Below are 72,089 nucleotides of genomic sequence, written 5' to 3'. Positions count from 1 at the left end.
ATCATTGTTACACTGCCCTTGCTACACTTCACGAGCCTCACACCTATCGTAAGGCCTCCATTGACCCTTAATGGCAGATTGTAATGAAAGAGGAACTTGATGTATTAACCAAAAACCATACTTGGGATCTGGTCACTCTCCCTTCTGCACAGTCTGTGGGTGGTTGTAAGTGGATCTTTAAGATCAAGACTCGCTCTGATGGGTCCATTGAACGCTACAAGGCTCGTCTTGTTGCAAAAGGTTTTACACAAGATTATAGGATTGATTATGAAGAGATCTTTACTTCAGTTGCTCGTATCTCATCTGTTTGTGCCCTCTTAGCTATTGTTGTTGCTAGTAAATGGGATCTTTTTCAGATAGATGTTAAAAATGTCTTCATTAATGGGGATCTGGGTGAAGAAGTCTATATGCAACCTCCTTCTAGTCTCTCTATTGAATCAAACACAGTTTGTCGCCTTCAGTGCACTTTATGGCCTTAAACAAGCTCCACGAGCTTGGTTTGCCAAGTTCAGCTCCACTATCTTTTGCTTGGGTTACACTGCCAGTCCGTATGATTCTACCTTATTTCTTTGTCGTACTGATAAAGGCACCATTTTGCTTCTCCTATATGTGGATGATATGATCATAACTAGTGATAACCTCAGTGGCATTCAAGAACTCAAGGATTTTCTCAGTCAGCAGTTTAAGATGAAAGATCTTGGACATCTCAGCTATTTCTTGGGTCTTGAAATTACTCATTCCACAAATGGTCTTTATATTACTCAAGCCAAGTATGCTTCTGACCTTTTGTCTCGGGCTGGACTCACTGACAGCAAGACTATTGATACTCCAGTTGAACTTAATGCGCATCTGACACCCGCCGGGGGGGGGGGGACCATTGTCTAATCCTTCTCTTTATAGACGATTGGTTGGCAGCCTAGTTTATCTCACAACTACTCGTCCAGACATCTCCTATGCTGTTCATCAAGTGAGCCAGTATCTATCTGCTCCACGATTAACTCACTATGTTGCTGTTCTGCGCATTCTTCGATACCTGAAGGGCACTCTCTTCCATGGCCTTTTCTACTTAGCTCAGTCTCCTCTTGTACTCCGTGCATTCTCTGATGCTGATAAGGTAAGAGATCCCACTGATCGCAGGTCCACTACAGGTTATTGCTTTCTCCTTGGTTCTTCTTTGATTTCTTAACGCAGTAATAAACAAACTTTTGTGGCCCACTCCAGTACTGAAGCAGAATATCGTGCCCTTGTTGATACCACATCTGAGCTCCTTTGGCTACGATGGCTTCTTAAGGATTTAAGTGTGTCCACATCCTCTGCTACTCCCCTTTATTGTGACAATCAGAGTGCCATTCATATTGCTCACAATGATATCTTCCATGAACGGACTAAACACATCGAGATTGATTGTCATTTTATCCGTTATCATCTTGTCCATGGTGCTCTCAAGCTTTTCTCCGTCTCCTCCAAAAATCAACTTGCAGATATCTTCACCAAGTCACTTCCTAAGGGACGCACTCGTGATTTGGTTGACAACCTTAAGCTAGTCTCACATCCACCTTGAGTTTGAGGGGGGCTGTTAATGTATATTATGTTATGGGCTAGGCCTAGCTAGATTACTTGTATAGCACACATTCTTGTACTACACTTTACTTGTATCGCACACATATGCCTCCTATATAAAGGCACTCATGTATATTCTTTGATTATGAAATACAATACAATCATTCAATATTTCTAACAACTTTAAAAATCAAATGATTCATATCTTTGTTTTGTAATACAAATAAAATGTAGAATTGACCTTAATTACTACAGTATTTTTTTTCCATGGAAAGCACGTGCCTTGCACAGACTGCCTTAACTAGTTGATAATGAAAAAGTTATAACATGACTTATTAATTCATAAAGCCCTAACAAATAGACACAATATATTGGATATGAAGTGCCACTTAGTATTCACATAAGTGTCATTTATTGTCCAAATTTGGTTTTAAGAATTTTATATATATAGTTTGTTTGCATTGTGCTCATGCATTATATGTGCAATATGTGTATGGAGACATAGGTATTTTAGTTTAAAGAAAAATTCCCCCCCCCCCCGTCTCCCTTAAAGTTATATCATGGTTCCATATTTATGTTGGAAACCCAAAGAATGTCCATATTCACAACAGAAAACCCTTTATGGCTGCTATTAAGCTATATGTTTTACAATGAACTCATTGAAAGGTATTTATAGTAGGCTAAAACCCAAACTAACCATACACCAACATGGTTACACGGGGTTAGAATTCTTACACTACAAATAGGATTAGTATTACTTTGCTTACACTTCAAATAAGATTAAATATGCTGAACTTGGACTAGAGTTATATAATAGACTTGTACCACGACCAAGATTGGAACCTGATATCTCTAATATTGAGGTTATCATTAAATGATCGAGGTGTGCTGAATTTAGTACTAACATGGTTACCAGATTTCGACAACCACATGGATTGAGTCGTTGGCCTCCCTAGGTAATTATGGTGTTTTTGTAGATATTTTTGAAAACATCTCTTTTGTGAGTTATTTTATAGTCCAAATTTTTTTTTTTTAAATCAATACTATTTTTTATTTACGATTTCAATTTTTTTTATTTTTTTACTGGTTTTCTTGCTTTGGTTTACTTTCATAGGGGCTAAATAAGACTTAGGAAGCATTCGATGCTAGTTGTTTGCTAATTTGTGGAGTTTTGTGTATTTGAGAGTTTCAACTCTAAATAGATTGATATTCTAGATCTATTTCCTTTTTTGATTTGTGTTATGGCTTTCAAAATTTTGGCCAACGTTGGAGACTGAAAGAAAAAAAAAAAAAAAAAAAAAAAAAAACATACAATTTAAACAATTTATTAATGACGTAGTTATAGATTTTTAATTTTCTAGAAATTTTGCAAGCATATGGAGGATATAAAAAGAAGATGTAATCCAAAAATGGATTTGTCAAAATTTATCACCAATAAAAATATATTGAATAAGATTGTAGCGTAAAGTCCAACCAATTTTATAGTTAAACTTTGTACTTCATAAATTATATGTAAAATATACGTTTAACTCGCTTTGCTTCTCCAAGTTGATTTGTTGGACCTTTGAGCTGTTAGCTTGGTTGAGGTGGGCTTTGATTGCCATAGAGAAACTATAGGCACGGCTGCCAAGGTCCAGAATTGGTGATCTTGGGCTGAGATTAGGCTTTTTGGGTTTGTTGGCGTAGGTGGACCAAAATGGGGTATTGGCATGTTGCAATTTTAATTACCTTGTGAGGATGTTGGTTAATTTGTGAATTGAAGTTAGGCCCGTTTGGTAGCAGTGTTTAAGTATTGTTATTCAGTTTTTAGTGTTGTGAAAATACATATTTGAGTGTTATGGAAATACATGTCAGAAGTTTTATTGTTGTTTAAACACTGAAAACTGTTGTTTAAACAACCGTGCCAAACAACCCTAAATTTGTTTTTTTTTCTTGGGTTTATGCATGTGCTAAAACTTGATAATTTTTCTCTTTTATTTTGGGTTGATATGGTTTGATTGACTGACTATTAGCTTACTAAATTTCATTAATATTGTACCAAGGATTAGTTGTATTTAATATGATTGCAGAAATATATATTATTGCAACTAAAGGAAAAAGGTCCCTACTAAAAAAATGATGCTATAGCTATATCTTTTATTTGAAAAATGGTCTAGTTAATAGGAGCCTTTAGAAAATTTGTTAATGAACCATTTTCAGAAATTTTGATACCACTTTTATAGGAAGTAGAAAAAGTATCAAAACATTAATTACTTTTTTTTTCCATAAAAATTTTCTTAAAATTGTTCGTTAACCTCCGGACCTTCATTGCTTAAAGATAACTTTCGATGCCGTGGTGTTTCATTGATCAAGTTTGGCGGGCATTGGTGTCATTGTCAGTAACAATGCAAGTGAAGTTGAAGGTGCTTTGTCCTCTTCCATTCCCATGGCCCAATCAGTGGCAGATCTAGAAGCCTTAGCATGTTTGAAGGCTGTCCAATTTGCTTTGGAACTGGGAATCACTCGAGTGGTGTTTGAAGATGATTCAGCAATTGTCATTAACACCCTTCTACACGATGCAGGTGCATTCGCTAGCTTCGGCAACATTCTAGATGATATACGCATGCTCTCTGCTATTTTTCAGTTTGTAGACTTTGTTTTTGTTAATCGTCGTTGTAATTTAGTAGCTGATGCTCTAGCTAAAAAAGTTAAGCTATTTGTTGGGGTTCAGGTTTGGCTGCATGAAGTGCCAGCAGACATTGCCCCTTTAGTTCTCCATGATGTTCACTAACTTTGAGTTTGGTTTCAATAAATGGCCCAGGTCCTTGATCTGGCTTCTCAAAAAAAAAAAAAAAAAACTTTTCCCTTTCAAAAAAGTTGAATAGTATAAACTATATGTCTAGGACACAAGAAAAACTTATTGCAAGAAAAACAAAAGTTCAAATATGTGATGGATAACCCTCTTGATAAGAAAGATCCAAATTATGAGAAATGGATGAGTAAGGATTAATTCCAGCCAAGGTTACAAGGGAGATGAATAATGATCTAACCCGTGATTTTACCATGGATGAGGTCAAAGAAGTACTCCAACAGATGCACCCTACAAAAGCCCCCGACCCGGACGGTATGTCAGTTATTTTTTATCAAAAGTATTGGAACATTGTTGGTTATGATACTGCTAATATGGTCCTTAATGTGCTTAATTCCAATGCTTCATTGCTTAAAGATAAATTTCAATGCCGCGGTTTTTCATTGATCAAGTTTGGTGGGCATTGGTGTCGTTGTCGATAACAATGCAAGTGAAGTTGAAGGTGCTTTGTCCTCTTCCATTCCCACGGCCCAATCAGTGGTAGATCTAGAAGCCTTAGCATGTTTGAAGGCTGTCCAATTTGCTTTGGAACGGGGAATTACTCGAGTGGTGTTTGAAGGTGATTCAGCAATTGTCATTAACACCCTTCTACACGATGCAGGTGCATTCACTAGCTTCGGCAACATTCTAGATGATATACGCATGCTCTCTGCTGTTTTTCAGTTTGTAGACTTTGTTTTTGTTAATCGTCGTTGTAATTTAGTAGCTGATGCTCTAGCTAAAAAAGTTAAGCTATTTGTTGGGGTTCAAGTTTGGCTGCATGAAGTGCCAGCAGACATTGCCCCTTTAGTTCTCCATGATGTTCACTAACTTCGAGTTTGGTTTCAATAAATGGCCCAGGTCCTTGATCTGGCTTCTCAAAAAAAAAAAAAACTTTTCCCTTTCAGAAAAGTTGAATAGTATAAACTATATGTCTAGGACACAAGAAAAACTTATTGCAAGAAAAACAAAAGTTCAAATATGTGATGGATAACCCTCTTGATAAGAAAGATCCAAATTATGAGAATTGGATGAGTAAGGATTAATTCCAGCCAAGGTTACAAGGGAGATGAATAATGATCTAACCCGTGATTTTACCATGGATGAGGTCAAAGAAGTACTCCAACAGATGCACCCTACAAAAGCCCCCAACCCGGACGGTATGTCAGCTATTTTTTATCAAAAGTATTGGAACATTGTTGGTTATGATACTGCTAATATGGTCCTTAATGTGCTTAATTCCAATGCTCCATTTGCTGAACTAAATAGAACTAACATTGCTCTTGTGCCAAAAGTTAAGCATCCATCTAAGAAGAAAGATTTTCGTCCCATAAGTCTCAGTAATGTGGCTTATAAACTGATATCCAAAGTTCTTGCTAACTGCCTCAAAGTGGTTCCCCTCATCTTATATCAGAAAATCAAAGTTCCTTTTTGACAGAGTGCCTCATTACCGACAACATACTGGTGGCTTTTGAGCTAATGCATTATTTAGATCACAAGAAGAGTGGGAAGGATGGTTACATGGCGGTAAAACTGGACATGAGCAAAGCCTACGATAGAGTTGAGTGGATTTTTATAGAAAAAAGTCATGAGGAGGTTGGGCTTCCACTAGAGATGGGTGGATTGGATTCTGAGGTGTATAACTGTTGTCTCTTATTTTGTCCTAATTAATGGTGAGAGTCATGGGTGCATTACACCGTCGAAGGGGTTAAGGCAGGGAGACCCTTTGTCGTCATACCTTTTTTTGCTATGTACAAAGGCATTTTCAGCCATGACTGTGGAGGCAAATAACAACCAGGGGCTCAGTGGCATTTCCATTTGCAGGGGGGGCCCTAAAATCACCCATCTTTTCTTCGCAGATGATAGTTTATTATTTTGTAAGGTAGAAAGGCAAGAAAGAAAACTTTGGTGGAGATTCTAGAGAAGTATGAGTTGGCTTCGGGGCAGAAAATTAACGCAGACAAATGTTCAGTGTTCTTCAGCCAAAATACAACACCCGACACAAGGAATGAGGTCTTGGGCACTCTTGGTCCTATGCAAGACACAAGGCATGGTAAATACCTCTGCCTCCCTTCTATAATTGGAAAGTCCAAGAACCAGGTCTTTGCTAAAATAAAAGAGAAAGTGGGGAAAAAAATATCAGGGTGGAAGGAAAAAATGCTCTCAATGGGTGGCAAGGAGATTTTAATTAAAGCAGTGGCACAAACTATCCCGACATACACGATGAGTTGTTTCCTACTTCCTAAGGGTTTGTGGGAGTGAATGATGAGAAACTTTTGGTGGGGTCAAAAGATCCAAGAAGCAAAGATACCGTGGGTGGGGTGGAAGAAAATGTGTAAGTCAAAAATATAAGGAGGGATGGGCTTTCGCAATCTCAAGGCTTTCAACTTAGCTATGCTAGCAAAGCAGGGCTGGCGCCTCCTTACCAACCCAAATTCATTAGTGGCCCGGCTCTACAAAGCTAAATATCACCCCACAGGTGATGTCCTTGGTGCAAAGCTTGGATCTAATCCATTGTATGCCTGGCGAAGCATCTATAAGAATCTGGAAGTGATAAGAAAGGGCATTAGATGAAGGGTTGGGAATGGGAAAACGATCCACATTTGGGAGGACAAGTGGCTCCCTAACCCAACTACCTACAAGGTCTACTCCCCCCAAAGAGACATAAATGATTTCCCAATGGTCTCATCTTTAATAGATGAGAACACAAGACGTTGGAAGGCAGATAGAGTAAGAGCACTTTTCTACCCGTTTGAGGCAGAAACTATCCTTAATATACCTCTGAGCTACAGCTGACCGAGTGATAGTATTATCTTGTTAGGCAACAAAAGGGGCATGTTTACGGTTAAAAGTGCTTATTATGTGACTTTGCCCTTGGTTGAAGAACCGGGTTTGGGTGAATGCTCAGGTGGAGACTATAGAGCCCCACTTTGGAGGAAAATGTGACACCTTAAGATTCCGGCCAAAGTGAGAATATTTGCTTGGCGAGCCTGTGTGAATGGGCTGCCGACTTGCCTGAATATGGTGACAAGAGGAATTGATGTTGATGCAACCTGCCCTCTTTGTGGAAAAGATGGGGAAAGCACAAAACATGCTCTTCTTTATTGTAAAAAAATTTGTGATGTCTGGTGGTTTTGGCAGTCTTGCCCAATAAATCTCTTAGTAGAAACAAATGACGTAGTGGATGTGGCACTACGAATTATGGAAGCTGGAGCCAACCATGATTTGGAAATATTTTTTGTCACAGCATGGTCAATTTGGTACAATCGGAATCAAGTGGCTCATAAGGCTCAAGGTTTCTCCTCAGTACAAATTTAGGGTACTGCACAACAAGCCCTTACCAACTACAATGTTGCTGTAGCTATCAATCTTCTTCGACAGCAACCTCCAGAGGTTGGCTGGAGTGCACCTCCATCGAGTATGCATAAAATAAACGTTGGCGGAGCAACGTCCAACGATGGCAGACCTTCAGCTATAGGTGTGGTAATTCGAGACTGCAGAGGAGTGGTTGTGGCAGCAAGTGCAAAGCTACTACTTGCACAATATGAAGTGGACGTCACCGAAGCTTTAGCTATTGAGGAAGGCATTCTGCTAGCTCGACAAAAGATGCTCAAGCAAGTTATTATTGAGTCTGACTCATTCTTGGTGGTTGATGCAATTTCCTCAAACTCACGCCATGGAGATTTAAGGCCTATCATTCAAGGGATCCTTCTGCTATCTTCTTCCTTTGATATATGGAAAGTCAAGCACTTGAAAAGGGAATACAACAAAGTGGCTCATGAGTTAGCCAAGTCGGCTAGAGAGTCCAAGACATCACTGACCTGGAATGAAATAGAGCCTCCAATGGTTTATCATCTCTGCTAAATTGATAGGGCTAAATGCTAGGAATTTTATGTGCTTCTGCCTTTCTTTGTTGTACTTAAATTTCTAAAGTGTTCTTAAGAGATCAAGAAAAGTTTCACTTTCAAAAAAAAAAAAGTTGTTATAGGATGGTTGTGGCATAGCATGAAACCTTATATTGGTACTACAATTGAATGTTGTGGTTTTTCTAAGAAGATTTAGGATTCTATTGCGGATTTTTTTTTTTTTTTTTTTTTTTGCATTAGAATAATGTTTTTTGAGTTTATGAGATATATGAAAATATTTTCACTACTAACCAATTTAGGAAACCATTGTCTAAGATATATGAATAGTTTGAGGAAAAAAAATTTTATGTTGTTTTATTTATTAGTTTTTGGTGGGAAGGCATAAGAGACATAATGTTGCGTTTCTAGTTTAGTTTATATTGTATATGTAGGTATATACAAGATAGGTTGTAATATATATACCAAAATGTGCTTATTGAAATGTCATAACCATTCACATTAGATATACTAAAAAATGTCTATTGAACGAAAAAGGTGTCTATTAACCCAAAATGTGCTTATTTTGAATGAAAATGTGTCTATTGACTGAAAATGTGTCTATTAAATGAAAATGTGCCTATTGAAGGGTGATAATCATTTTGGTATAAACTAGTCGTTAACCCGTGCGATGCACAGGATAGTTAAACAAAATTTATACACATTCACTTTTATTGGTACAATCATTTGAAAATAATTCTAACTAATACCCAAATGTAAGAGACACATTGACTTACTATTTAAAATAGCCTTCTGAAGAATTTACACATATTGTGCAACTGAGCCTTAATTTCTCATTAACAATAAATACATGGAAATTCAAAACATGGAAAGAAAATAAAAATTACGACAATTAATTTCATTATCTTTCATGCTATACTTTGTAATTGTACGGAATTAAGTCAACTCAATTTAAGTAGTTGTAATAAAATTGGTTTCTACTATTCTCTATTCTATAGAGATATGAACATATTGGATTTCTCAAACAATTACCAGTATTGCAATAAAATGATTTATTATTGAAAATAAGAAACAAAAAAAATCTGTCTATAGCTTAAGAAACACAATATACTAAAATTAAAGAGATAAAATTTTTGGAGGGCAAAATATTATAGATAATTTTAGAAACAGATTATATACTTAAAGGGGTTAGTAATTTATAGCACTTATCCCCCACTATTAGTATACAGACACCAAGTGTAGTCGTCGTAACCCTTTGAAATAACCTTCCCCAATTGGACCCTATCAAAAAAAAAAAAAACACCCAATTAACAAAATTGATCCAAAAGGGTCTAAAAAGCACACAAAATCAATTCAAAAAACAAAAATATGAGACAAAGTAATTACTTTCTGCTGCCAATGAAATCGTCTTTTGTATTGCTGTTCCAAACTGCAACACTTATCTCTCTAAGGCCTTCAATTAACGAAACCACAAACTTCTCTTGGAATACCGGAGTATTATGACCATCTATACACACACACAAAAAACAAAATCAGCATAATTCACTATAACTCTATAGAAGCCTCAAAAATATAAAGAGAAATTAAAGGGGTTGAATTTGATACTTACGTTGGGAGAGAGAGAGTTTGCAGAAACTGTGGTTTTATATTTCTTAACTTGAGAGAGGGGTAAGGTTGCTAGGGTTTTGAGGTGTTATAATGTTTTTATTTTTATTTTTTATTTTTTAAATATTGTGCTGACGTGGAAAATTGTGGTACCAGCAGAGACTTCGGTTTTATATATATATATATATAGATAATGGTTCGTATTCACTTAGTAACTTCTTCTCATTCATCTTTTTTAAAAATACAAGAAACTTGTGAGTATTCTCTAAAATTGCTATTTGTAAGTCGAGTTTGTTTTGTTAAATATGAACCACTATTATGATATGTATTCTGATTTTTCAAAACAGTTTGACCCCTCCTGAAATAGAGAAAAAAAGAAGAAGTTATCCTTAAAGACATAGATGCCCAAAAATATAGGAAAAGAACTCTTCCCTGACGAACCAATCCAACCTAATCATTTTTTCTGAATTTTTTTATCTTGTCCCACATTTAACGTTTTTTACCAATTTCACTATTCAAGTTTTTTTTTTTTGAAAAAGAATTACAACATGCTGCTAACCCCACAGCTCGGACACTTTCTCCCCTAGACTCCCAAGTACTTTGTACATGGAGAGGTGTCAATTCAGCTACAAGGCTTTTGGCCACTATTCAAGTATTTAATTTTCTTGCTTATCTCATAAATGAATATATATTATAATAGTAGTTAAATGAATAGTGAAATGCCATTTTAATTGTTTAGTCTTCTAGATAGGATGAAACTTTTTTCATTTTTTTTTTTTTTTCAAAATCAAACATTTTTCTTTTTTAGAATCAGATAGGATGAAGCTAAATTCAAGATAATCTTTTTTCTTTTTCTTTTTTTATCATCAATTCAATTAGTGGGTCCCATATATATTTTTTTTTAAATACTTAATCTTCTCATAATGTACCAAAACTCTCTATTTTTCTGAATTTTTTTATCTTGTCCCACATTTAACGTTTTTTTCCCATTTCACGATTCAAGTATTTAAGTTTCTTGCTTATCTCATAAATGAATGTATACTATAATAGTAGTTAAATGAATAGTGAAATGTCATTTTAATTGTCTTTTAGATAGGATAAAACTTTTTTCGAATCAGATAGGATGAAGCTAAATTCAAGATAATATTTTTTTTTATCATCAATTCAATTAGTGGGTCCCTTATATATTATAAAAAAAAGACTTAATCTTCTCATAATGTACCAAAACCCTAGAGCCTCCAACCCTACATTATATTCTAATTTCTTGGGTGGTTAGTTGAGGAGGGCTGCAAAAATTAATAACTACCCAATGAAATGGTGCAATTGTACAATGTACACCAACAGTGGGAAAAATACTAAAATAGGGCTGGTATGGTTTGCCAAACGAAAAGTTACATCTTTATGTTTTTAATTTTATACGTGGCAGTAATTCATATTTCTAAGAAAGATTAGAGAGAAAAAGTTACCAAATGAAAAATCATTTAGTATTATTTTTGCTACCGTTGGTGTGGCTTGATTCTTGGACCTTTTCACTATAGTAGTAACCTATCAGTTTCTTTTGTTTCTAAAAAAGATGAAATGGAAGAAGTTGAAAAGAAGTTACTAAATAAATATAAACCATTATTTATACTCAAAGGATTATAACTCTTTAACAAGCACCTTTTCATTTAATATGCACATCTTCAATCAGTAGGCACAATTTTTAGTCAATAAACACATTTTCATTCAATAGGCACATTTTTGTTCAACAGGTATATTTTCAATCAATAGGCACCTTTTTGTTCAAAAGGTACAACTGTATACGTGGCATAAATTTGTTTAGCCACGTAATGCAATAAGAAGTGGTCAACAAAAAGTCAAACGTTTCGGCTATTTGTTTTCTAGTTTAAAGTCCAATCTACATGGGTTCAAGGATCATGTTCTTGCTAGTGAGGACTTAACTACAAATGCTAATGCTTATTCTCCATTATTGCACTTATCCTTGAGAAAAAACTCCACCATTCCTAAAGTCTTCTTTTTCAGTTTTAAGCAGCAAAGGTCATGGTGATAGTGGAAGCCATGGTTTTCATGGTAGTTCTCGCGGTGGTCATGCAGGTTGTAAATTTTGTGGTAGTTCTCATGGTAATGGTCGCCATTCTATTGGAAATTTTGATAGGATGTGCAGTCATTATGGTATTTCCAATCATACCAAGTCTTATTATTGGGCGAAACTTGGTAAGCCAAATTACATGCATCAAGTCATTGATGGTAAAACACACCATAACCTGTTTCTACTCCATCTGGACATGCAACTCATGGTTTTGGCTCTCATGATGCACCCATTACTCAACTTAGTGAGCATGCTCAACAAGTGCACACCACACTTACCTCTTCTTCCACTGCTACATTTGCTGATTCAAGTAATGTTGCATGTGTGGCCAATTAATTTCCTCTTAGGTCATTGATTCCAATTTTAACAAAACATCTATCTAGCAAATCATATTCTTTTTTCGATTTGATTCCTATTAGGCACTATATCATTTTAGCTAATGGTTCTTCATGGCATGTTCATATATATCTTTTTTCATCACATTAAGTCATAACATTTAAAAAGTCATAAAATTTAGTCTCTTAAGTATTTTTACAAACAATTTTTACTACTGTGTAAGAATTAAACTAAAATAATTTATTTATTAATTTAATTTATTATGAAAACTGACTTCTTATTCGTGATTGCTATTTGTTATATGCACCAAATTTATCTCCACATAAAAAAAATATTAATAACAGTTCCTCATATTTGGCTTCTAGCCTTTTGAGAGCTTGGTACATCAAATGATGTTTTCTTGAGTTAGAAGTCTTGCTAAACCAAAGGTAAATAAATTGATAAATAGTATTGGATTCTATTTTTTTTTTTTTTAATTATAAAATGGTGTATTGGATCACTACTAGAAAAAATGTTTTAAGAGCTTTAAATTTTTTTTTAAAATGTTAGGTTTATTTTAAATGCATCCATGCACATGCATGGGTTGCAAGCCAACTAACATATATTTTTTTAATTGTTTATAATGAAATCTTGTTAGCTAATATTCTTGAGTGTGTGAGACACATCTTACAGAGTCAAGGCCACAATACCAGTGGTATTGTACCATGATGAAAAGCTCACAACAGTAATAGAAACCTGTCTTAAGTCTTATTTCTAGTGCAAGGAAATGAAAAGGCGAAATTCTTCCAATGGGATATAGTTCTACAAAGAAACAGAATGAAGAACATACTTCACAACTACAATTTCAGCACAATAAGGCAGGCATATATCATGAAAATAATACTAATTTATTTTATTCGCTCTTGTTCCCCCATACAAACTAGCATTACAATGGACAAAATCATGAGTGATTAACAATACTAGCTAGAGCTATACAGATGAGAAATAGTAAATAACAACCAACCAGAGCATGGTGACACAATAAAGTAAAACTGACACAATAAATAATATTTTTAGGTTTAGGAGGTATTTTTGGTTAAATTTTAGGTTTCAAGGATATTTTGGTCATTTTTAGGTTTAAGGGGGTATTTCGGTCATTTTTTAGGTTTACGGAATATTTTGGTAATTTTCTATGTTTTGGGGGTATTTTGGTCATTTTCTAGGTTTATGAGGGTATTTTGGTAAATTTTTAAGTTTCGGAGGTATTTTAGTCATTTTTTAGGTTTCGGTACTTTTAGTGATTTTTGAGCAAATTTGGTCTTTGTTAGGTTTTGAGTATTTTGGTCATTTTAAAGGATTTTAGGTGTACTTTGATCATTTTAAAGTTTTAGGAGCATTTTGGTAATTTTAATTATTAGGTAATTGGATGGATTGGAGTTTACCTATAATAATTGGGTTTGAGTTAGAAGTAATTAGTTAAATGGACAATAAATAGGTAAATGGGTTTTATGTATCCAACCTAATTATGCCCACCTTAAACCCACCCAAATGCAACCCCCTAAGTAAAAGTCAAGAAGAAAGACCAAACACTAAAGGCCCATTTGGTAGAAGAGTTTGAGTAATGTTTTTTGAATGTTTTTGATATATTTGTGGGTGAAAAAGTGTATTGAAATATGTGTAAAGTTGTTTAAAATGTAAAAATGTGTGTTTGAACGGTTGCATTCAAGTTAAATTTTGACTAGCTACTGTCACTAGCTATTAAAGACAATATCTCCGAAATTTGAACTTGGCAAAAAATTTGAAATATTTCACAACTGGATAGAAATCTTGTCTATAACATACAAACTGCTATTATCAAATTTATGGTTTCTAGAGAAAATATAAAATTCAAAAAAAAAAAAATCCGATGATGGTTGAAAACGCCACTGAAGGATTTAGGAGGGCACATATGATTATATGATGGATCTAACTATCAAATCACTACTTATCTATATGTATGACTGCTGTTTTATTTGATCTTCCAAAAAAACTCGAACAGCAACTCTAGTCATGCTCAGCTTGATTATGAGGCATTCTAGGGAAAGCAAACCCTTTTGCAAATTCTAACAAAGCTTTAATTTTGACATCCTGTTACCACCTCCAATTTAAGTTAAATACAATGAAAACATAAAACATTCCCAACATTGGTTGAGGACTCTATAAAGTATAAACCAGTAAAAATTGCATCAATACAAAGCTAATTAGACAAGTAAACAGACCATATTGTTCAAAAAAATCAAACGCACAAAATCCACTTTTGTTCAAACCAACATGCATCATGAACTTCAAATGTATCTTTTAGAAAAACAGGGGAAAATGGGAAGGAGGGGGGGAGAGAGAGAGAGAGAGATTTTAGGAGAAAAGGGTGACAGCATAATAAACGTTGAGATGCTTACCTGAGGTTTGAGGGCTAAGAGACTGAAATATGGAGATCTCTCTCATGCAGTAAAAAAACATTGGCAAGGGATATGGCATTCAAGAAAAGGAGAGGCCAGTGAGGAGAAAGAAGATAGAACACTGCCAAGTGCCGAGTGCCAAATGCAACTGCTAAAGCCATTTGACTGAAAACAAATGCATTTTAGATTTTACTGATGAAAGCAAGCTTCCAAATGAATGTTAAACTTAAATCAGACAAATAAATAAAAAAAGGGAACAGAACAAAGAACCCTTCAGGGGTGAAGTTCTCTTTTGGTAAGTACTTTCCAGAGTCAGATTGCTTAACTCTGAACCTTTTTACCTGATCCAACCAAGAACCATGATCCACCACCAGAGAAGGAGAAGAAAAGTTTTTAAAAAAGAAAGGAAGAACCATTCAACTAACAAGACCTTTAAGTCAATCATGTTGACTTTTTCTGAGATCAATTTAGACAATCAAAAACCAACATTTTTCTTTCAATTCTACTTTTAAAAGATTTTTGCCTATGGCAATGGAATAACACTTTCAATTACAACCATATGTATTTACTCTTCATTTTCTGTTCTTCCTAATTCTGACTACAACACTTACAACAATTACAACTTAACAAGAAGAAACACAATGGGATAAGAACCCTAAAGTGAGAAAGATTTTTGCATAAATTAAGGGCAGCATCTAATTGCTCATGACAAGCTACTCATGCAACATAGCCATCCTAAAGGAACCTAGTCAGCATGACCTAAAGATAAACTTTCTAGACTACAATACAACACAGTTTTCCTTTTAACTCTTATAACCTGAAATTCATTGGATGTTTACATTGAAAGCTCTCCAATTGATGCAGTTTATCTCAAGCTCAAATCAGGATCCTCTTCATCATCGAAATCTTGTTCAGTTGATGGCCTGTTTCTCTTTCTATCTCTTGATGCTGTTCTGCCTTTCTTTGGTTTCCCCCTAAAACATGGTTTGGATTATGCATTGAAGATGCAGAAACAACTTTTCACAAATGTAGAATTCAACTAATTATTATGTTTCCTTTTTATAATTATTATGTTTCTTAAACATCTATGATGAAAGCTCCCCCTATGTCTCTTCAGTACTTCAACAAATTATGATGAAAAGGTGCACTTACGGCCCATTGGTGGGGAAGCCTCTGCCCTTCAACCGACCTGGACCAAAATCAGATCTTCCATCTGCAGTGAACAGAAAGAAGAGATCAAACATTTTTTTTTAAAGAAAAGAAAAGATTTTAAACCTATTCATGTCAAGGGAGATACATTTTGTAAAATAATCAGTGTGGGCTTACCATCACATCCGAATCCAAGTTCTTCAGCCTGAACAGAAGCAACAAGTGAAGAGATCAGTCCTGTTAAATCTGGATATTATATCTCAACCACATGTGAGAATTGAGATGCAGCCTCATTATATTTTCAGCTTCTGGCAGAAAACAGAATAAACAGTGTTGCACAAACATGATATAGCAGAAAAAGGGAAGCAAATTCTTTCTGAGAAGGAAAAAGGAAAGCAACATAACAAAGAAAGTGGCCAGAGTAAAAATGACTAGCCGATAGCAGTGGATGAAAATAAACAAAGCCATTTTTTCTGTTACCAGGCCTGAGAAATGGTTTATCTTAAATCAATGTTGTAAGCAACAAATAGGTTGAAAAAGATTGATATGATACATGTAGGCTAATGACTAACGAGTGACAATCTTTTTTTTTTATTTTGCATCACCCAATGGTGTTTCCACATTAAGTTTTATGCTCTTTCAGTTAAATTTATGAGCATAGATTCCCAAACTGAGTGGGATATAAAAAGAAAGTATTAACACAATAATTCTAATATTTCCTAGGGATTATTACTTTGAATCCACTTCTACAATCTCCAAAGCTTTATTTGAATTGGATCATTTCTGAGTTGAAAATATTTACTTAATTTCAGCATGCAGTCTGATTATTGGACAACCCCACTTCCCTTTTCCCTTTTCTTTTTTGTCCCAATTAACAAGAAATCAATTTCACATTCAATGCCTTTAAGGCTTATTTTATAAAACATTCCTTAAGTTCCATCTTATCAACAATGACAAAGTGCACAAAGTATTTCAAAAGATAAAAATAAAGTTCCTTGCACCACCTCACAGACTTCAACTCATTTCATCCTATTCCAGCCCAAACAGGTGCAGCTCTAACTAGTCTACCCCCACTCTAGGCGGATGAGCAAACAAGTTATGCTTACTGGATTTGACCAGCACTACTTTTTAATGTGATTCAAGATCAATCTTTATCTTCCATATAACGTCAGCCAATGCCAGCTTGTATGTAGTGGGTGAAAGCCCCAACTACGCTCTACATCTAAGCATATATTCATTAAAGGGAAGGATGTGCAGTTGTAGGTGCACAAAACCATTAGGCTCTTGGTATAACACAAGTGTTTCTAGCACCACCACACCATAATTCTGTTTGATCTAGCAGAAGTTGTATCAAAATATAATATGAAATCTAGTACATACTGCCGGTGAGGTAACTGAAGACAACGAGAAGAATCGATCTTCAGGCTGGAATTTCCTTGATCTCTTTAAGCTGCAGGACAAACATTTGTCAAAAAAATCCACTCAGAAGTCACAATTTAACATTTAACACTTATATTGAGTTAACTATCAAAGAAAATATACAGAGGTAAAAGGACCTTATATATAAGCACCAACACCATCATCATAATATGGGTGGAATTAACAAATCAATCCTGCTATTGAAGTTTCATAGAAATACTAAATTGGGGGGGAAAAGTCCACACATTAACTGCAAATTACAAGATATTTCAGAATTAGAATCAAAGAATGGGCAATTTCAGAAGCTTCCAGATTTCAGGTTTTAAAATACCAGTCCCAAGCAACACAGGGGTTATGCAAAAAAAAATAATATGCGATAAATATTTAATTAATAAATATAAATAAATAAATCCAAGCCAGTGGGTTTGTAGGAATGACCCAACAGAATTTAATTGTAGTTTATTTCCAAGAAACCGAAATACAATTTAATCAGAATCTGATTAGTTGGTTGCTTTAGTCCAGTAAAACTCTTGATAGTTTAATTTTCCTTGTTTGTTTTCACATTGACAAGTCCACTTTCAAGGTTTTCTTCTCATTCTAATTGGTTTCAACTAACCTATACCAAGCTATACTCTTTACAAATCTGAAAATTAAAAGTTCTGGCACAGAAAAACCAGAACTTTCAAAAACTGATGTGGCAGCATATGAGGAAATCCTAAGAAAAGTCTAATAATTTCACTTTACTATCATACCATTAGATTAAAATACATATATGTATCATGATCATATTGCATTTGATATCAAGATAAATCTAAAATCAGCATATCCAAATGCTATTGTGCATACACCAGCTACTATAATTCTTTTTTTTCTTCCACCTGTCAACAATTCCCTCCTTTCTAAACATCAATGCTTTTCGAATCTTTAGTTCCAAAAGTATTCCCAAAGTTTAAACATTTGCTAATAATCTTCCAACATATCGTACAGCTTCATATAATGATTTTTCAACTTTTCTTGACCTATTCATCAACTACGAATAGGTCCTTCATGATATTCTATCTAGATTTTACAGTTTGGTTGGACAACATTCCAACTGCCAATGGCCAACCTCACCAAGAAAAAGAAAAAAAAAACCACTGAAACCTAACTCAAGGTTAACAATGTGATTTTATACAGAAGCACATTTAGGTCATATTTGTATAAAAGTAACCATTTTTTTAAGACAATTAAGAAAGAAAGAAATAAAGAAGAGAGAGTAAATCAAGGCTATCCTACAAAATAGACTTTGTAACAATCAGGAGATTTGAATCTGATTCATAGATGCGTTATGACACTAGAATTAGTTGAGTTCTCCGTCACTTTGCTATTAGTAATTTCAATTAAACTAAAAATTAATAAAAACAGATAATTCTTTTAAAACAAATGCAAATCATCACACTAAGTGGCGCTGCTTGGTGATATGGAAGTATAACTTTAATCTACCCATATGCATAAGGCTGAGCACCTAACCACTTACAGTTTTTGGTTTCAAGCTTTGCAATTATCAATTGGTCCACACATTTTGTTAAACTATTGGATGCTACAAGCAACATAATGTGGGGCAGTTTGCAATCAAACGAATGATTGCATCCACTAATGCATAATGCTCTACTCATTGACCTCTATTTTCATATCATACGATCTATGAAAACGCAGACACTTCAAAATCCTAGAGAATCCTGCATGAGTGTTCTCAGCACATTGAAAGGAAAAAAAAAATTTAATTAAAAAAAATTCTTTGATATTAGATATGTTATTAAAGATTTTGATATATATACCTAAAGATTTGTAGTATTTAATTAATTAATTGGTGTATCTATCTCCACCATGTCGACTCCTAATTTTTCAAGAATTCATGTCCCGTGTTGTGTCAGTGCTCGTATCTATGCTTATTAATACAAAAAGGTTCCGTTTTTCTATGAACTGTTCGTTCAATTAATTTCAAATAATTCATATCATGCTCAGCCCAATAAATAGAGCTGAAGTTAAAGTTAAAACTTAAAAACACTAGTAGAAAACTGAAATAATTAGTTGTTGTGGGCATAAAGAGGCTAAATGAAATATGTTCTTTTTATACATATGTTTATAAATGCATGCATATCAACAAACAATACATTTTAAAAACAAAAAAAGTGTAGAATTCAATTACTTTGTTGTGTTCTTGGATGAAGAAAGAAACCCTTCAAAACCTTTCATTTCGTTCCCGAAATAGCTCGAATCTTGCAAGTAGCTTGTCTCTAACTCATACACCTATATAATTTACAACACTAATATTTAGCCTTTACATAGCTCATCAAAATTGTACACTAGCAAATCATACATGTATATAGGCTAACTGCAATAAATAGGAAATTTTAATAAATTAATTTACTTTTGCAATTTGTTATAAAGAGACATAAATAAGAAGGAAAAAAAAAATTATAAGAAAGATTTTTTTTACTTTCTTTTTACTTTTCTTAGCAGCCAAACAGCCAGAATCAAATTACCTGCTTTTCGATGATGCAGAGCTCTTCTTGAATCTTGTCTCGCTTGCTCAACAGAGATTTGAGCATGGCCGGGGGTTTTCTAGAACCTCTTTGCCCTAAAAACATTTCACGTTCAATTCAGAGGAATTCCAAACACCAAGAAACAAAAAGAATCACTTTTCCCTGGTTTCCGAGTTTGCTTTTTCTGAGAGAATCAGAGTCTGAAAATGGTAATTACGCAGTAATTTTGAAAGAGATTGGATTTGTTTTGGAATAGAAGACTGGGAATTCGAAGACTACGAAATTCCAAATTCGTTTGATAAGAGAAGAAATTAGGGTATGAATTATGAAATGAAAGAGAGAGAGTTGAGTACAAATTAATTACCATCGGACTCCATGTTCGCGCGGAATTTCAAATCCCGAGAAAAGAGAAAGCCTAATTCAAACGTTGGAAATCCCTCTTTCAGGTTTCAGTTTGAAAATCCGAAATGAGCGCTAGGGCAAGCACGAGCCTCGCTTCGAGCCTTGGATTAGACCTACTCCTACAAGTCTTTTGTTTTTTTCTTTCTTTTTTTCCAAAAAAAAAAAAAACAAAAACCTTTTCTTGTTTTTTTTTTTTTAATTCTTGAAAAAAGAAAAGGCTTTCTTTTTCTTCAATTCTTTGTTTGAACTTGGATAAGATAGGACAGCTGATATATATATATATATATATATATATATATATGTTGTATAATAGTATGATTTTATTTGACTCTCTCTTATAAACCAATTAAACTCTCTCTTTTCTCTCATCTCTCTCCTCATAAAAGTGATTATTTTATTTGTTGGTATAGTTTATATTATTTTAATAAGTTATATGTAAAAATAGCAACTGTGATGTTGGGTGAGTCGTGAAATGGGTTGATAAAATAGATAAAATGACGTTTGAGGTTGTAAATAGGTTTTTTTTTTATGTATAGTTTTTTTAAATCTCATATTTTCAAAGTACAAATATACTTTAGCATAATTCCAGTAAAAAAATTTCACCAAAAAGCAAAGTAAGTTGTTTTTTGACTCTTTTTTTTAATAAATTTTTCCATACCTTTTTTTTGGAATCAAATACTTCAATTATATCTCAATGTGGTTTCCCAAGGTCACCAAGAGCAATGTTATTTCCGCAACAAATTCTAGGTGCCAATTATTAGTGGCTATTAATAATGAGCAAAAAATTAATTTCAGTAGTGGGTCAAGATTAAAACCCGTAACAACTTGTCACATAGGATTTCTTGTAAAATTATTATGGACATAGCATTACTAAACTAAAACATGTCAAATACGAGTACAAATCCTTTATCTCAATTTGTGCGTTCTACTTTATACTACACCAATCATTGTATGCTATATGGTTGCTTTTTCTTTTTCAGTTTTGTGTGGGTGCTTTTTTCTTAATACATAGACCCAAGTAGAAACAAGGATCCTAAGCCCTTTACTTATTTTTTTGGTAGACTGGGCTTGGTTCACCGCAGCTAAATGGAGGCTGATTACGAACCAAGTTGTGCGCAAGTCACATAAAACTCCTCAAGGCAAAATGCGATTCCTCCTAAGCAATAAAATACCATTGTAAGTGTTTTAGTATCATAAAATGACCCTTTACTCTCTTACGAAAACAAGTAAAATAATTATTCATAATATTCACAATGAGAAAGAGATTGAAATAGAGTATTTGAGACTTATCTTTTATTGTGTAAACATTTAAAAAAGTTCCTTCACTTGGTACCCTAAGTGTACTGTCGTGGTACCCCAGGCGTACTGTCGTGGTTCCCAAGGGTACTAGGCCTGTAAGAACCAAGAATGCTAATTCTCTAAACTACATGATTTTTCTCCATGCTTATTATGCAATGGAGTTTTATCCTTTCCCTTACCTCTATAGGTCCTACATAAAAACACGTTATACAATACACATATTTTCAAATAATTGTTAGTTTCTTAGATTAGGATATACATTTTAATACATATACATATATGTGAATGAATTTCATGAGAATGATTCAGCCACGAGGATCCTTGTCCCAATTCTCACAGACTTAATACTTTTGCATAAGGGTGTCCACGGGTTGGTCCGGGTCGAGTTTGTGCCCAACTCGGAACCAACCCGCTCACATCGGGTGGGACGTTGAACGACCCACCGCCGACCGCCGGCAACCTCGGGTCGAGTCGGATCGGGCTCTGGTGGACAACGGTTGGGTCGGTCGAAGTCGGAGTGAGTTTTAACCTCTAGATCTTCGCCGAATCTTCGTCGAAAATCGCCAAATCTTCGCCGGATCTTGCCAAATCTTCTCTGGATCTTCGTCAGATCTATTGATTTTTCTTCGAATCTATGCGACAACCACAGGATCGAAGCAAGAAAGACCACTTCAAGCCCAGATTTGAATGAAAACTTCCATCTCATCGCCGGATCTTCTCCGTATCTTCACTAGATCTTCGCCAAATCTGTTGATTTTTCTTCGGATTTGTGTGACAACCACAGGACCAAAGCAAATACACCACCTCAAGCCTAGATTTGAGCGAAAACTTTCACGGGATTCGGCGGTCGGATTGGGTTCATCGGGTTGGAGAAGACCCACCGCCGACCGTCACCGGCTCGAATCGGCCGATTTTTGGGTCGGCCCGGACGATTTGAGCAGGTGGGTCGGTTTTCGGTTTCTGGTGGAAAGCCCTACTTTTGCACAAGACTTGTGGGATTTGGAACTCAAGTCCAAGTGTCTTTGCTTGGGCATTATCTTCCAAGATAGTTAGGTGAGAAGGATTTTTGTGGGAGAGAATGATATTTGATGTGTGCATATTTTGGCATATGTTTATTTGGAGGCTAAGTGTGTGTCCAAGGCCCAAGTTGAAGTGAGGACCCCGGTAAAAAGACTCAGCTTTTGGCTGGGTAAAAGGAAAACTAGCAAGCAAGAATATATGTATTGAGCAGCAAGAAACAGTGAAGGAAGACAATGTAATAAAGAAATACGCGAAATAATTGTTAGAGATCCTCAAATCAATATGAGATATTTCATTATTTTTCTTAATTGTGAATTACAATGTGCTCACTAAGATGTGTTACAAGACCCAAATAAGCTAAAAAATTACTGACTTAGATGGCTATCTAAGCCTCTAAGACTTGCAAAGTTTGAATTCCTTTGAATCCAAGTACGTTTTATAGTGGCTGTTCTAGGATACCGGGCGCTATTTTCTACTTTTTTTGAGTTTTAGACAGTGTTTTCTCAATGATTTTGTTATGATTTCCTCCTACTGAATCATGCCCCTTAATGTTGGCTGCTTCCCCCCTTTTATAGTGTTATTCTAGGGTTTGAATACCACTGATTCTCCCCCCCTTGGCTCCCTGGGTACCAGAGCCCCTGTTATGTCAACCATTCTAATGGTTGGTTCTTTCCCTGTTTCTCATAATTTTCCTCTTTCAATGCTGTTTCTCTAAAAGCCACTTGCTGACTTTCCATTACAGGGCATCTTTGAAGAGCTGACCTTCAATCTCTCTTCTTTCAAGGCTTCTTACTTTTTAGACTCAGCTTTTGGCTGTCCTTCCTTGCTGTCATTTTTCCCAAGTGAGCGGAATCCATTCCTGCTGGGTTGAAGGTTTTCCCAGCCACTTCCCCTTATAGTTTTCCATTTTGGGTTCCTCGAGGTACCAGTTTTTTGTTCATGAATTGTCACTCTCCAAGCTTTCTGGTTCTTTTCTGCACTACTGGGTGCTTGAGAAGGACATATCTATTCTTCGTTTCTTGTATTCCGTGGTACCCCTTTTGAGCTGTCTCAATCCCACTTTAGTTGTGCTGTACGTCCGGAGGATCCTGAGCCTCTGGCAGCCTCTAGGTATCCAACCCAGTTCTTTCACTGGATTTTGCTGGATTTTTAATGGTCTTTTTGCTGGAAATCTGAACATGCATAGGGCCTTGATGTTGATTCTTCTTGCTACATGTCCTCTGGTCTGACCAAGATCCTCGCTGTATGTCCTCTGGCTTGACCGAGATCCTTTCTCTTGCCTGACCGGGATCCTCTTAGCTTCATGAGTTGGGCCTTCTTTTGTTAAGACCTACGGTCTTTCTTTACTTTTCATGGAATGGGCTTTCTTGTGAAATTTTAGTCCTCAACATTAGCCCCCCGAGCTCGTGGGTTACCTGTAGCCCACGCGAGAGAAAATAAATTGTTTTTGGACACTTTCCTGGTTTGTAGAACTAATGTGTAGATCAAATAATTCTTGAGGGAAACTCCAAAGGAATTGCTACACTTCCTTTATGGGATGAACTAACATGTTGCGAAAGATTAAAATTCACCTTCATGTTAGTATTAAGCTGTAGATTGGTATTTAATAAATCAACTTTGTCAAACTGACAATAATATATGCAGATATATATGTATAACCAAATTATATTGGTATCGCATTTAATGCTAAGAGTATATTTCTAGCACTAATGTTTTTGCTAGCAATTCTAGGATATGCTTTTTTGAAAGTAGCATACAAAAATCATGTTGATTACATATTAAATCTTAATATAAGATAGCATAGCTTTGTCAACAAGATTTTGTTTGTTTTGCAAAATTGGTTGAATGAGGAGAGCCCCCATGAACTTTGCCAAAGATATTCTATGCATTGTAGTGCATACTTGCTATGGCTAAGGTGAATAACACCAAGATGTTTGCCCCATGAGATTTTTAGTCCATGGATAGTGACTTACCAATGGGGCCATGATATCATAAATCATTGAATCATATAAACATGTTGATTTAGAATCTAATCAAGGCTAGCTACTCTTCTAAAAATGTATTAAGAGATAGAAACTTCCCTGAGGACATGACTTAGAAGGCTTAAGAACATCTCCTCGCCTTGCTTTAGCTAAAATCCTTGCTTTTCTGGTGGGTGCTCTTAATCTTTGTCTTATTCTTTTTCTAGATTATAAGAGATTGTATAGTATTTCAAATTGCAGCAAATTATTCACATGTCATGCCACCAATTATATTGTTGTTGAATTGCTAAATACCATATAGTTCATGAGCCAAAGAAAATAATGGGGTTGAACTTATGTACCATAAAGTTTACACTAGACTTCTTAATTTTCATCAAGTGAAAGATATATCTAAGGAAAATTTTTAATCTTACCTCAGCCCCCAGTGAATGCACTGGAAAAGCCAATTGCCAAATAAGACATGGCAATAAAAATTACTTCATGTATATGAAACCATGTGAGGATTTCAACCACACAAGAATTCCAAATTTTGATTTTTGATAATTGGTCAAGTAAAAAGACCAAACTATTAGAATTTTCATTTTAATCTACATGAATAAAGTATTAGTGCACGGGTGATACCTCTTGCATAACATTATGCAGTGTTTTGATATATTCAAACATGGTATTGATGAGTGGGCTTACCAAAAGGGTACATTTCTTTTGTTGAGTCGAAGTACCTCCAAGCCTTTGGTGAGTTTGCACCTTGTAGGAGGAGGGAAATGTCGCTAGCTGGTTTGCAATGTCATTGACTATCGCTAGCTGGTTTGCAATGTCATTGACTAATCTCTTTGTATAGAGACTTGCAAAAGTATCCATGCTTTTGTGGCTTCGAGTGATTTACTCTTAGAATTTTTTTTAAGTTACGCCTTCCTTGCTTCCTTAGGCTCCCTTGAACCAATTCCTTTCAAGGAGGTCAATCTTGTGCACTTTATACACCCATTTTTGGGTTTTCATACCCACTCGAGGCTCTTTCTCTTTGTACCCTTCGTTGGGCCTTGCTTACAATTTGCACCATTTGTTGGGACGTGCTACGGCTTGTACCTATTGCCAGTACGTGCTATAGCTTGTACCCATTGCTAGTACATTCTACAAGTTGTAACCATGACTGGGATATGCTTACTATCTACACTTTTACCTATTGCTGGTACGTGCTACAGTTTGTACCCATAAACTTTTGCTTTTGATCATTTTCTTGGTCGTACTTGGAAACTTTTGCTCTTAGCCAATTTCTGGGCCATGTATTTAGAAAATTTGTTCTAGGCTAAGTCTTGGGCCAAGTACATGGAAAGTTTGCTCTTCCCAAGTCCTAAGCCATGTCACTTGGAAAAATCTGTTTTGGTCAAGTCCTAGGTCAGGTACATGGAAAGTTTGCCCTTTCCCAAGTCCTAGGCCATGCCACTTGGAAAATTTTCTGTTCTGATTAAGTCCTAGGCTAGGTACATGGAAAATTTTCCATTTCCCAAGTCCTAGGCCATGCCACTTGGAAAATCTGTTTTGGTCAAGTCTTAGGCCAGGTACATGGAAAGTTTGCTCTTCCCAAATCCTAGGCCATGCCACTTGGAAAAATTTCTGTTTTGATCAAGTCCTAGGCTAGGTACATGGAAAATTTTCCCTTTCCCTTTCCAAAGTCCTAGGCCATACCACTTGGAAAATTTCTGTTTTGATCATTGAATTTTTCAATCTTCAGAAAAAGTTCCTTCATAGCCCTCGTTCTCAAATGGGGTCACTGAACTGATTTCTTTTCTTTTCTTCAAAGGGTTGAAGATTTGTTTCCTTCTCCGAGGATCTTTTAAAATATCCTCTCTTGGCTGTGAACAAATCCTTTATGAAAATACTCTTCTTTTATGAGTCATCTAAGGTTGCTCTCACTGGAGAACTGGTGGCCAGGAGCTCCACCAAGATAATTTTGTCATGGTGTTTTCTTGAGGTGGGGGATCCTCTTATGGGGATCCTGGAAGAGAAAGGCTTCTTCTAGGCATGCTTGTTAGAGGTTGACTTCACAAACCTCATAGTCTGTTTCTTTCCAAGGATCTCTACCATTACTACTTTTCTAGGGATCTTCTCACTCAATATGTACTCCTCTTCTTCAGGGAACTAGACCAGTAAGTTTGCTATAGCTTAGCTCTTGATAGCTCTGGGGATCCTTCAGACATATATTGTATTGGGAAATTAATATTAGCCATTAGGCCACTCTTCAAGATCACAAAAACTGATGGAGGAGGGCTTTTATTGGATGAGAGCTCATCACCAATAGGATTTGGTGGTATGAAAAGTAATGATTCAGTTGTTGAGATGCATGACCGTCAAACATGCCCTTTTTATGTTGGGACACCTAATTCGGTATCCTTTAATGCTCTGTATGCTTGGGATTGGGATCCTAGGTACAACAATAATAATTTTGCCATGGACTAGTACCCATAAGGTAGGCAGACGACTCATGATCTGTTAAAATTTTATGAAAGACATTTGGATGCTCAGCTTCCCATATGAAAACATTCTCTTTTTTCAAAAGTTTGGATAATCCATTAGTGACCAAGCTTGGTCTTAGTGTGAACTTCCTAATATAAGAAATTATTTCCAAGAAGCTCTTGAGTTCCTTTACCGTGATATGCCTTTTCATGATTGATATTGTTGTTGCTTTAGTTGGATCTATGAGGAGATCGATGTTTAGGCAAAAAAAATTTATCCTTTGGACGCGCCTTATTTAATTTGAAAGAGTTCACGCCAATAAATCTTCATATTTTTCAATAGCTCCACTAGTTGCTCTTTTTTTTTTTGTACCAATAACTGACTGCTGATTAGGATAGGCCCTAGCTTCCTTGGGTTAGCCCCCAAGTTCACCTCTTCTAGTTCTTCCTTTGGTAGGATTTATGCCTTCCTTTCCATATCCATAAGTTTCTCCAAGATCTTCATAAGCAGTATATTAGCCTTCCTCCTTCTATCTTTTTCTGTCCAAGGGATCCCTCGAACCATGGATATTGCTTCCTTCTTCTGGGATAGGAGCCCCTTGGGATTCTGGAGATGGGATATTTTGACTCATCGTATCCCCAGGTTCCTCCAAGATCTCTTCCTGGGCTGTCATGTAAAATGGTGGTCCGGGATCCTCTTGTAGGCTACATTCAGGTCCCGCTACCTTCATAAGCAATATTCTGCCTTCCTTCTATGTTTCTTCTTCTTCTGGGACAAGAGTCCCTCGAGATCCTATAGATGGGAGCCCCTGGGCTCCTAACAATGGGATATTCTTCAGCTGGAGCCGATTTATCATAAAGCATATTTTCCACAAAGTTTACTTTGTGCTGGATGAAAGGACTAGGATTGGCAGCGACTTTTGTGGGCTTCCCATTCAATCCCCCTTTCACATACTAGTGGTACATTGAGAGGATTAGACAATACTTGTGATGTCATGGGCGGCCTTTAGAGCTAGTTGTACGTGTCCTTCAGTGGACTCTATAACTTCTCCAAATCTTGTTATTTCCATGGGTGAGCCCAATTGTTGAGCTGTAAGAAATGATAGATGCACTATATAGTTGTTGAGCTTTCAATAATATTGATTTTGCTACTGACTTGCAATATAGTGTTTCTATTGATTTTTTTCAAAATATTTTCAAGGTCTGCCGCATAATAGGCTTTAGCCCCCAAGAAATGAGGCGATAGTTGAATCATGCTTGATCCACCTTCTCTTGATACTATTGTGGAACTTCTATCCATTTTTCTGATGCCTTCATTTTTTTTTTTTGGAACCATTTTACTTTCTTGGATCCGTGGAAATACTTTGCCTTTGTTGAAACCAATGAGGGTGTACTCAGTTTTGCTGGAATATATGATTTCCTTAGTTTTGCTGGAATATTTATATCCCAATATGGGCTCCAAGGTCCATGAAACATGTCAAATCAAGACATTTTTGTATAATATTAATATAAAAAATATAGCTTTTTCGGTTCTTGAAACTATAAAATGATTTTCACTAAGACAAACATCTTGCCTTTTTATGAGAATAAGTTCAGCTATGTCCACATCAACCAAAAAAAAAAAAAAAAAGTTCAGCTATGTAATATTTAAAAAATAATATTTTTCAAAATACTTTTAAAAAGGTTTTTCTCTTCAAAAGAATTTGGTCATAGATTAATGACATGAGCAAATATAACAAAGACTTTTCACTTCAAAAAGGTACTAAACGCAAAGTTAGATGACGTCTACTGGAAGGAAATAGTTTCAAGAACAAAAACGAAGCAAAATTATTTGTAGTGAAATTGTTTGGTATGATAAAGAGTTTGCGAGTCCTTTTTTCAGGTTAACCTAAAATTATTTTTAAGTTGATTTATATTTTCAGTTGAATTATACCAGCAAATGGAAAAACTATTTTATAAAAAAAATATTTTAGATGAGAACAACAAACAAGGGATTAGAGCACTCACGTGACATCAGTTGTTTAACATAAAAATGTATAAAATTTATAAATTTTGAAGGACAAAGTTTGGCAACAAACTTGATTGTTGCTTAAACTATAATTCCACCTAAAATCTTCTTATTGAATGTAAATTTTGACAAATTTACTATTAGATTACATTTTCTTCTTATATCCTTCATATTTATAAAATTTCCAAAAAATCAAAGATCAATAGTTATATAATCTATCAAATATTTAAATTTCAAATTTATGTAATATAAAATTATGCATAAAAAATAAGTTTATTGATTGAATAGGAAATAATATTCAATTGACATGAAATTTGACATATGTGTTAAAAACATAAAAAACTTGCAATTTAAACTGTTAGATTTTCAAAACATGTAGTCATGTTAATTTTATTAGTGGAAGTTGTAGCCATTGACTATAATAAAGTTTGTATCCAAATTTTTTCTGCTTAAAAATGATTCACATAGTAAGTGTATAATTGTGTAAAATTGCAAATTTATTAATGTAACTGTGTATATTTACATTGAAACTATTCATTTTGCATTTATTTTTATTTTACGTATCACCAGAATGAAAGAAGAAAGTGAATGATAATTATTGTTAGAGGTATGTGTGGTTTGGTTGGCTTAATTTTTTCCCAAGTTTATCATCAAACCGATAGGGATTTGTTTTCTCATTATTAGAACCAATGCATACCGCCTAGGGTTGGTTTTTCGACCTATATTGGTGTGGTTTCTTACGGTTGGTTTAATTAGTTTGGTCGGTTTGAAACATTAAAAAATCTGTTTTTTTTTTTTTTTTAATATATAGATATATAAAAGGGCTTTCAAGCCCAATACACAACACGTTCAAGATATCAAGCAAAATGTTCACTTAACAAACTATTCACACATCAAGCAAAATGTCCACTTAGGTTTTCATAGTTCACACATCAACCTGTTCAATACATCAACTTGTTTACACATAAAAAAAAAAAAATAAAAAAAAAAAACTGTCCAAGTGTAGTTTCTACCCTCCTACCAATAAAAAAAAAATGTCCAAATTTCATCATAAAAAATTTGTTCACACATAAACTTCATAAAAAATCTATTCACACATTAAAAATCTGTCCACTAATTGAAGCCAGCTCATGTGATGCAACTATGCAAGTAAGTTACGAAGGGGTTACCGATGGTTTGCTACGAAGTGATGAGGCGTTTGCTATTGATGAGACTTGAGAGGACAGACTGCAGAGGCCAGTTGAGTCGAGAGGCGAGAGGCCAGAAGTGAGAGGCGAGAGCGAGAGAGAGATAAGGGACTATAATAGAATAGAATGAATTTATACTAGCGTAGAAATTAGAAAACCTAGCATAGAACGACATCGTTTTGCCTTTTATTTATTTATTTATTTTTATAAATAGCACCCAATACGACAACTTAAAAAAAATAATAATAAAAGAAATCCCTGGTAAAATGACGTTGTATCCAAACCTATAAAACTATTATGTAGGTATCGCCATATTGGTTCGGTTTGACCTTGTCTCGGTTTTAGATTTTTGCTCTGGTAATTGCATCGCACCAGCATCGGAAATCCTTTTGCGTTTTGAATGTCAACATCGGCTTAGTCGGTTGGTTGCAATGGTGGTATGGGATGATCAGTGCCAATCATTAGGTCAGTGATGGTAAGCTTCTGCTCACCCTTAATTATTGTATATACATGAAAAAAGAAAAACAATTAAAATTTTAAAAATTATTATATTAATAAAAAATTGTGTAAAATAGGTAATTTGAGTGTTTTAGAATTTAAATATGAAAAATAAAAAATAGAAAATTTTTATGCAAAAAAAAAAAAAAAAAATTGTATGATTAGAGTCCTACTTTTGTGAAATTTGATGCAAATTTTATTAAAAAATGTCAGTGCCATAAAAAGTTTTACAATTTTTACTATAACTCACCACATGATAAGTTGTAAATGGTAAAAATATATATAAGGCTATTTGGTATGGAATTTTGAGCAACAATTTTTAATTTTTAAACACCATTATATATATTTTTATACACTTTTTTTATCTATATATATTTTTTAAAAATATAAATAATATTACTAGAACAATATTAGCAAGATCCTCAACAGACGCAACAGACCCACTTTTTTTTTTTTTTTTCCACCGCTTGCAACTCGGCAGGTCTCAAATTGTGAAACTTTTGGCGTAAGCATTCCTCAATTTTATTGTGCTTGAAACTTACTTTTTAAACGTTGTTGAACAGGGTCGGTGAATGGACCACTGGTGCAAACCGAAAGAGACAAAAGATTTCGCCGAAAGTTAAAGTAATTTCACTTTTTCCCAACCCAACACAACCCACCATCTTGATCTCGTACATGTGATAAGTCCTACAATCACTGTTTAATCCTGACTGCAACATCTGCATACTACGTGGTCAACACCAAAGGTCACAGCCCAAAATACGGTCAACTAATCGTCTGTTACCAAATCACGTAACAGCCCCATACAAATTAAAATTGCCCCCCACCCACTCGAATAATGGAGGTCCTGGTTTTATGAGAAAAGATTAGACGGAGATTGATGACGCGGCACTCTCTTTACTTTACTTAACTTTCCCTTCAAAACTTGAATCTTTGTTTTTTACACAAAACAAGCACACAAATTTTTTATTTTATTTTTTTTTTTATTCATTTGTTTCTACAACTTCTTCTTCTTCTTCTTCTTCTTCTCCAGACAATACATTCTCTTAAATCTCTCTCTCTCCAGCCATGTCTCTCAGAGGAGTAAGTTTTTCACTTCAAATTATTTCGCTACTTTTTAGTCTCTTCGCTTTTACTGCTTTTTTATTTTATTTTTAAAGTGAAGATTCTATGTTGCATTTACTGTGCATGTCATTGTTCTATGACCAAATCGAAAAATACATCTTGATTTCTTAATCACGACTTTGATTTCATGGATTTGTTAGTGTAAAAACTTTCAACATGTCTACGCATGTCTAATTTTCCACTTTTTCTTTTTCTGTTTGAGAGTTTTGTTTTGTTTTGTTTTTTTTAAATTCCTCTATATAATAATTATAATCATAATTATATGCATGAATTTTTTTTTTTTTTATCTTAAACTTATGATCTTCTTTAAAATATTAAAAATTTTAGGGCTTTTTGTCAACTTTTAAAAAAGATGTTTTTTTTCCCCTAAACTGTTGAAAAAAGAATTCATGCAAATTTTAGAGATGGAAACAATATTTTAGTCTAATGATGAATTGGTGATACAGTTAATTGAACTGATTTCTGGTTTGATGTTATTGGCAGTTAGTTTTGGTGTTGTTTCTCTGTTTTGAGGGAAATTTTATTAGGTGGAATTGAATGTTTTTTTTTTGAAATTAATGTGATGTATGTACATTGTAAATGGTAATCACCTAGATTGATGGTATTTCTTAGTCATGCTTTTTAGGCTGTGAATTACTACATAGCAGTTACGCTGTGTTTAGTAAGTTTGCATGCAAAGTGGAATTGGAACTGGGAACTGAATTTTCACCAGGAAAAAACCAGATTCAATTCTCAGTGCATAAAAGCTCTCACTTTTGTGGTCTGGGACAGGTCATGGTAAGTAGCCTTATCCCCAATATTTACGGAGAGGCTGATTCCCAAGACTCGAACCCGTGACTTGTCACTTTTGGTGGAACCATGGAAGGAACTTGCCATCGCACCAAGGTCTATCCACTAAAAGTAGACCTCAAACATATAGAAAAAAAATTTCACAGGAAAAACAGAAGTTCTGTATTTTGGATGTCACTGAATTGGAATTACAAACTGAATCCTATATTGTGTGTGAAGTGGAGTGTTTGTAACATTCTTATGTTATTACGAATTTTTTAAACTAAGGAAAGCTTCTACCGTTGTTCATATCCAATTTGAATGCATTAGAAAGTGAACTTCCTGATTGATTACTATTGCCATAAGTCTTGACACTAAAAAGTGCTTTGTGTGGCCGGAGAGGAAAAGCGGCATTTAAAAGCCACTGTCTTGGACAAAAATAAAGAGAGCCCCATAGCCATGGGCATGGGGCATCTCATTTAACATTGACTGACATATTTGTTTAAGGGGGAAACCAAACCCTCTCCAAACTCCCGAAGAAATTATGTGCCCAGGGATAGGAACTTATTACTTGAATCAAATTTGTGGCATTATCATATTTATATGAAAATCACAAATAATATTTAATTTTCTATGGTGTTATCGATTCCTTCTGTTGTTTTGTCATCATCATGATAATGTTTTAAAGCTTGTCAACAGATCAAGTGCTTTAACTTGTAATTTTTGTTTTCAGACAAATGCTTCTTCTGGCATGGGTGTCGCTGAGCAAAGCAAGACCACATTCCTTGAACTGCAAAGGAAGAAGGTGCACCGCTATGTGATTTTCAAGATCGATGAGAAGAAAAAAGAGGTTGTGGTCGAAAAAACTGGGGGCCCAGCTGAGAGCTATGATGATTTCACTGCTTCTTTGCCAGAGAATGATTGTCGATATGCAGTTTATGACTTTGACTTTGTGACTTCTGAGAACTGCCAGAAGAGCAAGATATTTTTTATTGCATGGTTAGTCTCTTTTGCAAATGCTTAATTTTGTGTTATTTCTATGGGAAAGCAGGCTGCAATTGCACTCATAAAACTGTGTTTTATGCCCTTCTATCTTAAATTAAGGGCGATGATGTGGTCACACCAGTCATACTTATTCCAATATATTTCTAGGTTTACTTTTGTTGCCAAAAAAATTAGTGCCAGAACAATAACTTTTTGTTACATAACTTCCTTTTAAAAAAAAAATTATAAATGAGAAGGAGATGTGGACAAGTGGAAATAGAAGGAAAAATAGGATTTGAAATGGGGAATTTGCTTAAAGATGGGGTGGTCCATTGATGAAAAGAAGAGGGAGAGTTGATTCAAGTTGACGGAATAAAAAAAGTAGAAAAGACCTAAAATAACATTAGTTGAGAGTATTACTTTGGACATGATAGAATGGCAAAAAAGAATACATGTTGCCAACCCTATAAGACAGGCATAGTTGTTGTGGTTGGTGTGTTTTTTTTTTTTTCTTTTTCTCCAAGGGGGGTTGGGGTCATGTTTTGAAAAACAGCAGTGTGCTCATAATACTTAGGATTCATTATATCCTTGTTTACTCTTTAACATCCTTGTTTCTCTTAAATTTATGAACCCGTTACCTGTCATTATGTGGTTGCCAACGTTGTTTATGAAGAAAAGCTTTGTTGCACAAATTCATGGCTTCCATATACCTTTTCTTTTTACAATATGCTGCTGCTATGCACAATTACAAACAAAAAGTGAGTAATAATCTGATTTGGCCTTTACTACAATGATGTGACCTTTGTCTAATAGGACTACGGAGAACATATTCTTGGTTCTTCATTCATAGAGAAAGAAGTGCTAATGCATTGGATAGCAGTGAGGTCTATCTCCAGAGAGTGTTATGGCATTGGGATTTGGATTAGAGCCTTTCATTATTTGAGGATTTCTATAGTTTGGCTCTTGTTAGTTGAATAATAAGGTGACAGTAAGGTTTGAAATGATTGGTGTTGTGTTGAGGGCCAATGAGAATTTGTTTCGCCTTTATTTGTTATCATGTCTCACTTGGTTTATAGAATTTTGAATGAAGAATCTTCTATGTTGGATATTTTTTAAGAGTTGCTATGTGATCTCCATGCAAGTATTGGTGAAGACAGTCTTTGCAAGGGCTATCTTCTGAACTGTTGAAGTTCCTGTGTGATCTATGTTTACTGTTTTGGGCCAGTGAGGAACACTAGATTTTTTTTTTTTTTAATCTTTGGATAATTTTCAAACTTTCATTTTCTTGTGCAAGGATTGGAAATATGGTGATGGAATCATCAGGGGCATTTTTTTGGTTACCCTTTTACCTTCTTTTTTTCCCAAACTAAAGTTATGATATTAATGGTTTTCTTTCTCAATGTATCCAGGTCTCCTTCTGTATCCAGGATCCGTGCCAAGATGCTGTATGCAACATCAAAGGATAGGTTCAGAAGGGAGCTGGAGGGCATCCATTATGAGATCCAGGCAACTGACCCCACTGAGATGGATCTTGAAGTCCTTAGGGACCGTGCTAACTGAGCACTTAGAGAAACACCCAGGGGTGACCAAAAGAAACGCATTTTCCTGCTTCAAGTAGTTGCTGATTATGTGCACTATCTGTTACTGACACAAATTACATATAGCTTAACTATTAAATAATTGGCACCTGGGAAGGCTGATTAGGGGCTCGTGGTATGATACCCAGTACAGGGGAATTTTGGGCTCCCTTATTGCCATGATGCTTCTCAGGTGTTATATGGGTATGTTGTGTATGGATAACGTGACTGCTGTTCTATGGTATGGATATTTTATCAGTGGGTCTCTTGAGTTCATTTTATTTCATAATCTTGGAAATTCATGGCTTTTTGAACGGACCATACTGGACCTAGGTGGTTTCCTTACTGACTGACAGATTTTAGCCGGGGATCTCTAGTTTTGTAGGCAAATTCTAGTAATGCATATGATATTGCAGTTTTGGCTCGGAAAGAACTTGCTTGCTGCCAATGTTTTTTTGCCTTTTTTGTGTATTGTTCAATCCAGAACTTTCGAATAATCAGCTGAACTTGCAAATGATGAGTTTTTTCCAAGGGATTTGTGGAGATGGCCTTTTTAAAAAAAATAAATCAGGCACCTAAATGATATGGTGGGTATGGTATGGGACGGAAACGAATTGGTGCTGTGTTCTTTAGCTTAGAAGTGCATTTGATAAGACCTTGGGTCTCTATTCGTGTACCTCTTGTACGGTCCCATATTGTGTTGTTTGTGTGCTTTTAGATTGCTGACTAGGGGTGAGCAGAAAGTCACTGGCACTGATCCAACCAACCGGTGCCGATCATCCCGCACCGCCATTGCAACCGACTGACGAAGCCGATGCCGACAATCGGTTGCAATCGACTGACGAAGCCGATGCCGACAATCGGAGCGTGAAGGGAATCCCGATGTTGGTGTTGTGTAGTTATCGGAGCTGGAAATCCAAAACCGATACGTGTCGAACCGAACCAATACCTATATGTATATCGTTCTCCACTTCTCAGCTTCTCCAGTTCTTCTGATCTGAGTCCAGTTCTAATAAAGACGATGATGCTATGAATCTATGATTCTTATTTCCTAATATATGACTTAATGAAACGGAACGTTTCTGTTTAACAGGGCTATTTAAAAAAAAAGAAAAAAAAAAACAAAAAACAAAACGACATAGTTTTACTTTAGGGTTACAAATTTTAACAAGTATATGAATGATTCTTTTCATATAACCTATCTCAAAACTCTCTCTTTCTCTCTCACCTCTTTGCTACTGCTTAGTGCTCACCCCCTGCCAGTCCGTCGCAACACAGCTGGTGAGTTTCATAGTCACAAACAATTAACCGATTCTTCTCTCTCTCTCTCTCTATACTAAGTCCACGAGAACTGGCATCTTTTTTTTTTTTTTTTCTTCCAGCAATTTGATTTTAAGGGAGACTAAGAGAGCTATCACTCTTTAATCATTCACTGAGAAAGATTTTGAACTATAATCACTAATGATTCAAAATATTGCTTAGTATTTTCAATATTTTTTTTTTCAGTATTTTTGTATTTTTATTTATATATTTTTTGACTTGAGGATTTTGAGCTACTTAGTGCAACTATTGTGGTACTGCCATTCTACCTATTAGGCATTGGCTTTTGTTTATTTGTTGTAGTATATGTTCATGGTAAAGCATTTCTTTGGTAAAAAAAATTATTTATTTATTTATTTTTACATGGAAGTCGATATTAATTTTATTTGCATTACATTCTGATTATAGTTGTTTAGGTTATATATATTGAGATTGAGTAATGTATATTGTTAGTGTCTAATTGAGTAATGAGTAATTATGGTATAAATATGAGTTGGAATATGCTTTTGTGTGTTGGCTGGGTGTAGAAAAATATTATTTGGCATTTTTACTTTTTTTTTTTTTTTTAATTTAATTTAACTTTTCTTTTGCTTCTATTTTATGTGTGACTAGATTTTTGATGGCTTGCTAAATAAAAAAAAAAAACAGTTTGCATTTACTTGAAATCTTGAACAGGTTGATATATTGATGTTAGGCTTGAAAGCCCAATTTTTTTATTATTAAATTTTTTTTTTAAATATTTCAAACCGACCAAACCAACTAAACCGACCACAAAAAACCGCACCGCAATAGGTCAGAAAACCGACCCTAAGCAGTGTGCATCAGCTCCAATTATGAAAAAACCAATCTCTATCGGTTCGGTAATAAATTTGGAAAAAAACCGCACCAACCGAACTGTGCACACCCCTATTGCTGACAACAATTCGAGTAAAATAAATAAATAAATAAATAAAAAGGATTCGACTGAGAGACTAGTGGGTTAATGGGCAATGGCATTGCCAACCAACCACAAAAAACCGCACCGCAATAGGTCAGAAAACCGACCCTAAGCAGTGTGCATTAGCTCCAATTATGAAAAAACCAATCTCTATCGGTTCGGTAATAAATTTGGAAAAAAACAGCACCAACCGAACTGTGCACACCCCTATTGCTGACAACAATTCGAGTAAAATAAATAAATAAATAAATAAATAAAAAGGATTCGACTGAGAGACTAGTGGGTTAATGGGCAATGGCATTGGCACTCTCTCACTCTCTCTTTTCATGTAGTAGAATCTGACTCAAATGATCAGACCTCCCTTCGCCCCACTTGTAGTAAGAGGAAAAGTGGGACTTGGAAATTGGAATAGTGAATCAAGTAAGGATGGGCATGGAGCTTGTAGGATTTTTGTCATAGCTCAACTAGTTGACATATCATCTTTTTAACTTAAATGTGGCATATCATCTTTTTAACAAAAACATTTAAGGTTCAAATAATACTTTGTAAGTTAAAACTATCAAAATAGTTATAACTTGAGGGGAAAAAAAAATAGATGTGTCCATGTTTAATGGTATGGGCATGTGCATTGTCTTGTGGATTTGATCTCTCATGGCTCCTAAACCATATTTAGGTTTTGCTTGATGTTAGAGCATTAGCATTGGGCGCTAAAGCACTCAAAATGCCATTTTAGCACACTAAAGAGCAAAAAAACCGTTCGATATGCTACTTGAGCATTAGCATTGTAGCATATAATTGTACCAATGCTACTTATTCTTTTACTCATTTTTTCTCTCTCCTCTCAAACCTTTCCCTTCTCACTCTCATACCTCTCTCTTCTCCTTTTCTCAAACCTCGATGAGTATTGTGGCATGGCTCGCAACCAAATCTATGACACCACAGAGATCAGCCCCACCATTGACTATCTTCGAGTCAACATTGAGATTAGCCCCACCACCAAATCGCACCAAGAGTGGCCTCAAGATCAACCAAGTCTATGACAACAAATCACACCAAGATCAACCCCACCATCGACCACCTTCAAGTCAACAAGAGCTCGCATCAAAAACACTTCGTTGTTGCCATTAAGAAGGGTGAAGAGATCATCGACAAGCTCGATTTGGGTGCTTGGTTCCAATATGGTCACAGGTTATAGGGGTGGTACTAAGTTTTGCTTTATGTTTTCGTTTTGTTTTTTGTTTTAAAATATGGTAAGAGTTATTCTAGGTTATTTTAATGTGTTATATGCCAGAATAGAAAATAAGATGTAGGGTGTATTATTAAATGATATGTTAAAATAGTAAAAAGTAGGTTTTTGATACGCTAAAATCACTTTTTTTTTTAGCACATTGAATGCTAATGCTTTTATTGCCTATTGCCTCATTGTTTGTATGCAAACCCTTAGTCACAACTTAAATGCTCCACATCCTCACTACACTCTGCCAAATACTAGAAGCTGCGTGGATATTATTTCTTAGACACTGATGGAAGTGTATGGAGTCAAATCTCCTTGGCCACCCAACTCACATTCTGTAACCAAAAAAGATATCATAGAATCATATCAAAATACCCAGCCACTATTGCATTCCTCCAAGCCTTCATGATCCAGCCACTCCTATATTTTTTTATTCTTTCTTAATTTTTGTGTATGTTTTTTGTCACAAGACAAGACACAAAATTGAAGAGATTGTTGGAGGGGGCAAATGGAGTAGTGAAAGTGGGTTTTGAGAGAAGAAAGGGGGGGGGGGGGGGGGGAGCTTACTGGATATGAGTTAATGGCTGATGAGATTGACTCTATTTAACTCTTCCATTAGTGTTGAAGAAATAATGTACATGTGACTTGTTACATTTGGTGAAGTATAGAATGAAGGATATAAATTGGGATAGAGGATTTGCCATTTTATTTTATTTAATTTATTTATTTGGGTTTTGATTATATGAAGCGAGAAGTGAAGGAGCAAGTGGTTGCAAGTTGCTCTAGATTCAATGCATGGGAGCAAAATATGGACAAAAGTGACGGATGTTGGGTTAGATCTTTGTTGTCTTTTTAAGGTCTCTTTTATAAGTTTTAAATTAAGTTTGGTTTTGGCTGGAATTTTCATTTCAATACATAAGTTAGTATAACGAACTCTTTTAATTTTTTTTCTTGGTACAAATTTTAAATTGTATCAACCATTTCGACTTAATTTAAGGAGGAACTTTTATGATGTGGTTTTAATATCTTATGAAATTCTTATTTAAAATGTTCTAAAGCTTTTATGAATTTATGTTTAGGTTAATTAAATGGTTGATTACTCTCCACCCTTTTTTTTTGGAACAGGTGGCACTAATTAATTTTTTTTTCCCTTCTCTCTCTCCTTTTTTTTTCTTTTTTTTTTTTTTTTTCATTTTACCTTATCCCCCCTCTCCCATATCTAGCGATCCACCATCGGAACACCTATAAGCTCCAAAAATGGCATCTAATTACCCATACTTCTTTATCGAGTCCACTCTCCCCTCGCCACCCACATTTCCCTCTTTCTCTAAATCCATTTCTCTCTCTAAAAGTTGCTTTGTACTCTCTCTAACGCTACCATTTCAAGATGAAAATTCAATCACAAGCGTGTCCAAAAAATGGTCACTTTGACTTAGGAAAAGGGGGATTTAGTTGAACTTTGGCGTTTGGTTAGCTACGGCAATAATTGAAGCCCACTATGGACTATGGCAGTAGGTGTTATGTCACAGCAATGAAGTATTGGTGTGTATGCGCGCTTTAAGTTTAATGGTTTGAGCCTTGAGTGGAAAATGACGAAGCGGGTGGAGGGATTTGGATTTTGATTTTGGTCTGTTGTGTGGGGCGATTGAAAAATGGTTTTTCATTTATGGTTGAATAGTGTAATGGATTGGTTTGGGCTTTGGGTGAGATAGATTTGTGAGTGTGTATGAATATTTTGAGGTGAGGGTGTGCTCTATATGGGTTATGTTGTGGCTTGCATTGGTGTGGTGGAATGGGTGAAGCCATGCAGTAGCGAAGCTTGTGCATTTGGCCACGCTTGTTTGCCTTTTTCACGTGAGATGGAAAGTAACTTAAAGGTGCTGCTTGGTTAGAAGTACGGAAAATGTTGTGAGGATAGAAAAGATATATGATTTTCACAATGTGTGTTTGGTATAAAGGATGGAAATGGAAAGATGAAGAAAATTACTAGTATCCTTATAATATAAAAGTGGATGAGTAATTTTCATCTTGATGTCATTTCCTCTCCCCATTTTCTTCCTAGTTTGAATGAGAAGATATATAATGGGTTCGGGTAGAGTTTAATAATAAAAAAATATTCACATTTTCCCCTCTCTCTCAAATAAACCAAACCCAACGTAAGCAAATAAGTTAACTTAAACCTACCTTATTTACTTAAGATCACCTTTTGTCTTACCATTAAGAAATATCAAATAAGATTTGAGTACAGCATTTTTACTTCCAACTCCATTTGTCTCTATTTTTGTCTTATCTCCCTTTGCCGTATAAAGGTAAAGTCTAACTCTATAAAATGACTAAATTATTTTTTACTAGTTATTTTAGAAAGTAAGAATAAGAGATTTTAAGTGATAATTAAATATAAAGAACCTCATTTAAAGTTTTATGATTCTAAGGGTTCGTTTAGATACAACTTATTTTGCTAAAAATTGAAAATACTGTAACAAAATAATTTTTAAATGTGCGAATAGTGCTGTGTGACCCATTTTTAATTAAAGTTTTGGTAAAAAAAGATGTTTGTGGGTCCTGTAAACAGTACACGGGACCCACTGATAGTGCCATTTCAGACCAATGTGTGGACATTCAAAGTGCTAATGGGTCCCGTGCACATTGTCAGGTCTGTGTTCCACGTGAAACCAATTTTTGGTAAAAAAAAGAAAAAAAAAAAAAAGAGAGAGAAGGAAACGTGAAAACTCAAAACGTAGATGTGAAACCTCTGAATCCAAACGCTCACTAAGTATACGATTGGATAGGAATTATTTTCCTGTGTCTGGCGTTTTGTATTTTCTTTTTTTTTTCTTTTTTTTTATGCACGTTTTTCAGCTTTTAGGAGACAAAATGCACAGTTCATGCATTATTTACAAAACCCATAACCACTTTATTCAGAAAAAAAAAATTAAAAATGGGTCCTACGATACTATTTACACATTTAAAAATTATTTTGTTATAGTGTTTTCAATTTTCAATTTTGAATTTTCAGCAAAATAAACTGTATTCAAACAGACCCTAACTCTAACTATATTTAGCCCCCATCGATTAAAAAAAAAAATCTTAAAAACAAAAAAAAAAAATTATCTTAACAAAAAAAAAAATATATATATATATATATATATTTTTTTTACGAGCTTGAGTTGTAATGGTACAATTGAGCCCCGGTAATTGAGGATACTGTTGGGCTACTATGTAGTGGGCTAAATAGCTAAGGCTGAAGTTAAGGCTTTTTGCCTCATGAGGAGACGTGTGAGACTGTGAGCCAATTTGGCCTATCCTAATAACGACAAGTGTGGTCTCCCACCACTGTCATTATTAATACTCAGCGTTTCCCTCGTGATTTTACGTCAATGAAATCTATACAACACACCCAAAACATTAATGATGATGTCACAATTTGTGCTATAATTTGCCAATGGAGTAAGTTTTGATTGATGGAACAATGTCTCTGTATAGACCTACTATGTGGAGAGGTAATAGTAAATTGATATGAAAACACCTTTTTATCAATTATAATGAGCTAGTTGTTTACCCATTATAACTCGCCACATGAGTTAATTGAGACACAAATTATAGCATAAATCCACACAAAAAGACATTTCCTCGATTCACGTCGGTCAATCAATCACACACGCCACTGTACACTGTATTTGGTACACCCTCAACGACTCTGTGAATATATAATATATAAACACTGACAACTTTAATTTATAGTATAATTGGATTTTGGAGGTATTGCAATTTTTGTATTCTTCTAGTTGATCTTGTTTAATGGGTATTTGGCATCTTTCAAATAGTTTCTAAAAATAGAAGTGGGTGCTGAGGAAAACCCTTGTATTTATTATTGTTGCTTTATTATATAGTTCATAATTTACTCACATGAAATCTAATCTCTTTTTATAGAATATAGAGAATTCTAGATGATCAGCCCAGGCCAGGTGGATGGTGGACCATAGGTACATGAACAGGTTTGCAGCAATTGAGTGTTTGTCACCTTAAATTGCCTTTTCCTTGTTGCAATTTTTGTTTTTTGTTCTAGATTAAAAAAAACTTGCAGCTTTTGTATGTTGTTTACTGGGTTTTGGTGGTCTGTGAAATGGGTTCTAGATTTTGTAGTGACTGAATTTGATTGATGGTACTTCCAAAAAAAAAAGCTTTGCAAGTAATTTTTACAACCATATGTTTGGTTTGACGATCCACTATATGCTTTTTCTAGTACTGTTTTAGATATTTCAATTTTTTTTTGGGGCGAAATTCAGTCAAATAGTTTCATCAAAAAAAAAGTTTGCTGCAAATAATTGAGTCTTTGTTTTGAGTTGCTTTGTGGGGTTCTTGAATTGAACAGTTTAAAGTTGTTTGATAGAATTTGTGACCGACGAAAATTTTGTCTGTTTTCCTTGTTCTGGAGTGAAGGTGAAGAGCAAGTACACTGTAGTCACTATAGAAGTTAAGACATTGGTTTGACACTGAAGTATTGGAATTATCCAATATGGGTATCGTTAAGACCATAGTTTGGTTTAGGAGGGACCTCAGAATTGAGGACAATCCTGCTTTAGCCGCAGCTGCTAAGGATGGTTCTGTTTTTCCTGTCTATATATGGTGCCCAAAAGAGGAAGGGCATTTTTATCCAGGTCGAGTTTCGAGGTGGTGGCTGAAGCAATCTCTAGCCCACTTGGAACATTCCCTGAAGTCTCTTGGGGCTGAACTTATGCTCATCAAGACTGACAGCACTCTTGCCACTCTTGTGGAGTGCATCAATGCTGTTGGGGCAGCAAAAGTAGTCTTCAACCATCTTTATGGTATGTTCTGGTTCCAAATTAAGTAGCTTCACTTCACTGATATGCACTTTGATTTTGGTATATAAATTTAGTGAGGCATATTAACTTTTGATATACTTTATTTGGTGCCTTCATGAATTTATCTATCCTTTGTAACTGAATGGATTGGTCTTTTATTCAATGGGATACTCATCCATTTACGGATTCTTTCAGATGATTATATCAGTTGGTTTTTAAGTTTAGAGCTCTGACACATGATTATACTAATTCTGTTAAAATTCTTACACAACTTATCACCAATACAAATTATGGTCGTCAAGATGGATAAAGAAACAAGTCTGTAAGAGAAGGAAACAACTCATAAAACACTAGTGGCCTCTGTTACATCTGAATAGCTGGAATTCATTTTCTTTAGAACTGGATTATTCTTTACCTGTGAATAAGGAAATTGGACATTGGATTTACTGAAATAGATAATTGCAAGTTTAATTTTCAAATTTCAACTATGTTATTCAAACTTGTAACTACCATTTCCTCGCTCTGAAGTAGAGGGATATTTAATAGGCATAATATAGTCATGATTTCATACCTTGCAGCCTTTGGAGCTCTAATTGTTTAAGTTGAATACTTTTATAAGCATTTTTGTTTTTTGATATCTTAATAAATAAAACTCAAGCAGTGTCAAATGGGTTCCAAGACCTTGAAACTTCACACACTACTGTGTATGCCATTTATCAATTGAACCTATATTTTAGTTGGTTATGGATATGTTCTTTAATGTGTTCAAGGGAGTATCATTTTCCTTCATGCTTTTGGACTGTTCTTTCAGAGATACTCCTATAGAGGCCTTTGTTAAATCATTAAATGCTCTCTCTCTCTCTCTCTCTCCAGATCCTGTTTCACTCGTTCGAGATTACAATATCAAAGAAAAACTGGTGGAGCTAGGAATTTCTGTGCAAAGCTATAATGGTGATTTGTTGTACGAGCCATGGGATGTATATGATGAGAGTGGACATGCTTTTACAGCCTTTGAGGCATATTGGAATAAATGCTTGCACTTGCAAATGGAACCTGTTTCACCTTTCCCTCCATGGAAATTAGTGCCAGCTTCAGGTACATTTTAACAAAATTTTCTTTTCTTCCATGATGGCACAATTAACTTAGAGGTTAAAATATATAATAGTATTGATGATTTAAGAAATAAGAAGGTAGGGGTACTGCTGTTGTGACACTTTCTACTGGCAACAGAATGGTCATGATATTCAGCTCAGATTTCAACTTCTCAATATATTATGTTTGTCGGTGTTTGCAAAAGAAGAAAGATGAGTGAGAATGAATAGCTGAGGTGTGCTTCTTCTGTATAATGGCAGGAACTGTTAAGAATTGTTCAGTTGAGGAATTGGGTCTTGAAGATGAATTGGAAAAATCTAGCAATGCATTATTAGGAAGAGCATGGTTTCCAGGTTGGAGCAATGCTGATAAGGCTCTTACTGAATTTGTTGAGCGGCATTTGCTGGACTATTCAAATAATAGGCAAAAGGTTGGGGGGAACTCCACATCACTTTTGTCCCCATATCTTCATTATGGAGAACTAAGTGTACGGAAAGTTTTCCAATATGTCCGAATGAAACAGATATTGTGGGCGAAAGAAGGAAACTCTTTGGGTGAAGAAAGTATAAATCTTTTCCTCAGAGCCATTGGGCTTAGAGAATACTCCCGTTATCTTTGTTTCAACTTCCCGTTCACTCATGAGAGATCATTACTGAGTAACTTGAAATTTTTCCCTTGGAATGCTGACCAAGCCAATTTTAAGGCTTGGAGACAGGGTCGGACTGGCTACCCATTAGTTGATGCAGGAATGAGAGAACTTTGGGCAACTGGGTGGATACACAATCGAATAAGAGTGGTTGTTTCAAGTTTTGCAGTAAAAGTTTTACTTCTTCCATGGAGATGGGGGATGAAGTATTTCTGGGACACACTTTTGGATGCAGACTTAGAAAGTGACATCCTTGGTTGGCAATATATCTCAGGGAGCTTGCCAGATGGTCATGAGCTTCAGCGACTGGACAGCCCAGAGGTACGTTGGGCCTACTTTTTTTTATAAAGCATTAGCAATTGAATTTATAAAAGTTATTGTGCTGAATTTCAAGACTTTGAAGTTTTAAATTTGTAATATCCATTATATAGCATTATGTTGGCTATATATTATAATTTTGTGGCAAAATGTGATGTAGTCACTTTCATTTGAGTTCTGTTGTAAGCGTGCACATGTATGTGAATTTTAAATATTCCTGAATTTACATTGCTAAATTCCATGTGGGTTATTTAACCAAGAGAAAGACAAAAAGGTTTTGGCTTCCCCATGTTTTAGCTTACTTTCCATTCTCCACAGATTGTCCAAATGCCCCCATAAGAATAGAACAACAGGCCATCAGAAGTGTAATGGAGTGAACATGACTCTTTGTGCATAAAAATCTAGGAAGTCTCCGTTGCACACTTTGAGATAGGATAGTTAAAAGAACTCCTTGAAGAAAGTTGAATGCGTTCAACTCCTTTAGTGCCTTGATTTCTCTTACTGAGAAGAATCTAGTTATTTTGGTGGGCTGAGCTTTAGACTTAGATTTTTCTGACTGAATTAAAGATTTCTAGCCGCCCTGGCCTTTTTGGACCTCATTTTTTTTCTTCTTCTATATTCTGATTTTTGGAGCCAGATTCAAGGCTCCAAATTCGATCCGGAGGGTGAATACGTGAGGCATTGGATGCCTGAGCTAGCACGGATGCCAACTGAGTGGATTCATCACCCTTGGGATGCACCCCTTTCTGTGCTCAAAGCTTCAGGGGTAGAGTTGGGATTTAACTATCCAAAACCCATAATTGAGATAGATTTGGCCAGAGAACGTTTGATTGAAGCTATTTTCAAGATGTGGGAAATGGATGCAGCTAGTAGGGATGCAAACTCAGATGTCATGAATGAAGTTGTTGTTGACAATTCTGATGGTACTAAAAATTTGGCTATTGCCAAAGTCGTTGAAAATTCAGGTGGTACTGAAAATTCTTCCATTCCAAAGGTTCTCTTAAAGGAAAGGATTCCGTGTCCTACTATTTCATCAAATGATCAGAAGGTGCCCACGGTTCAAAATTCTAAGCATTATCCATTCTATAGGAAGAGATCTAAATATATGGAAGGGGAAAAGCCACTCCCAGGTGATTTGCATAAGCATAACAATGAAGCAGGGACATCAAGAACAGATGAAGACTTACGCTCTACGGCTGAATCTTCGTCGACTAAGAAGCAGACCACCAGCAGAAACACATTTTCTGTTCCTCAGTTGTCTTATTCATCAGAAGACAACTTTTTTCCAGTGTATGACTCTTCTGACTTAAAGCAGCCATGGCAAGAACAGATTAACATGCAGCAGAGTTCAAACAAAGATGGTAAGTAATATTAGTTATTTTGCAATCAGTGATTCATAATCGTGTTCCACATTTACTCAAAGCTGCATCATTTTAAATATTTTTAGCAGCTGCTTCTGGCTTCCTGCTCATTATTTGTAATTGAATTTTGATGAGAGAACTTTGACTTCTTACTGGAGGCATGGTTATCCAAATAGATATAACCTAGCTATTAGATATAATCTTATAGCTATGCTGATAAAGCATCTTTCCCCTTTAGCGTAGTCAATAGTCCTTGTTGCACTAACAAAGAATGCATTTTTACATGCCATAACTTGAAATTATTCTTCCCATTAAGCATCTGTTTGGGATGAGCTGAAAAATTCAGCTTATCTACACTTTTAGCTTATTTTTGCTACTATTCATAGGCTCCACTGCACTTTTTGATACTATTCATGGGTCTCACTATACTATTTAGCTTATTTTTTAACCTATTTTTTACGCTTTTAGCAAAAAGTTTTCAACTATAACTAAATAAGCTATTCCCAAACGGACTCTAAATGTTTCTATCTCAAATTCTGTTACCAATGAAATGTTTGCCTCCATCTTGGGCAAACCTAAGCAAACAGAGAACTACACTACCAAATAGATTTGGTGGCTATTGGAACAATCAGTTGCTTGAACAAAGAACCAAAATCAAAACTGAAACAGCACCTCAATCCAAAAACAGAACCATAGCTCAGAAACTGGTTTGTTGAGATAACAGAAGCTTTGATACCTACTTTTTGTGTGTGTGTAGCCAATTATAGTGGTTAATGCAAAATAGAAATAGAAAAATAGAAGAAACAACCACACAAGGAACACAAAGATTTACATGGTTTGTCCTTAGGCGTACGTCCAAGGGTGATGTTAAGGAGAAAGTTTCACTAAGAAAATAGAGATAGGCACTCACAAAACCTGAACTATATATTCACCCAAAGAGCTCTCTCTCACACCTCAAAAATTTCTATTTCTCTAAATTTGGTGTGCAGAAGATCAAAGTTGGTTATGCAATTATGCTTCCTCCCCCCCCCCCCCCAAAACAAAAGTTCAAATCTCCTAGAGCCCCAAAATGCAGCCTATTGTGTCTCGGTCAAGCATTGAGTTATGGAATATTTTGGTGATTGGAAAAACATAAATATCTTTGAACAAAGTTCTAAATGGAAAATTTTCACACTTAAAAAAGGAAAAAAAAAAAAAAAAAAAATCCTCTAAGCATATACGTAACGCGTACGATGAGGCTAGGATGTATAATGAAAAAATGCTCAGAGAAATTACCAAAACTGTAGATACAGGCATCAAACCTCAACGTTTGGCCGCCTCCGTGGAATTTGAGGGGGTGTATTGGATTGGATAAAGATAAAAAAAAATACTCATAAGTTCAAGTCAAAGCCATCAACTCATCACTTCTTATAGCATCAGGATAGCATTTGATTTCTTATCTTTTTGTTTCCATTGTAATTTTCTGAGCAATATCAAAGTGGATATAAAATTCATCAGCCCTACAGTTCAGGTGGTAAGTTTAAAACCCATTGATAACTCAGTTTCTATTATAGAAATTCATGAAAAGTTCATGTTCTATCTTCTTAACGTTTTCATCTTAAAAAGGATTTAGACATGGAGTAGTTCTGTTATTTAGTTGGGGATTGGACTTAAATCAATTGGAATTTCAGTCACAGGAGTCTCTAGTTAAGGTGAATTAAGTTGATTGCTGTCACCACCATGGAGTTTATTCGTTGGCTTCTAATACACTGTTCAAATTTGTGCAGGAACTTTTGGAGGTTCATGGCCTTCTCATTCATAAATTCACAGCCAACCATAATGTTGTCCAAGAAAGAGGATGTTAGTGTATGATCGGTAAACTTTGGGATGATAATGTTCTCCCCCCACCACAAACCCCCCTCCCCCCAAATTGTTCTTTTGTATGTATATCCGTATGTCAAATAATGTATCCTTTGTTTTCCTTGGTGACACTGGATAAGTTTTAAATCTGATAGCAAAGAATAGGCTTGAAACATTTTGCCAACTTTTTTGGTACACAAGCATTTTTTAAGTTTGCATTGATACATTTACTTAGCTTCCTTTGTATTTTCTATCTACTTGCAATGTATGCATGCGTGCACCGTGGTTGCTGAATTTCACTTGATTTTGGGTGCTCATTTTGTTTGACAAATTAGAGGAGTAACAACTAACATGGTGGATTTCATGTCAAAAGCCTCATAGTTATCCAGTGTCCGATTTAACCAATGAAGATATCATGTCAAAGGTCTTGTAATTCTACGATGTCGTCCAATAAGGGTAAGTTTTTTTTTTTTTTTTTTTTCGCTGAATCAATTAGGGTAGATTATGATCAAATAAGTTGATGGCCTTCATTTTTTGTGTTGTGTGAAGCTAACTGGCTCCATACATTATATTTGAACCACCTCCATTATATGGTGTGTAATCCTAGTAACTTTTAGGATTACTCTCTTAGGAATTTTGCACAATATTTTACTCTTCGGTGAGTCCTCAGAGGTGGGGAAAGAAATTATTTTATGCAATGGCTATATGTAGCTTATATTTTTCACTGCGTGTGGACTGGACTTATCGGAGTGTAAGCTCTACTGTATGTGAGGAATTGGATGGCATATAAGACTTCATGAGATATCTTCTCTTTTTATAAAGTTCTTCAATTGTTTATACGTTTCTTTTCTTTTATCCAGGGAATCAATATATATATATATATATATATATATTTTTTTTTTTAAATTTAAAAAATATCGCAAATTTCTTAAGATTTTCTTATGTTTATAGGGGCAATTTTTAGCCTTTTAGGACAGAAGGCCAACAAGGGAAATGCCCACATAGTCAGTCCAAAGCCTTTTTCTTTGCAGCCCATAGCCCGTGGGAATAAATGCCCAAAGTTGGGTGAAATTGGACTCATAAAATTAGCCCCCAAGGCCAAATTTTTTATTATTAAAAGAACTAAATTTCCAATCAAGGCCCAAGCAAATTAAAGACTGGTACAAGGGTGGGTCTTCAAAGCATGAACCGGTGCCATGTAGATGGTCAGGTCAGGTGGACACTTGGAATAAACTCAATGAAGCCCAAAAGGTCATGACATTAGCATGGTCCATAGATTTAACAGAGTCAGCAACTATGGGTATTTTAAAAGGCCCAGCAAGGCAGTCCCAAAGCTGTCAGCAGAACCCACCAACTAGGGTTGAGCCAATATGTAGAAGAGGCACGGCTTGCACAAAAATTCAAGTGCAAATTACAACTTACCCACTTATGGTTTGACCGAAATTTAAGTTACTTACTTGTGGTTTGAAATTTAACACTTTACTCACCTAAGATTTGATTGAAATTTAAATTGCTTACTTGTGGTTTGAAATCTCACGATACAAGTGTTCCACTAGATTCTTTTTTATCCTACTTGATCTTGTATTTATTTATTTTTAATATTTTTTGTGTTTTTGAATGAGAGACATAAAAGTGGAACAAAATTACATATTTAGCCTTGTAAAGTGTCAAATTTTGAACCACATGTAAATAACTTAAATTTGGTTGCAATAAACTCAGATTTGTTGCAATAAACACCTGTTACAACAAAAAATTCCATTGCACACTACTGCAATAAAGTCTGTGACAATAGGTTATAGCAACAAAAATTTTGTTGCAATAAAATATTCTTATTATTGTTTAAAAAATTTATTGCAACAAAAAATATTGGTGCTATAATTTATTGCAACAAATGTTTTGTTGTAATAAATATGGCAGAAATTCGGAACATATTGTAATAAATTATAGCAACCTTTTAGACTTAATTATATAATTTATATTTACATGTATCCACTTGCTATTTAGTCCTTTATACAAGATGGCCTTTGGCTTAGGTGAACACTGCATCTGCATAATCTTCAACATATATAATGTTATGAATGATTATAATGTTATTATTTTCTTTATTGAATTTTTGTTATTTATTGTTTTCATGTCTAATGTTTATTACATTCTATTGTAGGTTGTTCCATTATATATTTCAGAGTTCGCTTTAGCTAATTTTGCAGACAAGTTAAATTTGATATATAAAAATTCATATGGGGTGGCAACTGCTTTAGGATTAACATTGAATTTTGTAATGCAAAAGTTTAAGTGGGGTTGGAGGATTTGCTTGCAATTCCAGGATTTTTAGCTGTTCCAGCCCTTCTTATTTCCTCTTTTGCTCAAGACACCCCTATCTACCATATAGAGATGAAAAAAGTTAGTCGAAAAAGAACAAAATTTACAAAAACTAGGGGTAAAATTATTGATTTTGAGTTTGAACAACTTATAAAGGAGGGTCAGGGAGCTTTGAGTTTGTTGAAGCATGTCTTCAGTCGCCAATGTCGTCCTTGTCTGGTCATCAATTGTGTAAGGGAAATATGCATGTAGTTTACAGGGATGTTTGCCATAAATTTCTTCTTCCCAACTATTCTAATGAAATTTGAAGTCTCCAAATATGCATCTTATTTGGCGCCAATGGTTCTTGAATATGTGAACATTGTTATGAGCATCTTAGGTTCATGGTTGGTTTGTAGGTATAAGTGACAGTCGTTGTTGGTGGTTTTTGCACTTATGATGTTTTTTGGACTCTTTCCAATTTCAGTTTGGCTACTACAAGGGCATTATAGTGTGGTGTATCCTCCACGTAATGAAGTGTGCACATTTTTTGGATTCCTCGTTGTTCATTCGGTTGGATATGGACTGAATTCATCAAGATGGACTGAAGTTGATTTTCCAAGGAGAGCTATGTCAATTGCTGTTTTTATGATGATGACTTCAGCTGGTTATGGTGAAGGAGTATTGACTTTAGTTGGTTGTGGAGAGTTGTACTATACCACTACAAGAATAAAGGTTTATTGCAATGAAATATTTTGTTGCAATAAACACATTACAACAAAAAAATTTCATTGCACACTATTGCAATGAAAATTGTGACAATAGGTTATCGCAACAAAAATTTTGTTGCAATAAATATATTTATTATTATTAAAAGTAAAAAAATATTGGTGCTACAATTTATTGCAATAAATATTTTTGTTGTAATAAATATGGCGGGAAATCAGAACATATTTCAATAAATTATAGCAACAATACTTTTTGTTGCAATAAGTTACTTTTGGAAACTTATTGCAACAAATTTTTTCGTTGTAATAGGTTACCAAAACAATAATTTTTGTTGTAAAAATTTATTTCTAGAAATCTATTCCAACAAATTAATTATCTTAGAGTGTCACTCTAGGCATTGAGTTATTGAGATTAGGAAAATGCTAAAGACATAAATAATTTTACAATTTTTTTTTATAAACCTAGTGAATGATTATTGTTAAGTCAAAAAGTGATGTTAGTGGTGAGCTCAAATAAGACCCAGTAAAAATTTGTCATATCATCGGTTTGTAAAATTATTGTAAAATTCTTTGTGCTTGTAGCATTATTCCGTGTATATAGATCACCAGGCGCTATGAATGAGAGACAAGGATAGATCATTTTTTTTTTTTTTTGTTTAATAGTAAAGTAGTACCACGTGGCAGTCCACGTAGGACTAAACTAAGATTTATAACTAGAATTTTCCATAAAAGTAGCACAATTTTAGGGAAAAATTAATAAAATCAAATAAAGAAATTTTATGTCATTTACAATATTAAATTCACCTATGAATCCTTCACATTTTAATTGGGCATTCAAATGACCACTAAGGCATGCCTCAAAATCCAAGAAACAAACAAGTGAACAACACAAAACCAGCATATTTATTACTACAAGAGCCATAAGTTTTACATTAGATGGTGTCGGGGGTCGTTTTGGTGCGTAGCCACGTCTTCTACTGGAGGGGTGACTTTGCTAGACCTGGATTTGTTTTGGGGAGTTCAATTTGGAACTCGACATTGGGCTGCATAGACCAATGGCTTCTGGTGCATTTTTAAGCCTACAAAATAGATAAAGCCCAAAATCTATGAATCATGATAATGGTTGAAATAAATAAATAATATGTTTAGTTGAATAGCTTTGATTAAATGATGAGTTGAACATCATTATTATTATATATATATATATATATATATTAAGTGATGTCCAATATTAGAGAATAATTAATTAAATGTCATATGTCCAATAATGGGATGTGTCCAAAATAGTCCATATCCAGCTGTGGTTTATGTCCAAATAATATATGTCCAACGACGGTTTATGTCCAAATAATATATAAACGTCCAGTGGTGAGATGGATTCAATTTATTAATATATGTGTTCATGGGTTATGTTGCTTTCTAAGAAGGGAGATTTTGTAAGAGAAATGGAGAAGGAGATGGAGATGTGTTTATGGGAAGCAAAATGATGAAGTTTTAGAATATTAGAGTGTGGGAGAGATGGGTAGTAGCGTGTGTAGGAAGAGTTGTGGCTTAGTCTTTTTTATATAGAACCAAGTATGTAACTAGATTAGAATTAGTTGAAGGGAAAAATAGCAAATAAAGAAAGGTTTTTGGCAAAACAAGTGATTTCCTTAGTTGGTTTTTATGTTTTAGCTAAAAGAAGAAATTCTGAGATCTAATTTTGCGCTGCAGCTGTACAGCAACTAACACAACAGTAGCTATTGGTGCTCTTGTTATAGTTGTCAGCTGTACAGCAGTAGCTGTCTTGACACAGCTGGCTGATGTCAGCTGGGTGATGTCTTCTGCTGGAGAAAATGTTCAACATTAAATTCACGGGTTTGGTTGAAAATGGTAAGATAACTTTTATGGGATTCTCCTATTTTTGGTATTGCAGCTAGAGGCTAAAGATTTGGCTTTAAATGGTATGATTTCTTTTATAGGCATGTGTTTGCCAATAAGATTTAGGCATGTGTTTGGTATTGATTTAAATGAAAATAATAATATAATTTAGATTATACGATGAACATTAAGTTTTAGGTAAAGAGTAATGGAGAGTTTTATCATTTTAAGTGTTATGTGATATGTGAGGCTTACCAGATGTTACCTATTGCATACTGACTCGTCAGAGTTTAGGAAATTGGGGAAGACATGCCAAGCAACATGTTTCCTTTATCAACTTTGAACTGTTGGAGCTTTATTCAACATACTTCTTGGCTCTCCAAATCACGACTCCCAAAATTCCCCCCGATGAGACTCATGAGTTTGGATCATTAGCCGAAAATGAGATGTTGTGTCATGAGCTTGAACAATGGGCTTTGATGAGATAATATTGCCACGGGTTTTGGATCGTGGGCTTTGGCGTCATTTTGTTTAAATATGGGCTCTTTTGGACTTTAAAATATATTTCCCAAAATTCATAATATGTTGATGTGGTGCGGGTTGCCAATGAAATAAAACCATGTGGCGTGAAAATTTTGTCCTCAACAAATGGCAAACCCAAAATCATACAAGCATTCAATTTATCTATCCTAACCATAGATCAGTCCATAAATCACACCCCAACGACACTCGGTATTAATTAAATCCAAAAACCACTAACTTGGTAACAAGAAATGAAACAAAATCATAGGCTCCACTCACACAAGTGACACAACAAGAACAAGAAGTCATCAACAACAACAAAAGCAATGATAAAAGTAGAAAACAAACAAACAACAACAAGAAGTTAAAAGAGAAACAATAGAAGAGAAATCATAACTTAGAGAACCCTTAGCTGTGAGGGATTCGAGCTTGAAGAGTAAACAAAAAGAGTAGCCTACTAGAACAACTTTCAACTCCTTTAAAAAATTAAGGTTTCAATTTTTTAAATTAGGAAAACAAAATGAATCAAACAAATGAGAAATAAAATACAAATCAGATAAACAAAATAAAAATATGTTAGGATTTCATCTTTTTAAGTTAGGGTTTCATCTTTGAAAAGTGATAACTCAAATTTATGACCCAACAAATCAAATTAATAACTACAAGTCTTTGATTTTTAAATGATGTGAACAAAATGATAAACCCATATCTCAAAATATAGAAAAAGAGAGATGAAAAATGAAGAAAATATACCTGAGATCGAGAGGCTAAGACTCAACCTATGGTGTAAAGAAAGTGAGGCGAGGATGATAGCGGTATGGTGAAGAGGCTGCGGCAGTAGCTAGGGTTTGGATAGGAGTGTGGAGACAGGAGAATGGAGAGTAGAGACTAGAGAAGTAGAGAACGGAGAGAGTGAGATAAGGGCTAAACAAATATGTAGAACTGTGTTAAGAGTTTAAGATTGAAAGTTTTGATTTGATATTGCATTTGCTTGCAAAGTCTTAGTTAGTCAGTACTCAATAACTTTAGTCTGTAATCTTATCACTTTACCTAGAAACTAATGAGGACTGAATTTTTTTTTTTCCTTTTTCAAATAAAGTTGTAACCTTCGGTTGGGTTGGATTATACGGGGTTTTAATCCCTTAACCCACTACTCGAAGTGAATATTTGGTTTTTAACAACAAAAGACCTAAATTTGACGGACCATGCTCTTTGAGTCCGCTTGCTGGGCTCCGGGTCGGGCGGATCCGGTTGTTTGGTCGGGTCCTTGACTCGCTAGACAGCCTTAGTTGTGACTAAAATCTATCTAAATATATATATAAAAAATCAATTCATATGAAATTATAAGCCAAACTTTTTGTATTGGTACATTATGTGAGAACTCTAAAACTATATAATATAATAACTTATTTAGCTAATGTCACCAAAACTTTCACAATAAATAATATTTATATAAACTTAGGTTGAAATTATATCATATTATATATTATATTTTTAAAATTGTGTCTTACACGTAGTTATTATACTAAGATGATGCATTCTCTTCTTCTTCTTTTTTTTCCCCTTCATTTTGTCATGTTTGACCATAAATACATTAAAAATAATTAATATAGTTTCTCTAAGTAAAACTTTGTTGCCAAAGTTTCAAAATTTAAAAAAAAAAAAAAAGACTATTACGATTAAAATTCTACCACCAATAAATTCTTTATAAAAAAAAATCATAGTTTATTTTATATTATTTAATAATTTACTACAGTTTTATATTAATAAAATTTGGGCAATAAACATTATTCTTGCACTTAATGTAAGTATATAATACTACTTCGATTAAAATTCAATATTTCCTAAATAATTTTTTTACTTTATTAATAATTCTTAATTAAATCTTGCAGAGCATAATACTAATTTTACTAATTTTTGAAATTAGAATGGTTCCAAAAGACCTTAGAGTTAGATATTCAATTTTTTTAGAAACAAAAACACATATACCAAGGAGAGAAAAATGGTTCAAACAATTAAGGCACATCACAAATTACACTAAAAACCATAGTAATTTTTAAGAGTGTGAAACATGTTATATTACACATAACACATTCTTTTAAGTAATGTAGAACAAATTTTTTTTTTTTTTTTTTTAAGAAATAAACACACACAATGTTATCGGTAAACTAAATGCAGAAATTAATATTATAGCCTAAAATTTTCCAAACTAGATGTTAGGTCGCAAGAATCGACTTATGAGACCAGAAAGTGGATCATGATCGAGCAAGGGAAAAAAGGTAAAAGAAAAAGGGTTATGTTAACGAGTGTTTAGTATTGGTTAAGAATCAATTTTAGTAAAGTTTTGACATCATTTTTATGAAAAATAAAAAAAACTGTCAAAGCATTAATTATATTTATTTTCTTTTTCCATAAAAACTTTCTTTAATTAAATTCTTAACCAATGTCGTACGGTACTAATTAACATTTTCCATAAAAACAACAGTACACAGAAAAAAAAAAAAAAAAGACAATAAATTTGGTGGTGACAACTGCCGACGGCCGTATATCAAAGCATGCAAGTTTTACTGCTCTACCTAAGTTTCTTGTCCTTTTTCTCTCAGCATATTAAATGGTTTTTGACTGAACTAGCAACACAATTCCCACTTTCTCATGGCATGGTTAAATTTCCTGCCCATCGCAGAAAGGACAGCACATGTCCCGAAACCATGTTTACCTGTTAGTACAAAACTACATATAGAAAAAAACAAAGAAAAATACTAACAAATGCTCTTAGACGGCATTTGTTAGTACAAAACTATAAATATATAAAAACAAAGAAAAATATTAATAAATATTTTTAAAGTATTGATTAATAATTTATTTTTTTTTAAAAATTTATAAGAAAAGAAAAAAAAAATATTTTGATATTTTTATTTATTTATCATAGAAGTAGTGTCAAAACTTTTCTAAAATATATTGTTAACTAATGCCCCCTAAAAACACTCGTGAGCATGACCCAAAAAGAAACAAAAGATTCGTTAGAATTTATTTTAGTTTTCTAACTTTGTTTTTGTTGATTTTAGTTTTTTAAAATTTTATTTTATTTAATTAAAGCCTCTCATTCAACTTTTATTAAAAATTTTTATAAAAAAATTTTGGAAAATATTTATCAATAATTAATTGAATTTTTTTACTTAAAAATATTTGAAGAAAAAAATTTTGGACAACTAATCACAACATTAAACAAAAATTGATGAAGATACCTTAATTTAATACACTTAAAATTTGAAGGACTAAAATAAATGAAAACAAAGTTAGAGGACCGTAATAAATTACAGTGAAATGTAAAAGAGTGAATTGTACATTTTAGACAAATAAAAAATAAATAAAAAAACTGTAAATTTTGATCCATGGCTTTGATTTGCAGCTCAATGCACATAGTAATATATGCATTCTTCAGCTTATCAACATATTCATCAAATGATTCTCTAGGAGGATTGGTGCAGCAAATAGTTTCATTGCTGAGTTGTGGGGGTTGCGGGATGGTTTACTTCTGTGCTGCTGTAGGAATCTGGATTCTTTAGAAGTTGAGGTGGATGCTAAAGCTATTCTTGATGCTCTCCTTAATCCGGACTATGTAAATCACATTGTGTCGCCCTTGCTGGATGATTGCAGGACTTTGGCCAATCGGTTTCGTCGAATCTGTTTCAAACACTGCTATCGTGAGGCGAATGTTTGTGCTGACAAGCTGGCTGGGATTGGAGCAAATCAGTCTTTAGATTTTCTTGTTTTCCAAAGTCCGCCTGTGGACATTGTAAACTTCCTTGAGGAAGATGCTAGTGGGATGTATCGTCCCAGGTCTTGTTCTGTGTTCTCTATTTCTTAGTTTAATGTTATCCCTCTGTTTACCAAAAAAAAAAACATATTCATCAAATTAATTACAAAAATTATTCATAGGTCTTCTTTATTTTTAAGTCTTGTTTAAGACTGGGCATGTTCTGGATCATGCCGAAGGAAATCAATAAGTTTAACATTATTGGTTTTTGCTACAATTTAGTAGGTTTCACTTCAGTAAAAAATGCCAAAGAATATTCTGAAGATATGCTTAACTACTTCATTAATTTATTGATCTGATTTTTGTAAGAGGCAGGTCAAAATCAAACTCGACCTTATCCCTTATTCAGCCAATAAAAAATAAAATAATAACAATAACAAGATAACTAAACTTAACCTTGAAAAAAATATATTTTAGGTCCTGTCCCGGTGAGAAGAAGATTCTGTATGACGCACAAAGAGTGAATAATTTCTCCAAATCCACCTTTGAATTATATATTCTTCTTATATCTTTCACATTTGTAAAATTTTTAGAAAATTAAAGATCAATAACTATATTATCAATAAATTTTTTAAATTGTAAGTTTTTATAATTTGAAAGTATGCATAAAATATAATGTAAGGACACGATTTTGTAACGAACCTAAACAGTATTGGGTTCGCACGTAAAAGGCCCAGACAATATGATTTTTAGAGCGTGGGTGTAAAGAACTAGGTTAACTGTGGTCTCTCCTCAGTAGATTCACACTCAAGAACGTTAAAGGTTTAAATTAGGTATAATGAACGTTTTTCTTTAGTGACTGGTGCAACTCTTTTTCTCCTCCCTTACTTTCTTCTTTTTTGTTTATGTTTGTTCTTCTCTTTTCTTTTTCTGTTCCGATCCCCTTCCTTCATGCTATTCTTTTAGTTTATATACTCCCCTTTGCGCTCCATCCTTACCGCACACGTGTAGGTTGGGTCCGGAGGATTTCTTTCTGTCCCATCTGGCACCTCCTGGAACTTCCTATGGGCAGCTGTAAGGCTGCTTCCTTACTGTTCAAGTATCACCTCCACATTAATGTGGCCAGAGAGTTGGTTGAGAGGTCATTAATGCGGAGGCAGCTGTAGTTACAGATATTTGTTTGCCTTATCTCTTTCATCCTTAGTCGGTTACTCTTATCCTTTACGGTAACCTAATTCTGAGATCTGATCGCAGTGAGACCACGTCCCGATCGTCCTCGGACGCGATCGTCCTCGGACGCATACTGCCGAGGAGTATGGTGTCCTCGGACGGGTACACGTCCTCGGATGGGCCACGGGCCCAACAATCCTGAATCAGTTCTGAACCCTATGGGTTTATTTGATTAAGTGTTTTAGGAGATTAAAAGAGTATTTTTAAAACCCAAAATTCTATTTTGCAACAACAATTTCTTATAAATTTTTTTTACAAACGCTTGTTCTAAACTCAAAACACATTTTCCAACCATTTATACAAATGCATCCAATGCCCTCAAAATTAATGTTCCTCCAAAAATGAATTTTACCACACCTTTTGAAGTAGAATACTGCATTCATTATCATAAAAAATTGAGGGCATAAGTGCATAACCTCCTTAATTTTTGGGAACCTAACTAGATTTTATTTTTTATTTTTTTTTATTTTTTATAATTTCATAATTTAAGGGGTGAGCGGATTTAATCTGAATGTTTTATTTGAAGATACTAAATTATGTCAGCTAAACTACTAGACTTTTAACAAATCTTATCTAGAAGTAATATATATATATATAGTCTTTTAGTCTGAATTTTTGGGAACCTAAATAGATTTTTTTTTTTATATTTTTTATAATTTCATAATTTAAGGGGTGAGTGGATTTAAACTGAATGTTTTATTTGAAGATACTAAATTATGTCAATTGAGCTATTAGACTTTTAGCAAACCTTATCTAGAAGTAAAATATATATATATATATATATAAATATATATATATATATATATATATAGTGCTTTAGTCTGAATGTTTGGGAACCTAACTAGATTTTTTTTTTAAATTTTTTTATAATTCCGTAATTTAAGGGGCGAGCGGATTTAATCTGAATGTTTTATTCGAAGATACTAAATTATGTCAGTTGAGCTATTAGACTCTTAGCAAACCTTATCTAGAAGTAAAATATATATATATATATATATATATATATAGTGCTTTAGTCTGAATGTTTGGGAACCTAACTAGATTTTTTTTTTAATTTTTTTTATAATTCCGTAATTTAAGGGGCGAGCGGATTTAATCTGAATGTTTTATTCGAAGATACTAAATTATGTCAGTTGAGCTATTAGACTCTTAGCAAACCTTATCTAGAAGTAAAAAAAATTAATAGTGTTTTAGTCATACATGGATGATTACATATAACTGATACATATAAAACTTTATATATATATATATATATATATATATTGTGGGGTGGGGGGTAAAAGACTAATAGGTCCATGTTGATGTCTACATTGGGCCAGGGGCCCAGCCCAAGTAAAACCCCTCCTCATCCATGGGAGAATCCTCCTCGGCTGAGATATAGCCTAGGGTAAAAGAGACAACATACCACCAGTAGCGACACTCCATATCGTTCTACAGGGCAGGAAAAGCACTAAAGTAGAAAAAGACAACGGAGAAAACGAAAGCGTCTAAGGGAAGGCTGCCACTATTGCATTCAACGCCTTGTGTCTCTGACAGAGCCATACTTCTCTGTTCTTACAACCACTCTCAACAACTGAAGGGAAAGGCTGATGGGACAAGTACCTACCCTAGGGACCCCATTCATGAGGAAGAAAACGACTATAAAAAAGGAGTAAAGAGAAACAGAAGCGGGGACCCTTCCCCCCTAACATACCAGAGATACCAGGAAAAGCTCATTGGATCATGCCGAGGACCAATTTTCTTTGGTAAACTCGGCCCATGAGGAACACTGTGATGATCATTCTCCATACGCTAAAGCCCAGCTCTTTGGTCCACTCTCTACAAATTCATTATACTAGGCTCGCTGGTCTAAGGTCCCACACATCTTGGGCTTGACCTGAAAAGCGTGACCCCACATATATATAAATTGGCTTACAAATGGTTCACTTTTGCATAAAAACAGGTTTTGCTTAGTTCAAACCACGTTAATTTTTTCCGTGGGAATCCACCATCTTTGTTAGATAAACCTATTTCTCCAAAAAAAAAAAAAAAAAAAAAAATTGTTAGATAAACCTATTTAGTATGACTTTGAAGGCAACTTGATTTAAAGTAACCGTAACTTTTTTTTTTTTTTTTTAATATATAAATAATTAGGGTGACTATCATTCAAGAAGCAAGAATTTTTACAAACCAACAGCGCTAGGTTGCAAGTTGCAACACATCATCAACAACATAAAACCCAAAAAGAGAAAGATTATCAAGATAATCATGAGCTAATACAACGCGGACAACTAATTGAGTAAATTAAATAGCTGGCATGCATCATAGGTGGCAGGTTATTATCGGTTGTTATTATTGGGGCAAAAAAGTAATCCTAGTATTCAAATTTGAACTAGTAACAACTAACCACCTATGATTTGTTGTAAAAATGTTGTGAAAATGTTGTAGACATAACACTTTTTTGCATATAAAATGCAATCATGCTTTAAGAGCAGAGAAAAGGAATTTGTCGTTTATAGCTAGCATAGAACCCTATTAATAATACAATTCTTGAATCCTCCATTAAATTGAACTCAAGCTCAAACTTCCTATTTTTATAGCATGCATGCTGAGATTCCTCATTCCTAATTTGTGCATCATAAACCCTGGCATTCTTCTGCATACAAAATATGCTAGCTTAATTTACATGGTATTTCTCCGATTCCGTTTCCCTTCAATATTATTACTATATATATATATATTTTTTTTTTGATATGTTGGGTTAAAATGAATTGACTCATTTGCAAATTAATTGACTCATTTGCAAATTAATTAATTACCCAAGTTAATTAATTAGATTCAATTACATGCAATAGCGTGGTAGCACAAACAAATCACCAATTATACTAAATGCAGCAGAAATTAAATTTGACACAAGTGATTTGTTTACGAATGGGGAAAACTATCAAGGCAAAACCCTACCAGGTGAAATTAAGGTTACCACTCTTGAGAATCCATTATTATCAATAATAAGCGGTTACAAGTAAAATGAATCTTAGTACCCAATACCAACTTATAGTTGAACCCTTACCTCAATACCCAATTGGACTTGTATTGTAGCGACAATCTCTCCGTTCAATGCACAAATCCCAGTACGTGACTAACTAATGATGTATGGATCCTAGTACGTGACTAACACACCAACTTGAGGAAGATGTTGGTTACAAAGTTCTTCAGTTCATCAACAATGAAGACCAGGAAGCTCCTTGGTCACAAAACTCTTGGCGTAAAGACACAGTAGCTTCTACAAAGAGAATAATAAACTAGAGCAAATTTTGCTTACGGTCACAATATGCATGTATTCTATTTTCAACACCTTGCATTCCTTGTGACGACTCTTAAAATAATCCTTATATATGTCTAGAGTTGTGAAAAAAGAAACCCTACACAAATACTCAAGGATATGCATATAGTCAGATCTGGAAAATCTGATTTTGTAATTCTCGACAAATACAGTTTCTGTTGAGCTTCTGTCGAGCTTCAGCTGTAATTCTTGATAGAAAGGATTTTATCGAGACTTTTGTCGAGTTTTAATGAGCAGCACATTCCTCACTTGTTTCTTGATTAGATTTGCATGACTTCAGTACTTAACTTGAATATTTGTTTTTGGAAGTACTAAACCCATCCTAAATTTACCAAATTACAAGTAAAATGTGTTTTGTCAAAAGATTAGCCAATTATATAAATATGTCCCTAACATGATACAAGATAGAAATTCTACTGTAACCTAATTTAAGTGTATATGTGTGTGAAGCTCCTTTTTGGAGACTTGAACCTCGGCCCTTGCACCACACACCTCACAAAGCACTTATACTTGTAGAGTGACCACTACACCAAGGGTGCGAGAAAGTATATGATGTTTCAGGGACTCCACTTCAGCATCTAGTTGGTGTTTCTAAAACCAATAAAAAATTGACATCTGTCCTAAAAAAAAGAAACATCAACATACTAAACCATTTAAATGAAAAAGACGAAATTGACCCTAAAAAATTCAAAGACCCGCCATCTCTTGTTTTTCCTCTTTTTGCAAAATCAAAATGTTCCTCTCTCTCTCTCTCTCTCTCTCCGTTTTTCTCTCCACCACCACAGCACACCAGCACCTCCATGACTCCATCTTCTCTCTCAACTCCAAACCAAAAACCACTTTACTTTTCCTCTTTTCAAAATCAAATCTCAATGTCTCTCTCCCCAGTCCACACGCCACCATAGCCTTTATTCTCTCTCAACCCCAAATCCCAACAGCCAATGCCCAGCGGTAGCGTCTCCGCCGACATCACAAGTTCTGAAGAAACCGGCCTTTCTCTCGTCAGAAAATCCCCAAAATCTTCTCTTTTTAGCAGAACCACCCTACACCGGAAACTTCATGCTACTCTCAACACCTGACATTCACAAGAAGGTTTTTTTTTTTTTTTTTTTCTCTCTGTATTTCTTTTCTGCATTTTTTACAGTTTTTTGTATGCTTTTTTCTTCCCAAAATTACAGATGTTTTAAAGAAACAAAAGAAAATCCAAATGAATTTTTGTGTAGAAAGGAAATTTGTACCTGTTTGATAAAATGTCTCAATGAAGATGGATGCACTCCTTTGTTCTTAAACTATTATCAATCAACAGAATATACAATATACAATTAATGGTTAATCTTCTTTGTTTTTTTTAATGTTCTTTTGGATCAGATTAAAGTTGTTGTTGTTGTTGTTGTCGTTGTTTTTTTTTTTTTTCTTTTTTTTCCACTTTTTTGTTATAGTTTCATAGGTAGAAACATAAAGCTTCTTTCTTTGTTTGACAAATAGCTTGCTGCCTTTATTTTGCTGATAAAATGCTTTGCTTATTGAAATCTTGGTCTTGAACAACTTCATTTTTGTGTGTGAATGTTGTTGACTGCAGTATATTTGGTTTCCCCAATTCTAAACTTTGTTTTTTCCACTTTTGAGTTTACTGATGATAACATACACACTGCAGTATATTTGGGCTCATATTAATAAGTAAAGAAAATTTGGCATACACCAACCGAATGCTGAGTTGAGTTTTTATGATGTTGGACTTGGCACCATATGGATGCTGGGTTGAGTTTTTATCAGGTCTGCTGCTCTTCTTTAGTTTACATTTATACAAATATAATTGTTTATGTTGTTCTCATGTCATAGGCTTGATCAAGTGATAAGTATTGGATTGAAAGTTATATAATGAAAAACAAAAAGGGACAAGAAAAATGTTTGAAATTTGTCTATTTGCTACCACGACCATGTGCCTTTGGCATTCAATTTTTCTTTTAATAAGCAGCTCCCAACTTAGTTTTGATGGTAATGGTATATTATATTGAGTGAATTTGAAGGATAGATTTATAGTAGTCCCAAATTTTTTATTTTCGCTTCTTTTGTGGCTATTCTTAAACTTTTATTTTCCACTTTTTATATGAAGTCTTGAACTTTAATTTGGTTACTTTGTTTGAAAGTAAAAATCTGAATTTTCAAAGCAAAAATCTGTCAACTAGTATCTAGATTCAATATTGTGTGTGTTTTCCATTAAATTTTAATTTAATTTTCTTTAATATTGGAGTAAAATGACCAACTAACCAACCTTGAATTGGTTTTGCAGATTGTCTAAAATTGCTTGTTTATAATGGCTGTCAGAAATTAAATTTCAGTAGCAATAGCAATATTGGAGGCAGCCACATATAAGCAATAGCTTGAGGAGTATACTTGAAGACATGCTGAACTTAACAAATGAGATTGACCAAGTTTCATTTGGGATGTGAGAGATGTAAATCAAGCAACTCGTGAGCTTGCTAAGTGGGGATTTGTTAACAATTGGAATGGTTTTGTAAATTGTGGCCTTACTGGTTGGATCATCTGATATATGTGATCATGAAGGATGCTTTGGATTGTACAATTTGAATTTAGTTCTTTTTAATGAAGCTTGGTTTATTGTAAATATATATATATATATATATATATATATATATATAATGGGTGATTTGGTCACAAGTCCAAGATATCTTTATGCAACTTTTAGAAGGAAAAAAGAGAACACACAAACATTGATAAGATTTAAAAAAAAAAAAGTAGAAATGAATAGTTGTAATTCATTTCTTAGCTTGGCGATACAGGGACAATCATTCTCCCTTGTGAACCTGTGAACTTAAAACTATTGTAAGATTTGGGTAAAAAGGGTGCAACTTGTAGCATTTACTATATCATCAAAACAACAAAAAAGAAATAGTCTAGCACCAAAAAATTGCCATTCACTGTATCATCCCCTTAATTGGAACTTTTCATGAGTGCTACCATTCATCCCTAAATTGCACCACAACAATATAGCACCTGCAATAATCTAGCATTGCAATTCCACCACCATGCACATATAGAAATTAATATATAAGAATAAAATTTACTATTGCATTAAAAACTTTCATAATTTGCATATAATTAGTCTTTAACTAGAAGCTACTCAAACCTACATGAAATCTATCATGCTTGAGTAACTTCATTAGTTACAAAAGTTTTCCAAAATGATAACTATAATTAGTGTTGGCTATGCAATCACTTGTCCAAATTTTCAGTTATACTGTCTAAAAAATTATCAAGTCAAAAATACTATCTAAGATGTCCCTCTACTGTGCAATAATGTCTGAAATGCTTTCCAAAAAACTATCCAAAAATGTTGTCCATTAGCTGTGCAGTATATTGTCCAAAATACCATCCAAAAGAGCTTTTCATCATACTTCAGAATTTTGCCCTAGAAAAAAAGAGAACAATATTAGGGGAAAAAAACAATAAACAAAAGCACATATTAGAGTAATAACAACATTGTATGATGATGAAGTTTTCTGCTGAAATGAAAGATGGTGAACACTAGACAGTTATGACACAAGGTTGTGCCAATGCCTTTGCCTTTGAATAAATGAGATCATCTCGGGCTCTATCCAATGCTTTTGCATAGAAAAGAAACTGTGGGAGATAGGTAATTAGAAAATGCTCGGTATTTGAAATCAATTTTGAGATAATTAGAGGAGGAGGAGGGGGGGGGGGGGGGAGGACTAGAAACGTAAAAGAACTAACGCAAATGATAACGGTTGTCAACAGGGCCACATCCAATTTTGAGTGTACTTCTCAGATACAAACCAAAATAAGTATATATGCTTCTAGTATTTTAAAAAACATATAACAAAAATCAACTAACACAGCCATATTTCTCTTGGAAAGGCTATCATGCATATGCGAGGACAGCCTGATAGGGGATCATATATGCAGATCAGAAGTTTGTTTCCATGAAAGGTTAATTAGCCATAGCCATTAAGTGCTTCACCATAAACATATTTGATTTAGCTAGCTTCAACTTGAAGTTCATGTTGAACTCATGATTTACTATAGTTTATGTAACCTCCTCGGTTTGTCAACAAGACTTAGAATAATTGGTATGCATCTGTAACTTTTAATTCCATATTTTGAAGTGAGATTTTACTTTGGAGTTGACAGTTAAAATTTTAACCTACCAATATCCCTTTTTTGGGTAAACACTACATTTCAAAATTTGTAAGAAACTTTGAACTTGGAATTTTTATGCATCCAAACACCAAGTTCAAATTTCATTTGAAAGGTATCATTAAGCAAATTCAACAAATAAACATTTCATACTACCAATATTACTCTTCACACTGTCACCACCATTGTTCCCTTTTATTCCCTTTACATGTCTAACTGATAAGGTCTTAACATCACCAAACACCAATTTCTCAAAATCTATGTTGTAGTAATTATTAAAAGATTTGTCGTGATAGCATTACAACTGATCACATTGTAGCTATCCTAAGTGTCCAATATATCAGTGACCGCAAAATTTCATGCTAAAGATTGCAATTAGAATATATCACAGTACTTTTAAGTTACGTACACAGTACTTTGATTTAATCCATAAGAAAAAGATAACAAAGAATTGATTTAAGTTCCCAAAAAACAAACAAAATCTGTCATGTTTATCAATATACACCACTTATAACTATGTCAAGGAAAACCAGCAAGTAAATTTTTATCCTATTGATTGTTGAGAATTTGTAGAAAAAAAAAATAAATGTGAAAATTTGAATTTAAATAGCATATTATTTTTCAGTTTATTTAAAAAAGGGGATTGTTTTGTACATTAAAAAAGTGAACTTTGAAATGATTTTGGCTGAGCCTAATGTGATACCTGAAAAAATCTAACTAATAAATAATACCTGAAAATCAAGCACAACCACCAAATACATTAAATCAACTAATAAACAAAGAAAGGGCCATTTTTCTCTATTTATAAAACTACATCAGACTAAACACTTTTAATCTAATCCAAAATAACATTTAAAAAAAAAAAAAACCCCTTTTACTTTATTATTTGTGCATCCATCCTCACTAAAGCATTTTATCAAACAATACGAATTTCCTTTCTACATATGATGTATATGTCAATTTATAAAATCAAAACAAACAAAATAAAACACATATGTAAATAGAAAAATTCAGAAAATAAATTCAAAACAAGAGAAGAAAACCTTCTTGCAACGTCAGGTGTTGGAAGTGGAGAAAACTTCGGACGCCGGTGGTTGGAAACAATGAGAGAGAGACGGTTTTGGGCGTTTTCTGACGAGAAAAAGGTTGATCTCGTTGGAACTGTTGATAATCGGCAATGTATCCCTATCTCTAGGAGATTTTAGGCAGCGGCTGTCAAGGTTTGGTTGAGAGAGAAGATGGAGTTATGGAGGTGCTAGTGTGCTGTGGTGGTGCAGAGAGAAACAGAGAGAGAGAGAGAGAGATGAACATTTTGATTTTGCAAAAAGGGGAAAAGCAAGAGAGGGCGGGTCTTTGAATTTTTCAGGGTCATTTTTGTCTTTTTAATTTAAATGATTCAATATACTGACGTGTTTCTTTTAGAACAAATGTCAATTTCTTACTGAAGTTAGAAACACCAACTATATGCTGAGGTGGAGTTCCTGAAACATCATATACTTTCTCCAAGGGTGCGTAGTGTTATTAATATATTATTATGTATATGATACTAACTGACCACCTCATCCTAAAAGATCTCAACATTAAAAACATGGTAATAGCTCATCACTTCTCTCTTACTTCTTTTGTGTGTGTTTGGATGTAGAAGGAAAGATTATTTTACTAATATATACTTGTCAATTATAAATTAACAATTAATTATGAGGATATAAAAGTAATTTTACAAAAATGTGAAAACTTTCTAAGGATATAAAAGTAAATTTATAAATTAGGAGGGAAAGAAAAAATAAAATTGGCGAGACCTAAAAAGAAACCATTTCTCTTCACATTTCTTTTCTCACCCATATTTTATTCTAACCAAATAAAGGAAAAAGTTTCCATTCTCTTTCCTTTTGCCAATTTCCTTCTAACCAATCATAGCTTTAGTGAATGAAATTAAAGATAAAAAAAACTGAAATGAGTTTCAGTTAAATTTAGAAGTCGCAATTTACATTTTAGACTTAACAACAGTGTTTATATAACATAGCCTTTTTTTTTTAAGGAAAAATATAATATAACCTTGACTGGTTTAAGTTCGCAAAATACCTTGTACTGTACTGCAGGAGTGTTGCCTCTGCACTCTCCAATGTCCAACCTAATATTCAACTTGGCAAACCTACTCTAATTAAACACTCGTGACCTTATGAGCTTTACTCGGTGTTGTTCTCAAAAACCATACTTGGCTGCCACTCTTTCTCTCTCTTTATATATATATATATATATATATATATTTATTTATTTATTTATAGCCTAAAAAATAATGTAAGATTAACTCTTTTTCGACGAAAAAGGTAAATAACGGGTCTTTGAGTAGAAGCGTAGAACTATTCAATTTGAGTGAACGTTAAATCCCTTTACATAATGGCCCCTCTTTGAATCAAAAAGATTATATGTATAATTAATTAACCTAAAAATTAATGTAAGATTAACTTATTTTTTCGATAAAATAGTAAATGAAGGGAATAAAATATAGGCCGATGGGCCTTATTAAATGGGCCTGACGGATCCTGGTCCGTGGGCCGATGGAGAGCTAGCCCAACTTGCGCAAAGGCCCATCGTGGATAGATACAGCAAAAACCTTGGATGAAGAGTACTTACTACCCACGCCTGAATTATCATAGAATCCCAAAGAAAATAGGAATCCTAGCGCAAAAGGAATTCCGGAAGATACGCGCACTGAAGGAAGATCTTCTCTACAAGGAAATGTCTTACTCATTACGTTTGGAATTATTCAAGTAGAGTCCTATAAGGAAAAGACTTCTACACGAAGGAAGAGGTGCCAGCCTTCTACTACTATAAAAACCCCAATACTCTCACAAATCGAGTTACGCATAATTTACCCTCTCTAGCACTTTAGAGTTGTGAGAATAGTTCTAATTTGACCTTCGGAGGGTATTTGGCCAGCACCACACCGGTACTCTCTGTTAGGTCTTCTCTTTTTATCTGGTGATTTTTACGACATCATCAGTAAATAAATAGCCTTTGGGTGGAATTGTTCAATTTGAGTGAACGTTAAATATCTTTACACAATGCCCCCTTTGGTTCAAAAAGATATAATTCTTCTCTTTAATTTGTAGGCTTTTCTTTTTCGATTTGATGACTAATATTATAGCTCTCTCCAATCAATTTCTTTAGCCTTTGGGCTATTGCTAACACGTCGAGACTCGAGATGATTCTATAACCGCTCAAAGTAAAAAAAATGTAGTAAATTACAAAAAAATTGTCCCAACTGTTGGTGATTGTTATTAATGGATAAAAAAAAAAAAAAGGGGCAACCAGTAACAATAAAAGTGAGAGAGTATAATAACACACACTAATAAAAGTGGTCGGTGTGATTGCCCGTGCTTTGTAGTTTGTACCTTCCCTTGTCCGGACACGGCCGTAGCGTATCTTTCAAATAAAAAAGCACAAGATCTGCCATTGAAAAAGCATAGCCAGATAGCCTTTAAGAAAAAAACAAAGTAGTGCCTCCATTAAAATCCGTCAACTCTTTTGTCCCTACTCCCTATCAATTTCATTTTTCTAAAGTTTGTATTCTATATTTTGTTCTTTAAAAAAAAAAAAATTGTTAATTAATTACTATAAAGGATTAAGGATAGATTGATAAATAACTTATGACTGGTGAGAGAACTTTAGATCCACTTTAAAAGATTAATAGTTTTAATTTTATTTTTTATTTTTAAGTTTCAACTTATACTATTTACTAGGTTTCTCAAAAAAAAAAAACTTATACTATTTACTCTTGATAATAACCCTTTATTATCAGAACAAAAAAATAAATTCATTTCTTGCAAATTAAGTTAACTCAACAGTTTTAGCATAATTGGCTCCACCACAGAATCACTTTGGCTTAAAATGTCCTAAAATTACTTTATGGCTGTGGCCATAATAATTGGCTGCACTTGCACTTGCGCTTACGCTTCACGTAATGTAACATTTCATCGACGAAGAAAATATCTTTGATTTTAGCCTAATCTCCACGGTTCAGCAAAAAAAAGCTTATTCTCCACAGTCCACACACCCTCCAACACGCCTCCACAAAAAGCATTATTTTGAAGACAAAGTTTATGAGCAGAAAGAAGATTTGAAGCAAGGTCAGGCACTCTTAAAATGTTATCAAGCCTAAAGTTATGGGTCAAGGTTTGAAGCTCACTATTACCAATGTGAGTGACTAGCAGTTCTTGACCATTGCCAACTGTGACAGTCTCTAATCCTTGAACTGGTTGTTGCATAAGAGAGAGTTGTGACAGGTTAGGAGTCACATGGTCTGAGCAACTTGTGTCAGTGAGCCAAGAATTGGAAGCTTGAACTTGAGCACATTAGCCACCATAGAAGCAAGCTTTGCTGGTGGATGCCTCCCTTGATATGTGAAATCCATTATGTGGTAACAATCAAGAGTTGAGTGACCACTCTTGCCACAGATCTGACAAATAGGCCTGCTTGATTGACCTAGATTCTGGTTGGATGATTGCTTAGCTTGATTAAAGGTTTGAAACTGAGGAGAAAACCCTAAATTTCTTGGGTTGAAATTGCTTGAGTTGAAATTTTGAAACTGATTAGGATTGGAATAACTACCACCACCATAGTGAGAACCTCTAGAATTATGATTATTACCACGACCTCTTCCTCTCTGATTATTATTCCTTCCTCCTCTTCCTTGTTGAAAACCTTGAGAATGAAACTTTGCAGCCATAGCCATAGAAGCTGAATCAACTGTATTAGATCTCTTTTTAATTACTCTTTCTTCAGCATTTAGCAAAGCATTCAACTCCTCAACTGATAGTACATCACTTCTAGTCCTAATTGCTGAACTAAAGGAATCATATTCAGAGGGAAGAACTTCAAGAATGATGTGAAGAAGCTCTTCATCATCCACAAACACAGAAACAACATCCAATCTATCTCTGGCTTGCTTGATTTTCTGAAAATATCCATCAATGGAATCAACACCTTTCTTAATTGCATTCAACTCATTTCTCAGGCTCATCACATGAGACCTTGAGACAGATGCAAATCTTTTTTCTAACACTCTCCAAACTCCTCCAGCAGACTTCTGCCCAACTGTAAGAGCAAGAATTGCAGGAGAGAGAGTAGAATTCAAGAAGGTGAACATCGCTTGTTCACGATTCTTCCAAGCTATGAAGGCTAGATTAACCTCAACAGTGAAATTGCCAGATGAATCTTTAAGAAATCTATCTGGAGCAATGATTGAGTCATCAAGAACATCAATCATTGAATAGGTATCAAGGATTACCTCGATTTGATGTTTCCACACGATATAGTTTCCATAATTGAGCTTCACAGTCATCATGGATGACATGTTTGACAACAGCAACAATGAAGTATTCACTGGTAAGCTCGCAGTAGCCATAGCAGGCAGAGTAGTTGAAGCAGGTGCTGAAGAAGATGAACCAGAAGGAGCGAAAGCCATTAAAATGGATCAGTGCTCTGATACCATGAAAACTTCTCTCAAATCTATAAATTCTATCACAGAAACTTTGAG

General features: G+C 34.5%; 4 protein-coding genes and 2 long non-coding RNA genes across 17 annotated transcripts; 4 read left to right on the top strand and 2 right to left on the bottom strand.

Moving 5' to 3' along the window:
* Positions 1-4,602: 4,602 nt before the first annotated feature.
* On the top strand, positions 4,603-5,218 carry LOC115949926. Its single transcript, XM_031067187.1, has 2 exons — positions 4,603-4,667; positions 4,801-5,218. Exons 1-2 carry the CDS (start codon positions 4,603-4,605, stop codon positions 5,216-5,218), a joined length of 483 nt encoding a protein of 160 aa, XP_030923047.1.
* A 10,013-nt stretch (positions 5,219-15,231) lies between these two features.
* Positions 15,232-20,323, bottom strand: LOC115993701 (chromatin modification-related protein eaf6-like). 2 transcript variants are annotated; one of them, XM_031117657.1, is made up of 7 exons: positions 20,152-20,323; positions 19,788-19,882; positions 19,451-19,551; positions 17,224-17,293; positions 16,021-16,048; positions 15,847-15,907; positions 15,232-15,668 (listed from the first exon to the last, which is right to left on the bottom strand). In XM_031117657.1, the coding sequence occupies exons 1-7, from the start codon at positions 20,162-20,164 to the stop codon at positions 15,560-15,562; spliced, it is 477 nt and encodes a 158-aa protein (XP_030973517.1). In that variant the 5' UTR covers positions 20,165-20,323; the 3' UTR covers positions 15,232-15,559. The 2 variants fall into 2 exon arrangements, with proteins under 2 accessions (XP_030973517.1, XP_030973518.1); XM_031117658.1 differs by lacking the exon at positions 20,152-20,323 and having other exon boundaries at positions 19,788-20,137.
* Positions 20,324-31,522: 11,199 nt separating this feature from the next.
* LOC115949617 (actin-depolymerizing factor-like) lies at positions 31,523-35,368 on the top strand. Its single transcript, XM_031066893.1, has 3 exons — positions 31,523-31,716; positions 33,260-33,525; positions 34,920-35,368. Exons 1-3 carry the CDS (start codon positions 31,702-31,704, stop codon positions 35,068-35,070), a joined length of 432 nt encoding a protein of 143 aa, XP_030922753.1. The 5' UTR covers positions 31,523-31,701; the 3' UTR covers positions 35,071-35,368.
* Positions 35,369-42,019: 6,651 nt separating this feature from the next.
* Positions 42,020-48,907, top strand: LOC115994512 (cryptochrome-1). Of its 10 annotated transcripts, none has more exons than XM_031118692.1 (7): positions 42,020-42,078; positions 42,509-42,573; positions 43,019-43,404; positions 44,275-44,496; positions 44,754-45,460; positions 46,095-46,818; positions 48,585-48,907. In XM_031118692.1, the coding sequence occupies exons 3-7, from the start codon at positions 43,095-43,097 to the stop codon at positions 48,617-48,619; spliced, it is 1,998 nt and encodes a 665-aa protein (XP_030974552.1). In that variant the 5' UTR covers positions 42,020-42,078; positions 42,509-42,573; positions 43,019-43,094; the 3' UTR covers positions 48,620-48,907. The 10 variants fall into 10 exon arrangements, with proteins under 10 accessions (XP_030974552.1, XP_030974556.1, XP_030974555.1 ...); XM_031118696.1 differs by having other exon boundaries at positions 42,021-42,078; positions 42,509-42,561; XM_031118695.1 differs by lacking the exon at positions 42,020-42,078 and adding an exon at positions 42,161-42,258 and having other exon boundaries at positions 42,509-42,561.
* Positions 48,908-63,081: 14,174 nt separating this feature from the next.
* LOC115949609 lies at positions 63,082-65,000 on the top strand. Of its 2 annotated transcripts, none has more exons than XR_004083026.1 (2): positions 63,082-63,466; positions 64,665-65,000. It is a non-coding gene; the product is annotated as an uncharacterized LOC115949609 (long non-coding RNA). The 2 variants fall into 2 exon arrangements; XR_004083025.1 differs by lacking the exon at positions 63,082-63,466 and adding an exon at positions 63,819-64,147.
* A 442-nt stretch (positions 65,001-65,442) lies between these two features.
* On the bottom strand, positions 65,443-67,888 carry LOC115949605. The gene is made up of 2 exons (XR_004083024.1): positions 67,594-67,888; positions 65,443-65,804 (listed from the first exon to the last, which is right to left on the bottom strand). It is a non-coding gene; the product is annotated as an uncharacterized LOC115949605 (long non-coding RNA).
* Positions 67,889-72,089: the final 4,201 nt, after the last annotated feature.

The sequence above is a fragment of the Quercus lobata genome, chromosome 6 (assembly GCF_001633185.2).
Source record: "Quercus lobata isolate SW786 chromosome 6, ValleyOak3.0 Primary Assembly, whole genome shotgun sequence".
In the NCBI taxonomy this organism is placed as follows: Eukaryota; Viridiplantae; Streptophyta; class Magnoliopsida; order Fagales; family Fagaceae; genus Quercus; species Quercus lobata.
This window is presented reverse-complemented; position numbering and strand designations above follow the sequence as displayed.

What these genes read in the sequence shown, in the direction of transcription:
- LOC115949926 (XM_031067187.1), top strand. Translation starts at nt 4,603, where the DNA reads ATGGATGAGGTCAAAGAAGTACTCCAACAGATGCACCCTACAAAAGCC. An exon ending in GCCCCCGACCCGGACGGTAT is followed by an intron (nt 4,668 to 4,800) that starts GTCAGTTATTTT and finishes TCATTGATCAAG; the next exon opens with TTTGGTGGGCATTGGTGTCG.
- LOC115993701 (XM_031117657.1), bottom strand. An exon ending in ACTTGGATTCGGATGTGATG is followed by an intron (nt 15,908 to 16,020) that starts GTAAGCCCACAC and finishes TGTTCACTGCAG; the next exon opens with ATGGAAGATCTGATTTTGGT. An exon ending in GGCTTCCCCACCAATGGGCC is followed by an intron (nt 15,669 to 15,846) that starts GTAAGTGCACCT and finishes ACCATGTTTTAG; the next exon opens with GGGGAAACCAAAGAAAGGCA.
- LOC115949617 (XM_031066893.1), top strand. An exon ending in AAGATATTTTTTATTGCATG is followed by an intron (nt 33,526 to 34,919) that starts GTTAGTCTCTTT and finishes CAATGTATCCAG; the next exon opens with GTCTCCTTCTGTATCCAGGA.
- LOC115994512 (XM_031118692.1), top strand. Translation starts at nt 43,095, where the DNA reads ATGGGTATCGTTAAGACCATAGTTTGGTTTAGGAGGGACCTCAGAATT. An exon ending in GAAATTAGTGCCAGCTTCAG is followed by an intron (nt 44,497 to 44,753) that starts GTACATTTTAAC and finishes GTATAATGGCAG; the next exon opens with GAACTGTTAAGAATTGTTCA. An exon ending in GCAGAGTTCAAACAAAGATG is followed by an intron (nt 46,819 to 48,584) that starts GTAAGTAATATT and finishes AAATTTGTGCAG; the next exon opens with GAACTTTTGGAGGTTCATGG.